Below are 72,089 nucleotides of genomic sequence, written 5' to 3' on the forward strand. Positions count from 1 at the left end.
GCTTGTAAGTAAGCATTTCACATTAATATCTACACCTGTTGTATTTGGCACATGTGGCAAATAAAATGAGATTTTATTTGACATTGTACCATCAAGACACAGAGCCGTGCATCTGAGAAGCCTGAACAGCATGATGTTTCAAATGAAAGTCTATTGACCTGGTAACAATTTACATGAATTGCTCTTATTCTTATACCTACATAGTAACACTGTAACTACTACAGTGTCAACATTGGTGTTACATACTAGTTTAGTAATGGAAGTGGAATAAGGAACTGGAATAGGTATGGCCCTGGAACAGTGTTAATTCATAAATACATATCATACGTCAATCTCAAAGAGTTTCCAAATGGGTCAGAATTTAAATTGCTAGGTAAGAGTTACAGTTAGCTGCAAAAACAAATGAAACACTTGAGTAAATGAGGGATACAAAGTGTATTGAAAGCGGATGCTTCCACACAGGTGTGTTTCCTGGGTTAAACAATTAACATCCCATTGTGCTTAGAAGAAGACATCTCAGTGACTTTGAAAGAGGCGCATAGTGGGTTTAAAGGGTGTGTGTATTATATTTGATTTATTATTTAACATTTATTTAACTAGGCAAGTCAGTTAAGAACAAATTCTTATTTACAATGACGGCCTACCAAAAGGCAAAAGGCCTCCTGCGGGGACGGGGGCTGGGATAAAAAAAAAGGTTAAAAAAAAAAGATATAGGACAAAACACACATCACGACAAGAGAGACACCACTACATAAAGAGAGACCTAAGACAACAACATTGCTTGGCAGCAACACATGACAACACAGCATGGTAGAAACACAACAACAACATGGTAGCAGGACAACATGGTACAAACATTATTGGGCACAGACAACAGCACAAAGGGCAAGAAGGTAAAGACAACGATACAGATAAAACTGTCCAGTTTGAGTGTTTATTGCAGCTCGTTCCAGTCACTAGCTGCAGCGAACTGAAAAGAGGAGCGACCCAGGTATGTGTGTGTTTTGGGGACCTTTAACACAATGTGACTCTGTGTTGTATGTGGAGGATGAGTCTCCCGGGCCTCCCGGGTGGCGCAGTGGTCTAGAGCACTGCATCGCAGTGCTAGCTGCGCCACCAGAGTCTCTGGGTTCACGCCCAGGCTCTGTCGCAGCCGGCCGCAACCGGGAGGTCCGTGGGGCGATGCACAATTGGCATAGCGTCGTCCGGGTTAGGGGTTAGGGAGGGATTGGCCGGTAGGGATATCCTTGTCTCAGTATGTAAAAAATGTAATATAATGTATGCACTCTACTGTAAGTCGCTCTGAATAAGAGCGTCTGCTAAATGACTAAAATGTAAATGTAAAATGTAAATGAGGGCTGCAGCAGTTTAGAGGAGTATAGGAGCATTGGTGGCAAATCTGACGGCCGAATGGTAAAGCACATCTTGCCGCTCGAGAGCACCCTTACCTGCCGTTCCAAAAATTAAGTCTCTGTAATCTAGCATGTGTAGGACGGTCATTTGAATCAGGGTTAGTTTGGCAGCTGGGGTAAAAGAGGAGCGATTACAATAGAGGAAGCCAAGTCTAGATTTAATCTTAGCCTGCAGCTTTGATATATGCTGAGAGAAGGAAAGTATAGCCATACTCCCTCCTTGTATGAGGTGACAACCTCAAGCTCTCAACACTCAGAGGTAGTAATCACTTCCTACTGCCTGAGCTATGTTGCTGATGTAAATTGAGAAGAGCGTGGGGCTTCGGATCGAGCTTCGGGATACTCCCTTGGTGGCAGTGACTGAGAGCAGAGCAGATGTTCTGACTTTATAAACTGCACTCTTTGAGAGAAGTAGTGAGCAAACCAGGCCAAAGACCCCTCAGAGACACCAATACTCATTAGCTGGCCCACAAGAATGGAATGGTCAAGTCAATTAAAATAGCAGCACAACATTGCTTAGAATAAAGGGCAACGGTGACATCATTTAGGACCTTTAAGGTTACAGTGACACATCCATAACCTGAGCGGAAACCAGATTGCATACCAGAGAGTGAACTATAAACATCAACAAAGCCAGTCAGTTGATTATTGACAAGTGTTTCCAACACTACTGATAAACAGGGCAAAATAGAAATTGGCCGATAACAGTTAGGATCAGTTTGACCTCCCCCTTTAAATAAAGGACGAACCGTGGCTGCCTTCCAAACAATGGGAACCTCCACAGAGAGGAGTGACTGGTTAAAAAGTTCAGAGATAGGCTTGGCGATGATAGGGCAGCAACCTTAAAGAAGAAAGGATCTAAACCATATGACCCAGACGTTTTTTGGGGGTCAAGTTTAAGGAGCTCCTTTAGCACCTCGGACTCAGTGACCTCGGACACTTTGATGCGGGGAAGTGGAAAAAGAAGGAGGAGCATTGGGGCTAATCGCATTAGAAGGGATGGGAGATGTTGGACGGGCAAGGAGGCATGACTGAGTCAAATAGGAATCCTGACTTAATGAAGGGGTGATTAAAGAGCTCAGCTGTGTGCTCCTTATCAGTAACAACCACTGTCACATCTACTCCTGCAACGCCATCTACTGCTCATGCTGTGTCTCTTTGACCTGCCGCCTCCCCCAGTGCTCTTTCCCTCTGTGTGTGTGTGTGTGATTGTGTGGGCTGGAGTCAGAACAGATCCCAACCAGCTACAACCCATTCCATAATCAAGACCTCTACAAATACTCAGTCCTGCCACTTCCACACTGTCAGATCATAATATCTGCTCAGTCAGTCTACGCTTCTAGCTATTTGTTACTATTCAGATCCCGTTACCCTGCTGTGCCTGTTTCCCTTCCTGGCGCTGTTTACCTCTCCGCTACAGTTCAGTTCGCTCTGACTCTGGTCCCTGTCTCACGTCTTGTCACCCTGCTACTCTGTCCTGGATGCCCCACTCTACTACTCCCCTGGATTCCCCCCCGGACTTGCTTACCCTGTCTCAACCCCTCTCACTCCAGCCTGAGCCTCTGCACCTGGTCTCCAGCAACCCACTCGAGCTTCCCCTGACCTGCACCCCATCTTGCCCCTGTGTTCCAATAAATACCTTGGTTACCTCATCCCGTCTCCTTGTCTGGGTCTGCTCTTGGGTTCACATGTTCTGCTCCGCCTAACAGTATGATCTGGACCAAAGAGATGAACCCAGCAGACTCTGCTACTCTCCACCAAACCCTTGTCGGCCAAGGCGCTCTGCTCGAGCAACATGACCAAGCCCTGAAAACCCTTCTGGAGCACATCAATGAGTTTTCACAGAGCCTGTCTGACTTACAGGGCCGACCCCCTCGCTCAGAGCTCACCACCAGTTCCTAGTCCTTCTCCTCCACTCCGGAAGCCATTTGCTCCGACCCCCGAGCATTACAATTGCAACTATGTAGCTTGCAGAGCCTTTTTGGTACAATGGTCACTAGTATTTGAGCAACAGCCCTACTCTTATGCTAGCGAATGAGCCAAGATTTCCTTTCTGACTGCCTCCGTGGAGAAGCGCTTTCCTGGACCACAGCAGTGTGGGAGAGACAGTCCCCCATCTCCTTCTCCTACTCCAGATTCACGGAGGAGATGAAGGTCAATGCCGCTAAATGTCTCCTGTCCCTCCGTCAAGGCCCCCATAGTGTTGCTGAGTTTCACACCCTCACCGCTGAGAGCAGCTGGAATGAGGAAGCTCTTCAGGTAGCATTCCGGAGCGCACTCACTGAGACCCTGAAGGACGATTTGGTGTCCAGGTGAGCCTGGTGAGCCTGATGGACATGATGAACTCATCTCTCTCGCTATCCGCATCGACAACCGTCTCCGTGAGCGTAGGAGGGAGAAGGTAGGTAGAGTTGCATGTCCCATAAAATCTGCTTCAGTGCCTTGCCCTCCTTCTCCGACTGCATCCCATCCTCCGACTGCATCCCATCCCCATGGATTCAGGCATGTCCAGACCCTGAAACCATGCAGCACGGCCGGGCCCGTCTCTCTCCAGAAGAGAGGCAACGATGAATCGGCACTAGGAGCTGCCTATGCTGTGGCCAGGTTGGTCACTTTGTCTCCACTTGTTCCCTGCATCCAGCAAACGAGGGGCTCGGCAGTAGTGTGGGAAATACTGTTGAGCCAAACCGCCTGCCCATCTTCTCCCAGACCCCAGCTTGAAGGCAACGTTGTGTGGCAGAGCCAGGCGTTTCCCCTGTCTGTTCTCATCGATTTGGGCGCCGACGAGAGCTTCCTGGACCGAGGTGTTGTTACCCAGTTAGGCCTGGACACTCGATTCCCCCCTCGATGCCAACGCTCTCAATGGAAAACTTCCTCGCCTGTGTCTGAGAACCATCCCTGTCATCCTGAGTCTCTCTGGAAATCACCAGGAAAAGATCAGTTTCCACATAATTGACTGTCCTTACTCTCCCCTGGTTCTTGGCCATCCTTGGTTAAAGCTACACAACCCACAGATTGACTGGTCCGCCGGAAAGGTAACCACTTGGAGTTAATTTTGTCACTCTAATTGTTTACATTCTGCCTTTCCCCCTGCCTTGTATGTGCCTCAGTTCATTCCAGACCCTTCCAGACCTGTCATCTGTTCCTCCTGAGTATCACAATCTAGCTCCTGTGTTCAGCAAGCACCATTCCCTGTCGCTGCCGCCTCATCGACCGTATGACTGTACCATTGACCTCCAGTCTGGAGCTCCTCTCCCCAGTTGCCGGTTGTATAACCGCTCTCATCCCGAGCAAGAGGCTATGGAGAGTTACATTCAAGACTCTATGGCTGCAGGACTTATCAAGCCATCTTCCTCCCCGGTGGGTGCTGGGTTTTTCTTTGTGAAGAAGAAGGATGGGTCCCTGAGGCCGTGCATAGACTTCCATGGGCTGAATAATATCACTGTTAACTTAAGGCTAGGCGTCGGAAAACTTCCGGTGAAACTGGAGGGCACGCAATTCAACTAAATAATCATAAAAATTATGTATATTAAACATTTAGGAACATACAAGTGTCTTATATCGGTTAAAAGCTTAAATTCTTGTTAATCTAACTGCACTGTCCGATTTACACTATGCTTTAGCGCGAAAGCATGCCATGCGATTGTTTGAGGATGGCGTCCCACATCAAATTATTTTTCCACCAGCACAGGTTTCATAAATAGCGATAAAATATTCGCTTACTTTTTGAGAATTTTCCTCTGATTTGTCATCCAAAGGGTCCCAGCTATAACATGTAGAGTCGTTTTGTTAGATAAAATCCTTCTTTATATTCCAAAAAGTCTGTTTAGTTGGCGCTATCGACTTGAGTAATCCACTCGTTCTACATGCCAAGATAGGAATCCAAAAATCTCCGCAAACTTTGCTTCAACAAGTCAAAATATACACTGCTCAAAAAATAAAGGGAACACTTAAACAACACAATGTAACTCCAAGTCAATCACACTTCTGTGAAATCAAACTGTCCACTTAGGAAGCAACACTGATTGACAATAAATTTCACTTGCTGTTGTGCAAATGGAATAGACAAAAGGTGGAAATTATAGGCAATTAGCAAGACACCCCCAATAAAGGAGTGGTTCTGCAGGTGGTGACCACAGACCACTTCTCAGTTCCTATGCTTCCTGGCTGATGTTTTAGTCACTTTTGAATGGTGGCGGTGCTTTCACTCTAGTGGTAGCATGAGACGGAGTCTACAACCCACACAAGTGGCTCAGGTAGTGCAGCTCATCCAGGATGGCACATCAATGCGAGCTGTGGCAAGAAGGTTTGCTGTGTCTGTCAGCGTAGTGTCCAGAGCATGGAGGCGCTACCAGGAGACAGGCCAGTACATCAGGAGACGTGGAGGAGGCCATAGGAGGGCAACAACCCAGCAGCAGGACCGCTACCTCCGCTTTTGTGCAAGGAGGAGCAGGTGGAGCACTGCCAGAGCCCTGCAAAATGACCTCCAGCAGGCCACAAATGTGCATGTGTCTGCTCAAACGGTCAGAAACAGACTCCATGAGGGTGGTATGGGGACCCGACGTCCACAGGTAGGGGTTGTGCTTACAGCCCAACACCGTGCAGGACATTTGGCATTTGCCAGAGAACACCAAGATTGGCAAATTCGCCACTGGCGCCCTGTGCTCTTCACAGATGAAAGCAGGTTCACACTGAGCACATTGGACAGACGTGACAGAGTCTGGAGACGCCGTGGGGAACGTTCTGCTGCCTGCAACATCCTCCAGCATGACCGGTTTGGCGGTGGGTCAGTCATGGTGTGGGGTGGCATTTCATTGGGGGGCCGCACAGCCCTCCATGTGCTCGCCAGAGGTAGCCTGACTGCCATTAGGTACCGAGATGAGATCCTCAGACCCCTTGTGAGACCATATGCTGGTGCGGTTGGTCTTGGGTTCCTCCTAATACAAGACAATGCTAGACCTCATGTGGCTGGAGTGTGTCAGCAGTTCCTGCAAGAGGAAGGCATTGATGCTATGGACTGGCCCGCCCGTTCCCCAGACCTGAATCCAATTGAGCACATCTGGGACATCATGTCTCGCTCCATCCACCAACACCACGTTGCACCACAGACTGTCCAGGAGTTGGCGGATGCTTTAGTCCAGGTCTGGGAGGAGATCCCTCAGGAGACCATCCACCACCTCATCAGGAGCATGCCCAGGCGTTGTAGGAAGGCCATACAGGCACATGGAGGCCACACACACTACTGAGCCTCATTTTGACTTGTTTTAAGGACATAACATCAAAGTTGGATCAGCCCGTAGTGTGGTTTTCCACTTTAATTTTGAGTGTGACTCCAAATCCAGACCTCCATGGGTTGATAAATTTGATTTAGATTGATCATTTTTGTGTGATTTTGTTGTCAGCACATTCAACTATGTGAAGAAAAAAGTATTTAATAAGAATATTCATTCATTCATTCATTCAGATCTAGGATTTGTTATTTTAGTGTTCCCTTTATTTTTTTGAGCAGTGTATTTATATATAATCCTCAGATACACTAAAATGTAATTTAACTACAGGAAAATGATAGGAAAACGATATTAGCAGGTGCGTGTCCTCTTCCTCGTTCTCTCATACAAACATTTCCAAGTCTGTATCCCTGTGGTAAAACGTATTATTCTTCCTCGTTTTGGAAAAAATAAGCCTGAAACCTTAAACATTGAATGCTGACACCCAGTGGAAGACATAGGAATTGCATCCTGAGAGCTAGATTTCAGAATGCCCCTATACTTTCCATTGTAAGAGCATGGGCACTCCAAGCATGGGTTGGTTCTTCTTTAGATTTAGCCCTACGTTATTTTAACATTTCATTTTCCAGAACCTAGTCAATGACGTGCTGAGAGATTTGATTGGACGCTTCGTTTTTGTCTATTTAGATGACATCCTGAATTTTTTTCCAAGGACCCTGAGGCTCACCAGCAACACATTCTTCAACGGCTGTTGGAGAATAAACTTTTTGTTAACCTCTAACGCCTACCAAATCCGGATCCGGCAGCCACCCCATCACAAAAGCTGACTAGCATAGCCTAGCCTAAAGCCACAGGGATATCATATAATAAAATGTTCATGAAATCACAAGTCCAAGACACCAAATGAAAGATACAGATCTTGTGAATAAAGCCATCATTTCTGATTTTTAAAATGTTTTACAGGGAAGACAAAATATGTAAATCAATTAGCTAACCACGTTTTTTTTACTCCACCATTTTCTTACTGCATCAGTAGCTATCACAAATTCGGCCAAATAAAGATATAAATAGCCACTAACCAAGAAACAACCTCATCAGATGACAGTCTGATAACATATTTATTGTATAGCATATGTTTTGTTAGGAAAATGTGCATATTTCAGGTATAAATCATAGTTTACCATTGCAGCCACCATCACAAATCGACTAGAATAACTACAGAGAGCAACGTGTATTACCTAATTACTCATCATAAAACATTTCTTAAAAATACACAGCATACAGCAATTGAAAGACACAGATCTTGTGAATCCAGACAATATTTCAGATGTTCTAAGTGTTTTACATCGAAAACACAATATAACGTTATATTAGCTTAGCACAGTAGCAAACCAAACAACAGCATTGATTCCAGCCAAACATAGCGATAACGTATTCACCACCAAAATAATAATTTTTTCACTAACCTTCTCAGAATTCTTCAGATGACAGTCCTGTAACATCATATTACACAATGCATATAGAGTTTGTTCGAAAATGTCCATATTTAGCGGCACAAATCGTGCTTATACAATGAGAAAAGTTGCCAAGCTCCCCAGAAAATTTTGGGCGCCATCTTGGAGAGTCACCTAGTCTAATCAATAAATAATCAAAAACTTGACTAAAAAATACAGGGTGGACAGCATATGAAAGACAAATTAGTTCTTAATGCAATCGCTGAATTACATTTTTAAAATTAACCTTACTGCGCAATACAGGGTGCGATCGCGCAAGGCTACATGGAAAATAATGTCGTCTTATGCATTTTACTTTTTCAACAGAACAACGAATTATCAGCATAAATAGTACTTGCTATTAGCTGAACTCCCATCAGAATCTTGGGAAAGGTGTCCGTTGGCCAAAAGAATCGTTGCTGGGTTGGAGAATGTTTCCTTCAACGTTTTCCTTCAACTGCAATTAGCAGTACACAATGGCATTCGAGAGAGAGACACCCAACTCAATACAACGTCAGAAAATGAAATGCCCGAAAATCGCAATATACTGACATAAACTGAAATAAATTGGTTTAAAATAACAAGATTATGATGTCTTTAAAGCCAATATCGAATAAAAACAGAGCTGGATATTTCTAGTTTCTAAAACCAGAGCTTCTAAAAAGACATTCCAAGACCCTTTCTGCGTCAGCGCGAAGGTCCAAAAGGCTGGACACCTCGATTCCAAACAATTTATCAACTTTCTGATCTGCGTAGAAACTCCATTTCAACTCTCCCTATTCGCTAACAACCAGGGGAAGGCGTATGCAGTGCATCTCAACCAATAGAAGACAGTCAGGGGTATCTACAGGTCTGGGAACAGCGTGGAGATTTCACCATTTTCAAATCCTCATAGGAGAATTGCTCTAAGTCGAGTTCTGTTTCACTTACAGACAAAATTCAAACGGTTTTAGAAACTAGAGAGTGTTTTCTATCCAATAGTAATACTAATATGCATAATGTAGGAGCAAGAATTGAGTACGAGGCAGTTTAATTTGGAGACGAATTTGTGCTATGTCGAAATGGCACCCCCCTAGTGGCAAGAAGTTTTAAAGCTGAAAAATGTGAGTTCCATGCTGCCACAGTGTCTTTCCTGGGTTATATTATTGCACAAGGACAGTTACGTATGGACCCCGCCAAGGTCATGGCAGTCACAGAGTAGCCTGCGCCCTCCAACCTGAAGCAGCTACAGTGTTTCCTGGGGTTTGCAAATTTTTACAGACGTTTCATCCGCAGCTACAGCCATCTAGCAGCACCTCTCACCACTCTCACCTCTACCTCCACCTCCACTCCGTTCCACTGGACTCCTGAGGCAGAGACAGCTTCCTGGAACTCAAGCATCGCTTCACCGGTCCTTACTCAGCCCGACCCAGAACTCCAGTTCATCGTTGAGGTGGACGCCTCTGACACCGGGGTAGGTGCTGTTCTGTCTCAACGTGCCTCACTCATTTGCATTCTTTTCCCAAATTTTCACATCGGAAACCGGGAACTCCTGGCAGTTATGCTGGCTCTGGAGGAATGCAGTCACTGGCTGGATGGCTCTGTAACCCCCTTAATCGTGTGACTAACCATAAAAACCTGTCCTACATCCAGACCGCCAAACGGCTGAACTCCCGACAATCCAAGTGGGCCTTGTTCTTCGGTAGATTCAATTTCACACTCACTTATCGCCCCAGTTTGAAGAATACCAAGCCTGATGCCCTCTCTCGCCAGTTCACCACCAACAACACGGTTACCGGCCACCTGCATCATTGCCGCCATCACCTTGGAGATCGAGTCCCGTACCCGCCAGGCTCAGCAGAACCAGCCTGACCTGAGTAATGGTTCTAGTAATTCTCTGTTTGTTCCAGATTGTATTCATTCTAATGTTCTTCAGTGGGGCCATTCTACCCACCTCATCTGTCACCCTGGTATGAACCGGTCCCTCACCTTCCTGTGTCAGCGCTTTTGGTGGCCCACCATGGAGAGTCCGGAAGTTTGTCTCAGCCTGTTCGGTTTGTGCCCGGAACAAAACCTCCACTAAACCCACTTCCGGTCTGCTCCTCCCTCTTCCCATACCCAGTTGCCTTTGGTTACACATAGCTCTGGACTTCGTCACTGGCCTTCCCCCATCTAACAGTAACTCCATCATCCTCACCATTTTTGATAGATTTTCCAAAATGGCTAACTTCATTCCCCTCTCCAAGCTACCGTCCTCCAGGGAGAAAGTGGACCTGTTAGTATCCCATCTATTTCGTCTGCATGGCATCCCCACTGACATCGTTAGCAACAGAGGACCCCAGTTTACCTCCCAGGTATGGAGATCCTTCTGTTCAGCTCTTGGTATCAATGTCAGTCTTCTGGATATCACCCCCAGACCAACGGCCAGACTGAACGGGCCAACCAAGAGATGGAGGCTTCCCTATGCTGCGTGACCTCTGCCAAACCTTCCTCCTGGAGTGCTCAGCTACCCTGGTTTGAATATGCCCACAACACCCTCACCAATGCCTCGTCAGGTATGTCACCCGTTGAGTGTGCTCTGGGTTACTACCCCCCCTTGTTCTCCTCTCAAGAGGTTGAGGTTGCGGTTCCCTCTGTCCAGGACCATCTGCGCCATTGTCACCGTACCTAGAGGAAGGCACGGGCTGCCCTTCTTCGTGCCTCCGACAGGACTCAGTCCCAAGCCAACCGTCGCCCGGCCTCTGCCCCAGTCTACACCCCGGGGCAAATGATACGGCTCTCATCGAAGGACCTGTCACATTGAAGGTGGCATCTAAGAAACTTTCCCCCTGATTCATTGGCCTCTTTGAAATTGACCATGTCATCAACCCCTCGGTGGTGCGTTTGAAACTCCAAGCCTCTCTCAGGATCCATCCTACCTTCCAAATGCAGTTGGAAGTTTACATACACCTTAGCCAAATACATTTAAACTCAGTTTTTCACAATTCCTGACATTTAATCCTAGTAAAAATTCCATGTCTGAAGTCAGTTAGGATCACAACTTTACTTTAGGAATGTGAAAAGTCTCCTTTCTCGCACAAGCTTTTTCACTTCTGCCCACAAATTTTCTATGCGATTGAGGTCAGGGCTTTGTGATGACCACTCCAATACCTTGACTTTGTTATGCTTAAATCCGTTTTACCAAATTTCTATTAGCATGTGCAATAGCATATTAGCATGCGCTGACCAACTAAAAATGTGCAACCAGAGAATAAAAAAAACTCTGGACCACCTTTACTCCACACACAGAGACGCATACAAAGCTCACCCACGCCCTCCATTTGGCAAATCTGACCCTAAATCTATCCTCCTGATTCCTGCCTACAAGCAAAAAATAAAGCAGGAAGCACCAGTGACTAGATCAATAAAAAGGTGGTCAGATAAAGCAGATGCTAAGCTACAGGACTGTTTTGCAAGCAAAGACTGGAATATGTTCCGGGATTCCTCCAATGGCGTTGAGGAGAACACCACATCAGTCATTGGCTTCATCAATAAGTGCATCGATGACGTCGTCCCCACAGTTCATACCTCAACCAGAAGCCATGGATTACAGGCAACATGGGCACTGAGCTAAAGGCTAGAGCTGCCGCTTTCAAGGAGCGGGAGTCTAACCCGAAGCTTGTAAGAAATCCCGCTATGCCCTCCCACGAACCATCAAACAGGCAAAGCATCAATACAGGACTAAGATTGAATCATACTACACCGTCTCTGACGCTCGTCGGATGTGGCAGGGCATGCAAACCATTACAGACTACAAAGTGAAGCACTGTTTTTATCCATAATTTAAAAAAATGTCAACTGCATCGTTTGATAGGGGCTCTTAAGTAAGCATTTCACTAAGGTCTATGCCTGTTGTTTTTGGCACATGTGACTAATAACATTTGATCTGATTTTGATTTGATCCTGTCACACCCTGATCTGTTTTACCTGTCTTGTGCTTGTCTCCACCCCCCACCAGGTGTCTCCCATTTTTTTCCCACTCGCCTCCTCGACTTTTGAGCCTCTCCAGGGGGCGACAATCTTCTCAAAGTTGGACCATCGGACTGCCTACCAGACAGCTTTTAACATGGCTAGCGGGCACTATGAGTACCTTGTTATGCCATTTAGACTGACCAATGCTCCCGTAGTGTTCCAGGCCTTGGTCAACGATGTGCTCCGTGATATGTTGAACCGTTTTGTGTTTGTCTACCTTGACTACATCGTTTTTTCCTGGTCAGCTCAAGAACACTTCCTCCACGTCCGACAGGTCTTTCAGCATCCCCTGGAGAAACAGCTTTTTGTTAAATCAGAAAATGTGAATTCCATTGCTCTACTATCTCCTTCCTAGGGTACGTCATTGTTGCTGGAAATATTGAGAAGGACTCTGACAAGGTGAGAGCGGTGGTGGATTGGCCTCAACCCACATCCAGAGTGCGGCTCCAATGTTTCCTGGGGTTTGCTAATTTCTACCACCGCTTCATCCAGGGTTACATCACCCTGGTTTCCTCTCTCTCAGCACTCATCTCTCCCAAGATTCTGTTCACGTGGTCTCCAGCAGCTGACCGGGTGTTCTCGAATGTCAAACTTCAGTTCAATACAGCTCGCATTTTAGTCCATCCGGACCCGTCCCGTCAGTTCGCTGAGAAGGTCGATGCCTCGGACATCGGAGTGGGGGTCGTCCTGTCCCAGCGTTCTAACCAGGAACAAAAGCTGCATCCCTACACTTTCCTTTCCATCGTTCTAACCCCGCTGAGAGGAACTACGATGTGGGAAATTGAGAACTACTCGTGGTCAAGATGGTGTTGGAATGGAGGCACTGGTTAGAGGGGTGGAACATCCATTCATAGCGTTGACTGATCACAAGAACCTGGAATATCTCCGCACCGCCAAGCGCCTCAACTCTAGTCAAGCTCGATGGGCCCTGATTTTCACTCGGTTCAACTTTACCATCTCCTACCGCCTGGGGTCCAAGAATGTGAAGCCGGATATGCTCTCACGCTTCTCTAGCCCAGCTGCTCCACCGGCGGACCCCGAGACCACAACTCTTTGCCTGCCTTGATATACTGATTGCCTGCCGTCCTGCACCTGCCTGACTGTGATTTGGATCACAACCTTTTGCCTGCCCCGTTGCTATAATAAACCATGAGACTCGTACTATCCGCCTCCTGTGTCTGCATCTGGGTCATATCCTGAGTCGTGATACATCCTAAAACATAGCTTTGTAAGTGTGTTCATCACGACCTACTGAAGGGTTGGGTATGGATTACTTACATGCCCACTTTTGCCAATGATTCCCAATTGCCCATAGACAACACATTGTGGTCTGCCCCCAGCTGCCATGTGGACATTTGTCAAGTCTGCATATGGGGACAATGGCAAATAGGAGTGAACATGTGTTTTCATAAAGTTGGTGCAAACTTCCAATGCATTTCAACAATATTGCCAGATGGTCAGGAAAGGATTACATCCGACACATTCACTTCTGCTGCCTGTCAACAGTAAAACCACTGGTGTTGGTGAGTACTTTAGCTAAGTAGAATAGCTGGTGCCAGAAACATATGTATAGAGAGTTAGGCCAATGCTGTTGAATGTTCCGAGAGCACCACTTTCTCCTCCATAGTTGTTTCTAATTGATAAATAACAGTTCAGCGTATTCAGAAGATTGCATATGTTAAGCAGATGTGCAATTTGACACTACAACACAGTGAAGACTTTGATACACATTATCCTGGCTGCTAATCAATAAAACATCTGTTAAAAACCTCTTAAGGATCGGCCCCGTTTTTTTAAAATTTTCGCCTGAAATGACATACCCAAATCTAACTGCCTGTAGCTTAGGCCCTGAAGCAAGGATATGCATATTCTTGGTACCATTTTGAAAGGAAACACGTTGAAGTTTGTGGAAATGTGAAAGGAATGTAGGCGAATATAACACACATCTGGTAAAAGATAATACAAAGAAAAAAACAACATTTTTTTGGTATTTGTTTGTACCATCATCTTTGAAATGCAAGAGAAAGGCCATAACGTATTATTCCAGCTCAGGTGCAATTTAGATTTTGGCCAATAAATGGCAGGAGAGTTTGTGCAACGTTTTAGACTGATCCAATAAACCTTTGCATTTCTGTTAAAAATGTTATATCAAGACTGCCCAAATGTGCCTAATTTTCTTAATAATAACTTTTCATGTTCAAAACTGTGCACTCTTCTCAAACAATAGCATGGTATTCTTTCACTGTAATAGCTACTGTAAATTGGACAGTGCAGTTAAATTATTGTTAATCTAAGCTTTCTGCCAATATCAGATATGTCTATGTCCTGGGAATTGTTCTTGTTACTTACAACCTCATGCTAATCACATTAGCCTACATTTGCTCAATCGTCCCGCAGGGGACCCACCAATCCTGCTCCTGTTCTGTTTTGCTTGTTTACAGCATGTCACTTCATAGGGATCTATTAAGGGCACTCTGGTATTGTTACATCACCAACATTTCAAGAATAAAGTTCTATATGGAGGCTAACATGGGGGCTAAAACCTGGCCCAACTCTTTCTATATATGGCTCTGGCTGGTACTAGCTAACTAGTATCTACTTTTGACTATATATTATTTGTTAATGCTAGCGAGCCAAGCTAGCTATGATACCACAGATGAAAGGGGAATGATACTGTAGCTAGCTAAATATGTCAAGCTAATGTTTAATGTGATGTAGCATGTCAGGGGAAAATGTACATAGAAAGGTAGCTAGCTAATGTGAGCTAACAACAGCTAATTTTAGCCCATTGGAATTTAGGGTCAATACAGGGCAGGCACTTGGATTCTCACTTCTGGACCCCAGGAAGAGTAGCTGCTGCTATTGCAACAGCTAATGGGGACCGTAATAAAATACCAAATACCAAAGCATGGTAGCTAATCATAGGATGTAGCCAGCTTTTTTCAATAATGTTTCAACTTGAACTGGCTAGCTAATATTAGCTAGCTAGGCAATTTATTTAAACTCAGACAAATATGATAACTAACCCATATTTGCAATTTAGGTAGCTAGCTAGCATCCCGGGGGCTTTGCCTGCTAACCCAAAACAACATGCCTGATCTCATAAAAATGTATAGCGTATTTTCTAGGGCAACAATAAATGAAGGATGTTTTTTAGTGAACAGTTTGGTTGTTTCAGTGCTGTGCTGTGTTCTCCACATCTGGAGATATCAGTGGATGTCTTTTCTGTTTTTCCTTTGAGAAGATTGTTTGATTTTTTTTGATTTTGACAGACTTTGAGAGATTGATCAACCTGGCTCTGAAACTTAGCTCGTCTACTAAATCCTTTTGATCGTCTGGCAGTAAGCAAAAAGGGCAGGATTTAGGGATTAGGAAATAAGCACAACGAGAAGGAGTCAAAATAGAGGAAAAAATCTACAGAAAAGGGAATTGTTTTGTAGGATTTCTGTAAGATTTCTAAATGAAAGACAGTACGAGGCATTGAAAAGGAAACAAACAATCAAAAACAAACATAAAAGTACATAAAGGCGAGGTAAGATTGTTCTGGGCATTGTAATTGATGTGTACAGTGTTAATTACACAATTTAATTTAAATATTCATTATAAAAAGTAAATTATTTAAAAAGTTGCTTGTAATCAATACTCAAATTCTAAAAATATCAATGGCAACAGTAGCAGGAGCTTGGATACTTCCATTTGATCTACCAGCAGAAAAGAAGTCTGAACATTGTAAACAGCATCACAAACAAAAGCTGCTGAGAGAAAATCCAGAGACATTGTTTGCTGATTATACCCTAATTGGAGACAAGAATACAATCTCTGATTGCTCTAATATACAGAGCTTACTGCTGCTTGGTATTTTGCCACATGTAGGCACTTTGACCATGCCAGAAAGAGAGGAAACACTAATGGTTGACAGGTCTTGGTATTTGATGAACAGGAGCCTGATAATCGACTCTTCGCCATTAACACCTCCAACAAAGGCACCGTAATGACTCCAGGCCTAGAAGCTGCACTTATCCTCTATATACATGAGTTTGCATCACTGAAAGAGCTAGCAGACACCTTGAATGAGAATGGCACTCTAACTGCAACACTTCAATCAGAAAACATACCTGATGAGAAATCAGTTCATTCCAAAAGTACCCCCACCCTCACATTTAACAAAGCTACCCTAGCAGACATGGAGTGACAACCTGTCCGAGCTGTACCAGACTTTTGGGAGTATCTCCCTACTGGAGGTAGGTGAATGAGCCTTGTGGTGAGGTGACTGTTCTGAGGAAGGATAAGGATGAGCTGAGAGAGAAACTGGCAACAGTCGAGAGGAGAGAGGTAGCTGACATCAGGGAGGAGTTACAAAGGGAGTTGTCAGCAGTCATATCATTTCTAGAACACAAACACATCACCATCCACACTCTGAGACCAACTGGAGCCTATCACAAGCCTCACAACCACACCCTCACATCGGCTGTACCAATGCTTCTCACAGTGAACCTCCGGAACTCACACAGAATTTTATTTATTTATTTTTATTTGACCTTTATTTATTAACTAGGCAAGCCGGTTAACCTCTATGCGAGTAAGGCTAGTTTCCTGAATTTACACCTGTCTGACGTGCCCAAAGTAAACTGCCTGTTACTCAGGACCAGAAGCTAGAATATGCATATAATTGTCAGAATTGGATAGAAAACACTCTGAAGTTTCTAACACTGTTACAATAATGTCTGTGAGTATAACGGAATTGATATGGCAGGCAAAAACACGAGGAGAATCCATTGGGACTTTTTCTTTTTTTGAGGTCACATCCATTCAAATGCTTGTCTATGGGATATTCAAAGGAATTCCTCCCATATTGCAGTTCCTATGGCTTCCACTAGATGACACCAGTCTTTAGAAAGGGTGTCAGGCTTGTTTGTTTTTTAAAATTAGTAGTTGTAGTTTTTCAAGGTGGATCTCATTTTGGACTGTAGTCTTGTGGCGCGTGTGGATGAGGGCACTTCGTTATTTACCTAGGTGTCTGGTTAGACTGTAAACTCTCCTTCCAGACCCACATCAAACATCTCCAATCCAAAGTCAAATCTAGAATTGGCATCCTTTACTCATGCTGCCAAACATACCCTTGTAAAACTGACCATCCTACCAATCCTCGACTTCGGTGATGTCATTTACAAAATAGCCTCCAAAACCCTACTCAATAAATTGGATGCAGTCTATCACAGTGCCATCCGTTTTGTCACCAAAGCCCCATATACTACCCACCACTGCGACCTGTACACTCTCGTTGGCTGGCCCTCGCTTCATACTCGTCGCCAAACCCACTGGTTCCAGGTCATCTACAAGACCCTGCTAGGTAAAGTCCCCCCTTATCTCAGCTCGCTGGTCACCATAGCAAAACCTACCTGTAGCACGCGCTCCAGCAGGTATATCTCTCTAGTCACCCCCAAAACCAATTCTTCCTTTGGACGCCTCTCCTTCCAGTTCTCTGCTGCCAATGACTGGAACGAACTACAAAAATCTCTGAAACTGGAAACACCTATCTCCCTCACTAGCTTTAAGCACCAGCTGTCAGAGCAGCTCATAGATTACTGCACCTGTACATAACCCATCTACAATTTAGCCCAAACAACTACCTCTTTACCTACTGTATTTATTTATTAATTTATTTTGCTCCTTTGCACCCCATTATTTCTGTCTCTACTTTGCACTTTCTTCCAATGCAAACCAACCATTCCAGTGTTTTTTTTTAGTTTTTATTTTACTTGCTGTGTTGTACTCACTTCGCCTCCATGGCCTTTTTATATTTTTATTTATTTATACATATATCTGTTTGCCTTCACCTCCCTTATCTCACCTCACTTGCTCACATTGTATATAGACTTATTTTTATTTTTTTTCACTGTATTATTGACTATATGTTTGTTTTTACTCCATGTGTAACTATGTGTTGTTGTATGTGTCAAACTGCTTTGCTTTATCTTGGCCAGGTCGCAATTGTAAATGAGAACGTGTTCTCAATTTGCCTACCTGGTTAAATAAAGGTTAAATAAATAAATAAATAAAATAAAAAATCTCCGGTATTGAGCATACTACATTCCGTCTTAAATTTGATCATTTATTTACATATTAGGGTACTTGAGGATTGATTAGAAACCTTGTTTGATTTGTTTGGACAAAGTTTATTGGTAAGTTTTGGCAGGCAAAACCCAGAGAACAAACCATCCAAAACAACAAAAAACTTCAGCCTACCACTGTTTCCAATGGCTTTCATGTTTATTATGAGCCGAAGTCCTTCGAGATTGCAATTCCTAGGGCTTCCACTGTCAAGTCTTTAGAAAGAGTTTCAGGCTGGGATTTGGAAAAATGAGCTAGAAGTTGTAGTTTGTCTAAGTGGCTCCCATTTTGGCTGTAGTATTTCCATGCGTGTGGATGAAAGCGCTTTCTTTGTTATTTATCTCCGGTAATGAATGTACTATTTTCCGTCTTAAATTGTATCGTTTTTTTACGTATTAGGGTACCTGAGGTTTGATTATAAACGCTGTTTGACTTGTTTGGATAAGTTTATTGGTAACGTTTGGGATTCCTTTTGTATGCATTTTGGAGGAGGGAAACCGGTGGATTATTGAATGAAGCGCGCCAGCTAAACTGAGTTGTTATGGATAGAAATGACTTTATCGAACAAAAGGACCATTTGTGACGTAACCGGGACCTTTTGGAGTTCCAACAGAAGAAGATCTTCAAAGGTAAGGCATTTATTATAATCGTTATTCTGACTTTCGTGTCGCACCTGCCTGATTGAAAAATGTTTTTCATGCTTTTGTATGTGGGGCCTGTCCTCAGATTATTGGATGGTGTGCTTTCGCCGTAAAGCCTTTTTGAAATCTGACACAGCGGCTGGATTAACAAGACGTTAAGATTTATTTTGATGTATAATACTTGTATTTTCATGAATGTTAAATATTTATATTTCTGTAATTTGAATTTCACGCTCTACAATTTCACCGGATGTTTGCCAGGTGGGATACTACCGTCCGTTAGAAAGGCCTGCTCGCTGAAGTGTTTTAGGGAGCATTTGACAGTGATGAGGGGTGGTCGTTTGACCGCAGACCCATTACGGATGCAGGCAATGAGGCAGTGATCGCTGAGATCCTGGTTGAAGACAGCAGAGGTGTATTTGGAGGGCAAGTTGGTTAGGATGATATCTATGAGGGTGCCCGTGTTTACAGATTTGGGGTTGTACCTGGTGGGTTCATTGATAATTTGTGTGAAATTGAGGGCATCAAGCTTAGATTGTAGGATGGCCGGGGTGTTAAGCATGTCACAGTTTAGGTCACCTAGCAGCACGAGCTCTGAGGATAGATGGGGGGCAATCAATTCACATATGGTGTCCAGGGCACAGCTGGGGGCAGAGGGAGGTCTATAGCAAGCGGCAATGGTGAGAGACTTGTTTCTGGAAAGATGGATTTTTAAAAGTAGAAGCTCGAATTGTTTGGGTACAGACCTGGATAGTAAGACAGACCTCTGCAGGCTCTCCCTGCAGTAGATTGCAACACCGCCCCCTTTGGAAGTTCTATCTTGTCGGAAAATGTTATAGTTAGGGAAGGAAATTTCAGGGTTTTGGGTTTAGATGACCATCTCGAGATTGTCAATCAGTCAGGAGGGGAGAAGTCCTCAACTTCAAAACTTTGTTCTCTCCATAGCAAAGCTATTTTAGCTAACATTGCTTTACTCACTACTGGCCTTGTTCGTTGTGATTGAATGACAAAGACACACCCAAGAAACAACCCCATCAATCCACACCCCAAAGACAACTCTCGTTTGCCTACAGTCTTGGCCTCCAGCTTTTCTTAATGAGCATTGATGAAAAATAAAGCCAAATCAGTAAGGGCAGTCACCCTTTAAACATATTCTCCCTATAGCTCTTGATCAGCGGCAACTCTACACCCAAACTGGAGACAACCATCTCTAACCTAACTCTCAGGCCTCCCGGCCTGTAGACAGCTCACTTGTCAGTGCTGGAGGCAGGGAGGAAATTCATAGGGAGTGACAAGGCCTGAGAGTGCAGGGGAAGGTATGCTCTATTGGATTAGGTTGTAGATATGCTGATCCACTGTCCTTGGCCCAGACCTTACAGGGCCGTCTAACTCGATTTCCACCTCCGACTCGTCTGTAGATGCCCATCATTAATGAAAGCATTTTGAGGAAGGGAAAAGGAAAGAGGGAGAGAAAGATTACCCTTATAAAAAAACATGTACAATTTGCAGTTTAACATGTGAAATAGCTGTTTTCACATGTTGAGCTTAGATTTCACGTGAAACCATATTTTCATGCATATTACATTTAGAGTTTACATGTTAACACCACCTGTTCACATGTGAGAAGCAAAACATTTTTTCATCTCACGTGAATTGCACGTGAGTTGCACGTCAAATTTGCCGTTTGTAAAATCACATTTGCAGTTTCACATGTAAAACTCCATATGCGTTCACAATTGGATTTGCAATTTCCCATGTGAAAAACAATCGCTTGTGAAAATCACATTTTCGCATTCATATAAGAAAACTCCACATGTGAAAATCTCACGTTCACATGTGAAAATCGAATTCACAGTTTCGCATGTAAGAAACAGTCACTTGAAAACCAATGTGGTGGTGAAACAGTGTTACTCTCCTCACATGTGAAAAGGTGGTGTTAACCTGTTGCAGTAGCAATATTTCCACAAATGGAATTGCTAAATCTGTAAAAAGGTAACTTAGCCTAACTGAGTATAATAATTAAAGTGTTTAAAAAAAGTATTATTTCTTATTTCTGAGCCATCCGTTCTTGGTCCATACGTTGGTCAGTGACCGTTGGAAGAAGCCCAGTGAAAAGAATAGAGATGAAAAGAACAGAGAAGCTAGCTGTCAGAGTTGTGTGTATAGGTGGCAGGGAAGTCAGGCGCAGGAGAATCAAACTTAATGAAATGGAGTTGTTTCATGACTAAGCAAAACATAACTCCAAGACTATGAATAAAAATAAAACAAAGTGGGTACGAGGACCCGTCGCACACCAATACAAACAACACGAAATCTGAAATAACAAACAATCTCTGACAAAGACATGCCGGGAAACAGAGGGTTAAATACACAACAGTTAATGAATAGGATTGAAACCATGTGTGTAGGAAGACAAGACAAAACCAATGGAAAATGAAAAATGGATCAATGATGGATAGAAGACCGGTGACGCCGAGCACCGCCCAAACAAGGAGAGGCTTCAACTTAACACCACCTTTTCACATGCAAGAAGAAAAACATGTTTTCACCTCACTTGTGAATTGCAGTTGCACATGTGAAATGTGCAGTTTCACATGTAAGAAATCTCCACGGGTGAAAATCTCACTTTTACATATGAAATTGCATGTTCACATGTAAAAACCATTCACATGTGAAAAACTAATGTACAGTTCACAGTTTCACATGTAAGAAACATTCCTATGTGAAAATCTAACTTTCACATGTGAAATTACAAGTTCACGTGGTGAAACAGCATCATTCACCTCATATGTGAAAAGGTGGTGTTAACATTGTTGTAGCAATGTTTCGAAATATGGAATTGCAAAATTCTGTAATGCCATTCTGTAAAAAAGGTAACTTAGCCTGCCTGAGTATAATAATTCAAGTGTGTTTATTTATTATTTCTGAGCCATTCATTCGGAGTGCTACTGCTGCAGGCACACATCTCTCTCCTTCCTACATTGGTCAGAGCCCGTTGGAAGAAGCCCAGTGAAAAGAACAGAGAGCTAGTGCTCTTTGTCTCCTTATTTATCCTTTCTGCTATTTTTTAATTAGCACTGTCAAGAGAGAACCAGTTAACTCAAGTTAACTTTTTGTAATTTTAGTGCACTGTCACACCCTGATCTGTTTCCTGTCTGTGTGCTAGTCTCCACCCCCCGCCAGGTGTCACCCATCTTCCCCATTATCCCCAGTGCATTTATACCTGTGTTCTCTGTTTGTCTGTTGCCAGTTCGTTTTGTTTCGTCAAGCCTACCAGCGGTTTTCCCGTGCTCCTGTCGTTCTCTAGTTCCTCTTTTTTAGTTTTCCCGGTTTTGACCATTCTGCCTGCCGTTTTGTACCTTGTCACACCACCCTTGGATTACTGACCTCTGCCTGCCCTTGACCTGTCATTTGCCTGCACCCCTGGGCTCCCCGAGTGGCGCAGCGGTCTGAGGCACTGGATCTCAGTGCAAGAGGCGTCACTACAGTCCCTGGTTTATATCCAGGCTGTATCACATCCGACTGTGATTGGGAGTCCCATAGGGCAGCGCACAATTAACCCAGCGTCGTCCAGGTTTGGCCAGGGTAGGCCATCTTTGTAAATAAGAATGAGTTCTTAACTGACTTTCCTAGGTAAATAAAGGTGAAAAAAAATTACTTTTGTTACTTTGAAACTGTCTGCATCTGGGGCTTGACAGTGCACAATTGTTTTCATCGCATTGTCTGAAAGCCTTCACAATACACTGAAAACAACAATTCGATGTCAAAACAAGTTGACTTTGAGTTTAAGTGTGTTGATCAATTTACCAGAGTTTGCTAACCGTTACTTTGAACAAAATCAAAACGGCAAAATTCTTGTAAAACAGATCTTAAATTACAGCTCAATTTGAGCAAATTATGAATTTGCTATTATTCGTGATTAATCACAGCAAATCTTGCAATAAACTGTAGATTTTTTAATCGTTTGACCGCATTTATTTACATTCATGTGAAAATACACAAGTTAAAGTGTAGCGGACATGAGTCAGTCACGGTCGCTCATGAGGTAGCCCCGCCTGCGACTTCAAACTTAGTGTTGTCCCTCTTGGTCAAATGGTCAAGACTTTGTCTTCTTCCGGGTTCTAATCCCGCCAGTAACAAAAGCACACAAGTGACACCATTAATATAACGTGACATTTTGGGAAACCATGTGTCGTGAAAAATGTAAATGTGAAAATGTGTCTGAAATCCCTGTCTGACTCTTCAAAAAAAAACACAAAATATAATTACATTTTTGTGATTTATTCACACACGTGTTATTTCATGTTTTTTTTTTTTAGAAGAGTGGAAGGGGTGCTGTGTTGACTGTCAATGGGATGATGGGGTCTGGTCACGCCCCATGGTTTTAAGTTGAGCTCAATGGCTGATCTGCATGTAGGATAGACAAACATTGTAGATGCAGGTACTCTTTATTGTCCATGTGGAGACAAAGGCTTTGTGTCACATTGCTTGTTGCATCATGCTTTTGTAACAAAGAAATATAATCTGTATGCTATCTTGTCCATGAGATCACTTTCTAGCATAGCCCACCCCATAATTTGACACAATTGTGTTCATTGTCTCTCATTGATAAGCAGAGCGAGGGCGTGCTTATTTTAGATGCAATATATTGAATGTGCGAATGGGATCTTTACCATTAGTCAGGGTTCATCTAAAATTGAGAGACACTTGCATCAGATGAATGCAGATGTTTGGGAGGGAGAGAGAGACAGCTTTGGATAATCAATATTCATGTCTTCCTGGCACCTTAAGCTAATAAAAATCTCTCAGGAGGAGCCAGACTGCTTGGCGCACCGAGTACTTACAAGGGAAATTCTCTGCAGTAAATGCGCGTTAGAATGTGTGTGCAGTTGCCATTATCCATACTGTATGTATGGATACAGGCTGTACAGGCTTCCTATGGTCAATACTAATTATCAAAGACTGGACATTTTGCTAAAGCTTGTGGTGAATGCATGGGATTGCACATAGAGAATAAAGTGTCTCTCAGTGTTTGAATTTCAAAAGACGAACTCTTATACATTTCATGTAGTTCCAATATTTAAAAGTTTGTGGTTCCTGTCTCAAATATGAGACAGGAAAGCTGTTCTCAAAGCTGTTTCTCCCCTATATTCATTTAGTAGCGGCGCATTGCAGATGTTTTTTGGCAGTGAGCCACCAATGCAAAAAATAAATATTTCTATATACATACAATTCCAGTTAAACGTTTGGACACCTACTCATTCCAGAGTTTCTTTATTTTTAATATATTGTAGAATAATAGTGAAGACATCAAAACTATGAAATAACACACCAAAAAAAGTGTTAAACAAATCAAAATATATGTCACGGCCGTCAAAGAGAGGAGACCAAGGTGCAGCGTGGGATGCGGGCAAACTTCTTTATGTCAAAGAACGAACACTAAACAAAATAACAAACGAACCATGAAGTTATACAAAAATGAGTGCTGACAGGCAACAACACAGACAACTACCCACAAATACAGGTGGGAATAGGCAACCTAAGTATGGTTCTCAATCAGAGACAACGATAGACAGCTGCCTCTGATTGAGAACCACATCCGGCCAAACACACAGAAAAACAAATCATAGAAAAAAGAACATAGAATGCCCACCCGAATCACACCCTGACCAAACCAAAATAGAGACATAAAAAGCTCTTTACGGTCAGGGCTTGACAATATATTTATATTTGAGATTCTTCAAAGTAGCCACCCTTTGCCTTGATGACATATTTGCACACTCTTGGCATTCTCTCAACCAGCTTCATGAGGTAGTCACCTGGAATTAATTTCAATTAACAGGTGTGCTTTGTTAAATGTTAATATGTAGAATTTCCTTCCCTTTTAATGCGTTTGAGCCAATCAGTTGTGTTGTGACAAGGTAGGGGTGGTATAGAGAATATAGCCCTATTTTGTAAAAGACCAAGTCCATATTATGGCAAGAACAGCTCAAATAAGCAAAGAGAAACAGCAGTCTATGATTACTTTAAGACATGAAATGTCAGTCGACGCGGGAAATTTCAAGAACTTTTAAAGTTTCTTCAAGTGCAGTTGCAAAAACCAACAAGCGCTATAACTGGCTCTGCTGCAGAGGATAAGTTAATTCGAGTTAAATATATGTAAGCCTCAGATTGTACCAATAATAGGAGGAGACTTGCTTGGACCAAGAAACACGAACAATGTACATTAGACCTGTGGAAATGTGTCCGGATGAACGGATGATCTCTGCATGTGTGGTTCCCACCGTGAAGCATGGAGGAGGAGGTGTGATGGTGTGGGCGTGCTTTGCTGCTGACACTGTGTGATTTATTTAGAATTCAAGGCACACTTAACCAGCATTGCTACCACAGTATCTCATCTGGTTTGCACTTAGTGGGACTGTCATTTGTTTTTCAGGACAATGACCCAACACACCTCCAGGCTGTGTAAGGGCGATTTGACTAAGAAGGAGAGCGCTGGAGTGCAGGTCTCCACAATCACCTGACCTCAACACAATTGAGATGCTTTGGGATGAGTTGGACTGCAGAATGAAGGAAAAGCGGCCAACAAGATCTCAGCATAGGTGCGAACTCTTTCAAGACTGTTGGAAAAGCATTGGCAAGCACAGCATGCTACATGATTCCATTTGTGTTATTTCATAGTTTTCATCTCTTTACTATTATTCTACATAGCTTTTTTTTATCTAGTAGAGTTCGCTGCACACTATTGAGGAGGAGAATGGTCTTTTGAGACCATGTGTGTTTGACAACAGCTGATAACCACTTAAGATGACGCAATGTACCAACCGTAATAAATGGCAACGCAATTGCTCATTGGTTTACTTTCTCAGTATGGATGAGCTCTGGACATGCGTTGCTTACTGAATTAGATTTTTAATAAATAGTGTGTTTTAAATAGTATGTAGTACGATTAGTATGTAGTTTTAGTAAGTAGTAGACAGATTTCGGACACAGCCAGAGAGAGTGCGAGAAAGAGAGACCTTAGGGCTCCATACTTCATTAGAGAGAACTGAGAAAGGTGATGTTACATTTTGTTGCCAGATTCAAATGCACTGCACCAAATAGCCTAGTTTCAGACTCCTAATTATCCTTACACCTCTCCAGACTCTAGCCACTTCCATGCCAGTCGGAAGAACTTGTGTTTTATCGCTGAACACTCAAAATATGTTTTTTCCATCTACTGTTCGATACGAGAAACCATAGGGTGTTAAAACTTCTTGTCAATAGGGGGGCGCTGTTTTCACTTTGGAAAAAATCGTGCCCAATTGAAACGGCCCCGTACTCTATTCTAGATCATACAATATGCATATTATTATTACTATTGGATAGAAAACACTCTCAAGTTTCTAAAACTGTTTGAATTATATCTGTGAGTAAAACAGAACTCATTTGGCAGCAAACTTCCAGACAGGAAGTGAAAATTCTGAAAATGGGGCTCCGTGTCAGGGCCTGCCTATTCAACTGGCTTATATTTATCGATATACATGCACTTCATACACCTTCCACTAGATATCAACAGGCAGTGGAAGGTGGAATGGGGTGTCTAGCTTGATCTGAGGTCGAACAAGAGCTTTTGGAGTGGCAGGTCAGCCATTTTGTCAGTTTCCCAAGGCGCGCGAAGGACCTCGACATTGTCTTCTGATAAGCGATCGGTATACACGGCGAATATCTCCGGCTCTGATTTTATTTGATACATATTAGAAAAACATCATAAAGTAGGTTTTTTCAACCGAGTTTTATCAGTTTATTCAACGTTTATTGGGACTTTTGGAGTTTTCCGTTCTTTGCGTCAAGAGAGGATGGGAATGTTATCAACCTTGGCTAGCATTGTGGTGCGAATTCGACAGAAGAAATGGACATTCTAAAACCAAACAGCGATTTATTCTGGACCAAGGACTCCTTGTACAACATTCTGATGGAAGCTCAGCAAAAGTAAGAACAAATGTATGATGTTATTTCGTATTTCTGTGTAAAATGTTGAGTCCTATTCTCCGCCGTTTTGGTGAGCGCTGTCTCGCAATAACGCAAGCTGTATGTTATGGTAAAGTTATTTTAAAAAATCTAACACAGCGGTTGCATTAAGAACCAGTGTATCTTTCATTTGCCATACCACAAGTATTTTTATGTAAAGTTTATGATGAGTTTTTTAGTCAGATTAGGTGAGTGTCCAAAATATCTCCGGACATTCTGGGAAAATGTTGCTACATATTCACAATGTATAACCACGATTGTAGCGCTAAATATGCAAATTTTTGAACAAACCATAAGTGTATTGTATAACATGATGTTATAAGACTGTCATCTGATGAAGTTGTCCAAAGATTAGTGATTAATTTTATATATTTTGCTGGTTTTTGCGAAAGCTACATTTGCGGTGAATAAATGCGTTTGTGTGTTTGGCTATTGTGGTAAGCTAATATAATTCTACTTTGTGTTTTCGCTGTAAAACACTTAAAAAAATCGGAAATATTGGCTGGATTCACAAGATGTTTATCTTTCATTTGCTGTACACCATGTATTTTTCATAAATGTTTTATGATGAGTATTTATGTATTTCACGTTGCTCTCTGTAATTATTCTGGCTGCTTCTGTAACAGTCCTGACCTGTTTTATGTTGTTTTTTATGTGTTTATGGTCAGGGCATGTGTTTTGGGTGGGCAGTCTATGTTATCTGTTTCTATGTTGGTTTCGGTGTGCCTGGTATGGCTCTTGATTAGAGGCAGGTGGTTTGCATTTTCCTCTAATCAAGAGTCATATTTAGGTAGGGCATTATCACTGTGTGTTTGTGGGTGATTGTCTCCTGTGATGTCTTCGTGTCGTTATTCGATGTATATTCACAAACGGGACTGTTTGGCTGTTCGTTTTGTTTCGATGTCGTCTGTTGCCTGTTCGTGAGTTTACGTTTCAGTTATGTAAGTTTATGTTCAGGTTTTCGTTCTACGTCGTTTTGTTATTTTGTAGTTTTGAAAGTGTTTTGTTTTGTTTCGTGTTACCATCTTCATCGTTGTAAATAAATAAAGATGGCATATTTCCCTGAACCCGCATTTTGGTCAGAAGATCCTTCTCTCCTCACCTCATCTGAGGATGAGGAGAGCGACAGCTCTTACAGAATCACCCACCAAAATACAGAGACCAAGCGGTATGGGAATGCTCGACGGAGCAATAAGGATTTCTGGACTTGGGAGGAGATATTGGACGGTAGAGGACCTTGGGCTCAACCAGGGGAATATCGCCGTCCTAAGGAGGAGAAGAGGGCAGCCACAGCCCAGGAGCGCTGGTATGAGGAGGCAGCGCGACGACGCGGTTGGGAGCCCGTGAGTAAGACCCAAAAATTTCTTGGGGGGGGGCACACGAGGAGTGTGGTAAAGCCGGGTAGGATACCCGAGCCAACTCCCCGTGCTTACCGTGGAGGTAGAAGGCGTCGTACTGGTAAGACACCGTGTTATGCGGTAAAGCGCACGGTGTCCCCAGTACGCGTGCTTAGCCCAGTGCGGGCTATTCCACCTTGCCGCACTGGGAGGGCTAGGTTGGGCATCGAGCCGGGTGCCATGAAGCCGGCCCAACGTAGCTGGTCTCCAGTACGTCTCCTCGGGCCGGTGTACATGGTACCAGCCTTACAGGTGGTGTCCCCGGTTCGCCTGCATAGCCCAGTGCGGGCTATTCCACCTCGCCGCACTGGCAGGGCTACGGGGTTCATTCAACCTGGTAGGGTTGGGGAGGCTCGGTGCTCAAGAGCACGTGTCCTCCTTCACGGTCCGGTATATCCGGTGCCACCTCCATGTACCAGTCCTCCGGTGGCAGGCCCCCGTACCAGGCTGTCTCTCCGGGTTCTCTCTCCTGCTGTTTCCTCCTCTCCAGCGCAGCCGGTGCCTAGACCACGCACCAGGCTGTCTCTCCTTCTCCTCCCTACAGAGCTATCTGTCTCCCCAGCGCCATCTGAGCCATCCGTCTCCCCAGCGCCATCTGAGCCATCCGTCTCTCCAGCGCCATCTGAGCCATCCGTCTCCCCAGCGCCGTCTGAGCCATCCGTCTGCCATGAGCCTGCAAAGCCGCCCGTCTGCCATGAGCCTGCAAAGCCGCCCGTCTGCCATGAGCCTACAGAGCCATCCGCCAGACAGGAGCCGCTAGAGCCGTCAGCCAGACAGGAGCCGCTAGAGCCGTCAGCCAGACAGGATCTGCCAGAGCCGCCAACCAGACAGGATCTGCCAGAGCCGCCAACCAGACAGGATCTGCCAGAGCCGCCAACCAGACAGGATCTGCCAGAGCCGTCAGAGAGCCATGAGCAGCCAGAGCCGTCAAAGAGCCATGAGCAGCCAGAGCCGTCAAAGAGCCATGAGCAGCCAGAGCCGTCAGTGAGCCATGAGCAGCCAGAGCCGTCAGAGAGCCATGAGCAGCCAGAGCCGTCAGAGCGCCATGAGCGTCGAGAGCCGTCAGCCTGCCATGAGCGTCGAGAGCCGTCAGCCTGCCATGAGCGTCGAGAGCCGTCAGCCTGCCATGAGCGTCAAGAGCCGTCAGCCTGCCATGAGCGTAGAGAGCCGTCAGCCAGCATGGACCTGCCAGAGCCGTCCAAACAGGACCTGCCAGAGTCCTTCAGCCGGGATCTGCCCCTTGTCCCGGTGTTGCCCCTTGTCCCGGTGCTGCCCCTTGTCCCGGTGCTGCCCCTTGTCCCAGTGCTGCCCCTTGTCCCGGTGCTGCCCCTTGTCCCAGTGATGGTCCTTATCCTGGTGCTGCCCCTTGTTCTGGTGCTGCCCCTTGTCCCGGTGCTACCCCTTGTCCCGGTGCTGCCCCTTGTCCTGGTGCTAGCTGTTTATTTAGGGGAAGGTAGTGTTAGGGTGGGCATTAGAAGGGGTAGAAAGAAGAGGGGAGTGACTATGGTGGTATGGGGACAGCGTCCTGAGCCGGAACCACCACCGTGGTCAACTGCCCACCCGGACCCTCCCCTGGACTTTGTGCTTGTGCGCCCGGCGTGCGCATCTTGAGGGGGGGGTACTGTAACAGTCCTGACCTGTTTTATGTTGTTTTTTATGTGTTTATGGTCAGGGCATGTGTTTTGGGTGGGCAGTCTATGTTATCTGTTTCTATGTTGGTTTCGGTGTGCCTGGTATGGCTCTTGATTAGAGGCAGGTGGTTTGCATTTTCCTCTAATCAAGAGTCATATTTAGGTAGGGCATTATCACTGTGTGTTTGTGGGTGATTGTCTCCTGTGATGTCTTCGTGTCGTTATTCGATGTATATTCACAAACGGGACTGTTTGGCTGTTCGTTTTGTTTCGATGTCGTCTGTTGCCTGTTCGTGAGTTTACGTTTCAGTTATGTAAGTTTATGTTCAGGTTTTCGTTCTACGTCGTTTTGTTATTTTGTAGTTTTGAAAGTGTTTTGTTTTGTTTCGTGTTACCATCTTCATCGTTGTAAATAAATAAAGATGGCATATTTCCCTGAACCCGCATTTTGGTCAGAAGATCCTTCTCTCCTCACCTCATCTGAGGATGAGGAGAGCGACAGCTCTTACAGCTTCGGTGCTATTTGTGATGGTAGCTGCAGTGTAAAACTATGATTTATACCTCAAATATGCAAATTTTTCCAACAAAACATAAATTTATTGTTTAACATGTTATAAGACTGTCATCTGATGAAGTTGTTTCTTGGTTAGTGACTAATTATATCTCTATTTTGTCGGTTTTGTGAAAGCTACCTATGTGGTGGAAACATGGTGAAAATATGCGGTTGTGTGTTTGGCTATTGTGGTTAGCTAATAGAAATACATAGTGTTTTCGCTGTAAAACATTTAAAAAATCGGAAATGATGGCTAGATTCACAAGATGTTTATCTTTCATTTGCTGTATTGGACGTGTGATTTCATGAAAATTATATTATATGATATCCCTGTCCCGTTAGGCTAGGCTAGGCTATGCTAGGGATGGGTATTAAGTAAAGGTTAACAACTCTCAGTGGAGACTAGCGATCCTGACTGCCAATTTGTCCAGCATGAGGCATGCCATCTCTATGAAATACAAATTAATAAAAAGTGGACAAAATAAGCCAAAACTTAAAAGTAAGTAAAAATAATTATGCCGAAACCCCCTTCCAAAAACGAAGTACTGAAATAAGTTAAATAATAAAAATAGTAAGTAGGTCTGTTCTGGGTAAGGCTGCTGTGGACTTGGATGGTTGTTCCGGTTTTTATTCTGACCGAGCTTTTTCTCCCGATAAGCGTTATTGACCCTTCTTCTCCTGTTTGCTGACACAATCAGGTCCTCAAACTCAGGGGAGCCAGGGTGGGGAGGTTATTAAAAATGAATCCAGGTCCTCTGGGTCTGACTCCACATCAGACATCATGTCTTCAGTTTCCTCTTCAAATCGCTGCTTCTCTTTAGCAGAGAGTTCTTTTGACCGACTGGCCAGAGCCTGTGAAATTATAGAAGACAATACGTTATTTTGCCCAAGTCTTGAACACTGGACTATAAAAGCACACACTAAATTCTGTGGATGAAGTCTCAACTTTTCGTGTCGGAGCACCGTTATCAATATTATCTGTAACCATTTCCAAGGTTTGGAAGTTCTTCATTGTTAGCTTCATGAATATGTGGTAGGTTGTAGCAAGCTATGTGCTTAAATTTTTCGAGAGGATCGATCCCTATCGAGGGAGGAGCTGATTTTTACATATATTTATTTATTCTGAAAACATTGTCGTTTGTTGGCAATGTGAATTCTTGCACATTTTTTCTAAATACTTACCAACTAAGTATTTGAAAACTTGTGTACTATCCATGGTACTATCTCTGCTAATCACATGTGCCAATTATGTTATCCGTATCTAAGACAGTAGACAGATGGTGTTATCTAGATAGAGATCTCCATCCGACAAACGTATTTTTATTTATTTGTAATCTAACTATTTAGTTATAGAAATGTGATATCATCAATTCAAGCTGTAAAATGACTCCCAACTTAGAACACAGCCTCCTTAGGCATGTAGCTGACTTGCTAGTTAGCTAGCTAGTTACAACAAGTATATATCTTGCTAGGTAGCAGGAGCAGATAGCTTTAGCACTAGTTAGCATGCAATTCCGGGACAAGAAGCGTTTAGCTATCAGTTTATTCCAAGTTATAATTTAAGAACACCAAAAAATCTATAGGACAAGTGATGTACATCTAATACAGTCAAAGCTAATTGAATTAATACTGACGAATAAGAAATGCCACATTATCCCTGTCAATAGATGGAGTAGGATGATTGCAGAGTACTCTGCCTCAGACTTTCAGGATGTTCATTTTCTAGCTTACAAACTACATTCCTTTGCTATGATGATTTATTTCATTAATTCTTGTCTCTCACTTTTGTCTCACATGATCTATTCAGCGCTCCTGTGTCCTGCTCCCAGAGATCAATCAAGTGCTATTCATCAAGCATGGGCTGATTCCCTCACCTGTGAGGAGAACCATCCTACTGTGGTTTGAATTAGCCCTGCCGTTATTATTTAGGAATTGGGACCACATATGCAAGTTGTCTTTAATTTGTGGATTTTGCCTCACACAGTCTAGTGCATTGTAAAGTTGAAGAACACCAACTACAGATACACATGCTTGTTTGAACATCTCAAAGGCTACATTCAATGTAGAATCAGTTTAACAGGTGACAGATTATTTTACTATTGTAACAGACAGTGGGGAGAATTCTATTGTCCCCGTCAGGAGCCAAGGCTTTTGCCATAGATGGAAGAGTTTTCATCTCTGGACAACACAAGCTTTAGATTGCGTTCTGCTAAGGCACTTGTTTCTCTCTACATCGGTCAGCTACGTTGGTGACCAGGGTTGGATCTTTTTGATACACCTATGGGGCCTGGACAAACAAATGCACCTAGAGAGAAGCGGGAACACTGGGGCATGCGGTGATGACAGTTCTACAGTGTCCATCAGAGGCCCAGGCTTTTGGCATAGATGGCAAAGGTCTCATTTCTGGACTGCAACATTGTAAGGAAAGTTAATCCATTTAAACCACCTAAAAATAATCACATTCACTGAACATGTAAAATTTGAAACTCAATCATTAATTTCCCAACTGCTTACTATAATCCTACAGGCTCATTATCATTCTCCATACTGTATATTCCAATGCATCCAATGTTATGCATGGCTACCATGGTATTGGGCAGCTGATGTTTGAGAACTCATCTGGTTTAGAAATCAATCTTATTGCAGAGCACATTGTATAACTGTTTTTTAGAGGAGATTGTATTGAAAAGGTATGCTATATATGTAGGCTATGCCATATGTATTGGCTAATATGCATATGCAGCTGTTGTTTTTTAAACCTCAGTTCTAGCATACATGACACACACACACACACACACACACACACACATCGTTCCACCTATACTGAACAAAAAAATTAACGTAACATGCAACAATTCAAAAGATTTTACTGTGTTACAGTTCATATAAGGGAATCAGTCAATTGAAATAAATGCGTTAGGTCCTAATCTATGGATTTCACATGACTGGGAATACAGATATGCATCTGTTGGTCACAGATACCTTAAAAAAGGTAGGCGTGTGGATCAGAACACCGGTCAGTTTCTAGTGTGACCCCCATTTGCCTCGTGCAGCGCAACATCTCCTTCACATAGAGTTGATCAGGATGTTGATTGTGTCCTGTGGAATGTTGTCCCACTCCTCTTCAATGGCTGTGCGAAGTTGCTGGATATTTGCGGAAACTGGAACACGCTGTCGTACACGTCAATCCAAAGTATCCCAAACATACTCAATGGGTGACATACGTGGTGAGTATGCAGACCATGGAAGAACTGGGAGATTTTCAGCTTCCAGGAATTGTGTACAGATCCTTGCAACATGGGGCCGTTCATATGGATTTCATGCTGATACATGAGGTGATGGCGGCGGATGAATGGCACGATGACGGGCCTCAGGATCCCGTCACGGTATTTCTGTGCATTCAAATTGCCAACGATAAAATGCAATTGTGCTCTTTGTCCGTAGCTTATTCCTGCCCGTACCATAACTCCACCGCCACCATGGGGCACTCTGTTCACAATGTTGACATCGGCAAACTGCTCACCCACATGACTCCCTACACGTGGTCTGCGGTTGTGAGGCCTGTTGGATGTACTGCCAAATTTGCAAAAACGACAATGGAGGTGGCTTATGATGGAGAAATGAACATTAAATTATCTAGCAACAGCTCTGGTGGACATTTCTGCAGTCAGCATGCCAAATGCACACTCCCTCAAAACTTGAAACATCTGTGGCATTGTGTTGTGAGACAAAACTGCACATTTTAGAGTGGCTTTTTATTGTTCCCAGCACCTATGTAATGATCATGCTGTTTAACCTCTTGATGCTAGGGGTCAGATATATATTTTTTTAAACAACGTGCCCAAGGTATTTCTCAGGTCCAGATCGTAGAATATGTATATAATTTACAGATTAGGATAGAAAACACTCCAAAGTTTCCAAAACTGTCATAATATTGTCTGTGAGTAAAACAAAACTGATTCTGCAGGTGAAAACCTGAGAAAATCTCACCCGGAAGTGATTTCTTTTTTTTTGCATCTGTGTTTCCTGGCCCGTCTTTCTTCCATTTAAAGGGGTATCAACCAGATCCCTTTTCCATTGGCTTCTTTCGGCTGTGACCAGGCTTTAGACATAGTTTCAGGCTTTTATTTTGAAAAATTTGCGAGATTTTTCAAAAGTAGTCAGGTGTCCTCTGAATAGTTCCTGTGCGCGAGTGGGGTAGCTCTCCATTTTCTTTTTCTCTCTTATTGAATAGGTTACGGTCCGGTTGAAATACACTGCTCAAAAAAATAAAGGGAACACTAAAATAACACATCCGAGATCTGAATGAATGAACTATTCTTATTAAATACTTTTTTTCTTTACATAGTTGAATGTGCTGACAACAAAATCACACAAAAATTATCAATGGAAATCAAATTTATCAACCCATGGAGGTCTGGATTTGGAGTCACACTCAAAATTAAAGTGTAAAACCACACTACAGGCTGATCCAACGTTGATGTAATGTCCTTAAAACAAGTCAAAATGAGGCTCAGTAGTGTGTGTGGCCTCCACGTGCCTGTATGACTTCCCTACAACGCCTGGGCATGCTCCTGATGAGGTGGCGGATGGTCTCCTGAGGGATCTCCTCCCAGACCTGGACTAAAGCATCCGCCAACTCCTGGACAGTCTGTGGTGCAACGTGGCGTTGGTGGATGAAGCGAAACATGATGTCCCAGATGTGCTCAATTGGATTCAAGTCTGGGGAACAGGCGGGCCAGTCCATAGCATCAATGCCTTCCTCTTGCAGGAACTGTTGACACACTCCAGCCACATGAGGTCTAGCATTGTCTTGCATTAGGAGGAACCCAGGGCGAACCGCACCAGCATATGGTCTCACAAGGGGTCTGAGGATCTCATCTCGGTACCTAATGGCAGTCAGGCTACCTCTGGCGAGCACATGGAGGGCTGTGCGGCCCCCCAAAGAAATGCCACCCCACACCATGACTGACCCACCGCCAAACCGGTCATGTTGGAGGATGTTGCAGGCAGCAGAACGTTCTCCACGGCGTCTCCAGACTCTGTCACATGTGCTCATGTGCTCAGTGTGAACCTGCTTTCATCTGTGAAGAGCACAGGGCGCCAGTGGCGAATTTGCCAATCTTGGTGTTCTCTGGCAAATGCCAAACTTCCTGCACGGTGTTGGGGTGTAAGCACAACCCCCACCTGTGGATGTCGGGCCCTCATACCACCCTCATGGAGTCTGTTTCTGACCGTTTGAGCAGACACATGCACATTTGTGGCCTGCTGGAGGTCATTTTGCAAGGCTCTGGCAGTGCTCCTCCTGCTCCTCATTGCACAAAGGCGGAGGTAGCGGTCCTGCTGCTGGGTTGTTGCCCTCCTACGGCCTCCTCCACGTCTCCTGATGTACCGGCCTGTCTGCTGGTAGCGCCTCCATGCTATGGACACTACGCTGACTAACACAGCAAACCTTCTTGCCACAGCTCGCATTGATGTGCCATCCTGGATGAGCTGCACTACCTGAGCTACTTGTGTGGGTTGTAGACTCCGTCTCATGCTACCACTAGAGTGAAAGCACCGCCAGCATTCAAAAGTGACCAAAACATCAGCCAGGAAGCATAGGAACTGAGAAGTGGTCTGTGGTCACCACCTGCAGAACCACTCCTTTATTGGGGGTGTCTTACTAATTGCCTATAATTTCCACCTGTTGTCTATTCCATTTGAACAACCGCATGTGACATTTATTGTCAATCAGTGTTGCTTCCTAAGTGGACAGTTTGATTTCACAGAAGTGTGATTGACTTGGAGTTACATTGTGTTGTTTAAGTGTTCCCTTTATTTTTTTTAGCAGTGTATTGTGGATTATGTTTGTTAAAAACAACCTGAGGATTGATTATAAAAAAATTGACATGTTTCTACGACCATTACGGATACTTTATGGAATTTGTCAAACGGAACGAGGCTTTGGTTTTCTAAACCTAACGCGCAACCCAAATGGCGTTTTTTTGTTATAGAACAAAAATAACATTTGTTGTGTAACTGGGAGTCTCGTGAGTGCAAACATCCGAAGATTATCAAAGGTAAGCGATTAATTTTATTGCTTTTCTGACTTTCGTGACCATGCTAATTTGAGGCTAGCTGTTCTAGCGTTGATTGATACTCACAAAAGCTTGGATTTCTTTCTCTGTAAAGCATATTTTCAAAATCTGACATGATAGGTGGATTAAAAACAATCTAAGCTGTGTTTTGGTATATTTCACTTGTGATTGCATGATTATAAATTTTTTTAGTAATATTTTGCGTCCTGCAATTCAGCGTTTGTTTAGGAAAATGATCCTGTAAAAGGGATCCGTAGCGCAGAGAAGTTAATCAGCTTCTTGATATGCCACACCTGTCAGGTGGATGGATTATCATGGCAAAGGAGAAATGCTCACTAACATGGATGTAAAAATATTTGTGGACAAAATTTGAGAGAAATCAGCTTATGGGAAAATGTATTTTATTTTAGCTCATGAAACATGGTACCAACACTTTACATGTTGCATTTATAGTAGCTGGCTAGGCTAGTTAAACTGTAACATTCACTAGCTTTCAAAAGTTGGCTAAATGGTCAGCGGAGTAACTCTTCATACGATCAAGACAATTCGTACTGGATGCTGGTTTCAAATCGTGTTCATTTGATTGCTCATTTTCAACCACCATGCCCTTACTTCTGGTTTTGTCCGTTTGATTAACCTTTCAATCACTAAGCCCACCCTTCAATTCCCATGCATTTGATTGGCTGATGAGTTTGTGCAGGTGTTACATGAAACTACACTTCCTGTGCCATCAAAAGAGCTGTATAATGTTGCTCCAGCAGAGACTGAAGAGGAAGAGAGACATCTCACTGACTCAATTTTTCTGGTTAATATACAAGTAACCCAGACCCAGGTGCTATTGCATTGGTGTCTATCTCTATCTCACATATTTTTACATCCAGTTGTCAATAAATAATATTGTGTCGCTATCATGTCAAACCGCAAGGCAGATCATCTCAAACTCAGGACTTGGCCCATGAAAGAGTGTGGCCACTGCTACAGGCATTTGGGAAAGACAGCATACTATGAACATACTGAGTGTACAAAACAATAGGAACACCTGCTCTTTTCATGACATAGCTTTCATCTGGATTCACCTGGTCAGTCTATGATTCCTTATTGATGTCACTTGTTAAATCCACTTCAATCAGTGTAGATGAAGGGAAGGTTACAGGTTAAAGCCAGCAGCATACCACCCTGCATACCACTGCTGGCTTGCTTCTGAAGCTAAGCAGGGTTGGTCCTGGTCAGTCCCTGGATGGGAGACCAGATGCTGCTGGAAGTGGTGTTGGAGGGCCAGTAGGAGGCACTCTTTCCTCTGGTCTAAAAAAAAAAAAAAAACAATGCCCCAGGACAGTGCCCTGTGTAGGGTGCTGTCTTTCGGATGGGACGTTAAACGGGTGTCCTGACTCTCTGAGGTCATTAAAGATCCCATGGCACTTATCGTAAGAGTAGGGGTGTTAACCCCGGCATCCTGGCTAAATTCCCAATCTGGCCCTCAAACCATCATGGTCACCTAATAATCCCCAGTTTACAATTGGCTCATTCATCCCCATCCTCTCCCCTGTAACTATTCCCCAGGTTGTTGCTGCAAATGAGAATGTGTTAAGTCAACTTATCTGGTAAAATAATGGTAAAATAAATAAATAAAAAGAAGGATTTTTAAGCCTTGAGACATGGACTGTGTGTGTGCCATTCAGAGGGTGAATGGGCAAGACAAAATATTTAAGTACCTATGAATGGGGTTTGGTAGTTGGTGCCAGGCGCACCGGTTTGAGTGTATCAGAACTGCAATGCTGCTGAGTTTTTCACGCTCAACAGTTTCCTGTGTGTATCAAGAATGGTCCACCACTCGAAGGACATTCAGACAACTTGACACAATTGTGGGAAGCAATGGAGTCAACATGGGCCAGCATCCTTGTGGAATGCTTCCAAAACCTTATAGAGTCCATGCCCCAACAAATAGAGTCTGTTCTGTTGGCAAAAGGGTGTGCAAGTTAATATTAGGAAGGTGTTCCTAATGCTTTGTACACTCAGTGTACGTATCCCAAGATGTACTCTTAAGGAGCCTACCATTACTCCTTAAGGTCCAAGGATCGTATATAATATCTTCAGAGGTAGACTGGCTCTCTCAGCCAAAACAGCCAGAAACTACATCTGTCTTCCTGAAACGCGCTGCAACGTGGAGATATGGCCGTGTGGGAACACTATCCCCAACCATGGAAACGGGGCGAAAAAGCAGATTACTCCATCATGCACTGGACGGACAACCATGTACTGCAACGTCAGAATGAAGTTCACAAAATGCAAGGGAGTATGTGGACACAGGCGAAGACCAAGGCAGAGAGGAAAACAATAGAGACTTAAACTGGGGCCAGATTCTCTGAGCTATTTATATTGCCATATTTCATGCCCATAGACATGGCTGTAGAGGACCCTATGCATAATATTTTACTAGGACAGCAACAACAAAAAAGTTTTTATCATCTGGATTAATATTGGTGTGCCTGGATGATGGAATACTAAGAAATATTCAGCTTGAAGTTGATGCACTGACAACACCTGCAGACATGCTGCCAACCACCCGCTAAAATATCATCGGGGTTTTCTCATTTCAATGCACAAGAAAAGAAAAATTGGACGCGTTTCCTCCTTATTCGCTCTTAAGGGACTTGTGGAGGATTCCCATTAGGATTGTATCAAAGCCTGTTCCATCTTATGTACAACATGTATCACAATGGAGCAAGTAGAAGAAGGCACATGCAACAGTTCTGTGAGAGCTTTGCAAAGTTGAATGGAAAAATAGTATTGCACATGCTGCTCTTTAATTACTTGGTTTCTGGTGCTTTCCATTTGAACGAGCAAATGATTTCATACTTTAACAGAAGTTTAACAATCGCAGCGTCTCATCTCAGTTCAGTCAATGAGACCAGGTTTAACTGCCCAAGAGGTTAAGAGCATAGTCTGGCCAACTGACTTTGATGATATGAGAAACTTGTTAGCGGGAGGTCATGAGAGAGATCACATACATGTAGGTCCTAATGGTAGCAAGTACTGACATGCCATTGATCATTGTGATAATTAGTGATAATTACGATCTGAACAGTGCTGAATTTGCAGTGAGCTCAGACATTATTTGCCTTCCCTCTAAACAGCTCTGTGTCATAGCAAGTGAAGATAGGAATGATCGGTATTGTGTCGTCACATTGTTGTATCGAAACAAAGATCTCACCATTGTACAGCTGACAGAGCAACACGATAAAGGTAGACATGCTGGTAGAGGTTATAAGCACTGATCAAAGTAGAAGTTTTCACTGATCGTGTGTACTTGCAAAGTGGTCCGCCAAAGACAATCAGGCCTTCCACGCATTCTACCAGACGCAGAGCTAACAACAGGCAGAGTAAGACATTAGTTCTCTTGGGATGTGCTTGTTTGTTCAAAACATTAAAACACACACATTTCTCATGTCATAGCTCATGTAAATTGGTTCCAGGACTACAGAGACAGTAACTGTGGTACTACCAGTTTCAAGCAGGGCTGCTGTTTAGGCATTAGGCTACTTGGAGGTGAAAACGATAAGACATCAAGGGGCTAGCATTGAGAATTTGACAGCAAAGCTACGGTTAATGTCTTAAATTGTAGCGTCAATTTTGGGGGGGATTATTTACCGTTTGTGTTGATATTATGAAGTGCATCAAACTTTTTGGAAATATTATTATCAGTTTTTTTCTATTAAACGTTGGATTGTACTGTGAAACCCCTTAAGGTGTTAAAATATCATTTATCAACCAGCCTTTTAGCTTTGCCTTTAATCCTTGACACCTTTGTATTTTATGTTCTTTAATAACATTTGATTCCCAATTGTCCCCACGTTGGCGAATAAGAGATTTGAAAGTCTAGGTTTGAAATAAAATATGTCACCAATTAAGGTTATAAAAGGATAAATAAAATAAAACATTTAAGTCAGACCTTTTACCTAAATGTGGCTTACTAAACATTTGAAAATTCCCATAGGAATACAACCATTTTAAAAGCGTAGGGCTTGTGCAATGTGCCATATGTTCATTTGTTGGTCTTAAAGGAATGATATTGTCACGCCCTGACCTTAGTTCCTTTGTTATGTCTCTATTTTTGGTTTGGTCAGGGCATGAGTTGGGGTGGGCATTCTATGTTTTTGTTCTATGTTTTATATTTCTATGTGTTTGGCCGAGTGTGGTTCTCAATCAGAGGCAGCTGTCTATTGTTGTCTCTGATTGAGAACCATACTTAGGTAGCCTCATCCCACCTGTGTTTTGTGAGTTGTTGTTTCCTGTTGTGTGTCTGCACCAGCCAGAACTGTTTCGGTCGTTATTCTTTGTTATTTCAGTGTTCATTAATAGTTCACTGGATATACTCTTAGAAAAAAAGGGTTCTTCGGCTGTGCCCATAGGAGAACTCTTTTTGGTTTCAGGTAGAACCCTCCATGGCAAGGGTTTTAAATGGAACCCAAAGTGGTTCTACCTGGAACAAAAAAGGGTTATTCAAAGGGTTCTCACATGGGAACAGCAGAATAAACCTTTTAGGTTCTAAATATAACTTTTTTTCAGAGAAAGAGGAAAGAAAGAGAGACATTGACGTAACGTTTTCAAGTAAAACATTCCACAAGACCAATAACACATGCCTAGACTAGCAGAAACACAAACACAGCATTGGATATTCAACCCTCCAGTACCATGTTACAAATGTATGTGTGAACAATCATTGACAATCTGCTTCCTCAAGCATGTTGAATGCATGTTACCCATCCATTACAGATATCCAGTATGTTTATTACAAACAGCACTGTTATCCCCACCAATGGCAGATGGAGTGTGTCATCCCATTCTCTATAAAAAAACACTATAGCAGGGACAGTACATTACCATTAATGGCATGAAGAGAGGTCAAGAGGCAGTCTCCCAGGAATACAGTGTGCTAGAAGAGAGAGTGTGGGGTAACATCCTTCTTAAACGAACCCAACTGTCCTGCAGCATGGGCATGTAAGTGGAACTCCTTCCCTGAGCAGACGCTTCCAGACACACCGCCTGCCTCTGCTGATTTGCCACTGCAGAGGGAAAAGGGGAGTAGGGGTCGGGGGGAGTGAAGACCAATAATCCATCACACCAAACCCTAGACATCTAGCACAGACTCGGCGGAGTGCAACCCGGGCAAGGGGGGCACAGGTCAATGTGGAGTGCACCACCGTCACTGACTTCACCGACAACCAGCGTCTCTCTCACCTACAGTTGAAGACGAAAGTTTACGTACATCTAGGTTGGAGTCATTAAAACTCATTTTTCAAACACTCCACAAATTTCTTGTTAACAAACTATAGCTTTGGCAAGTCAGTTAGGACATCTTCTTTGCGCATGACACAAGTAATTCTTTCCAACAATTGTTTACAGACAGAGTATTTCACTTATAACTCACTGTATCACAATTCCAGTGGGTCAGAACACTAAGTTGACTGTGCCTTTAAACAGCTTGGATATTTCCAGAAAATTATGTCATGGCTTTAGAAGCTTCCGGTAGGCTAATTGATATCATTTCAGTCAATTGGAGGTGTACCTGTGGATGTATTTCAAGGCCTACCTTCAAACTCAGAGCCTCTTTGCTTGACATCATGGCGAAAATCTAAAGAAATCAGCCAAGAACTGTTTTTTTTGTTGACCTCCACGTCTGGTTCATCCTTGGGAGCAATTTCCAAAACGCCTGAAGGTACCACGTTCATCTGTACAAACAATAGCATGCAAGTATAAACACCATGGGACCACACAGCCATCATAGGGCTCAGGACGGAGATGCGTTGTCTCCTAGAGATGAACGTACTTTGGTGCGAAAAGTGCAAATCAATCCCTGAACAACAGCAAAGGACCTTGTGAAGATGCTGGAGGAAACAGGTACAAAAGTATCTATATCCACAGTAAAATGAGTCCTATACCGACATAACCTGAAAGGCAGCTCAGCAAGGAAGAAGGCACTGCTCCAAAACCACTATGAAAATGCCAGACTATGGTTTGCATGGGGACAAAGATTGTACTTTTTGGAGAAATATCCTCTGGTCTGATGAAATAAAAATAAAAATATTTGGCAATAATGACCATCGTTATGTTTGGAGGAAAAAGGGGGAGCCTTACAAGCCGAAGAACACCATCCTAACCGTGAAGCACGGGGGTGGCAGCATCACGTTGTGGGGGTGCTTTGCTGCAGGAGGGACTAGTGCACAAAATAGTTGGCATCATGAGGCTAGAAAATTATGTGGATATATTGAAGCAAAATCTCAAGACATCAGTCAGGAAGCTAAAGCTTGGTTGCAAAAGTGTCTTCCAGATGGACAATAACCCCAAGCATACTTCCAAAGTTGTGGCAAACTGGCTTAAGTACAACAAAGTCAAGGTATTGGAGTGGCCATCACAAAGCCTATCAAAAATATGTGGGCAGAACAGAAAAACGTGTGCGAGCAAGGAGGCCTACAATCCTGACTCAGTTACACCAGCTCTGTCAGGAAGAATGGGTCAAAATTCACCAAACTTATTGTTGGAAGCTTGTGGAAGGCTCCCAAAACGTTTGACCCAAGTTAAACAATTTAAAGGCAATGCTACAAAATACTAATTTAGTGTATGTAAACTTCTGATCCACTGGGAATGTGATGAAATAAATCAAATCTGAAATAAATCATTCTCTCTACTATTATTCTGACATTTCACATTCTTAAAATATAGTGGTGATCCTAACTGACCTAAGACAGGGAATTTTTACTAGGATTAATAGTCAGGAATTGTGACAAACTAAGTATAAATGGCTATGTATACTTCTGACTTCAAATTTAGGTCTGCAGGTCATAAGGAATAGGGTGCCTATAGGGATACAGACCTAGACTCACTGAGAAATTGACTCATCAACTCACTGCCGAGTGCCGGCAGTCTGACCATGCATTATTCAGAGCTTGGGTGGGCACCAGGCGTGTCACGCAGGGGTTTCAGGGGGCCTCAAGGAGGGGGTTAGGAACCAGGATGGGCCGTGGTGTAGTGGAGGGTGTACGCAGGTATACCTGGGGCGGTAGGTAGCCTGGTGGTTAGAGCGTTGGACTCGTAACCGAAAGGTTGCAAAATCAAATCCCCGTGCTGACAAGGTAAAAATCTGTCGTTCTGCCCCTGGACAAGGCAGTTAAAGCACTGTTCCTAGACTGTCATTGAAAATAAGAATTTGTAACTGACTTGCCTAGTAAAAGAAAAATACCCACTTTTTTGGGAGGTGGGCATTGCGTATACTCAGTTCTTATTTCACAAATCAAATCAACAATGCAGTTTTAAGAAAAATATCTAAAAAAATAAAAAAATAAAATAAAAAAAGTAACAAATAATTAAAGAGCAGCAGTAAAATAACAATAGCGAGGCTACATACAGGGGGTGCCGGGACACGGTCTATGTGTGGTGGCACCGGTAATTGAGGTAATATGTACATGTCGGTAGTGTTATTAAAGTGACAATGCATAGATAATAACAGAGAGTAGCGGCAGCTTAAAAGAGAGGGAATATGCAAATAGTCTGGGTAGCAATTTGATTACATGTTCAGGAGTCTTATGGCTTGGGGGCAGAAGTTGTTTAGAAGGCTCTTGGACCTAGATTTGGCACTCCGGTACCTCTTGCCATGCGATAGAAAGAACAGTCTTTGACTAGGGTGGCTGGAGACTTTGACAATTTTTAGGGCCTTCCTCTGACACCGCCTGGTATAGAGGTCCTGGATGGCAGGAAGCTTGGCCCCAGTGATGTACTGGGCCATACGCACTACCCTCTGTAGTGCCATGCGGTCGGAGGCCGAGCAGTTTCCATACCAGGCAATGATGCATCCTGTCAGGATGCTCTCGATGGTGCAGCTGTAGAACCTTTTGAGGATCTGAGGACTGATGCCAAATTCTTTCAGTCTCCTGAGGGGGAATAGGTTTGGTCGTGCCCTCTTCATGACTGTCTTGGTGTGCTTGGACCGTTAGTTTATTGGTGATGTGGAAGCCAAAGAAGCTCTCAACCTGCTCCTCTACAGCCCTGTCGATGAGAGTGTGGGCGTGCTCGGTCCTCCTTTTCCTGTAGTCCATCCATAATCATCTCCTTTGTCTTGATCATGTTGAGGGAGAGGTTGTTGTCCTTGCACCACACGGTCAGGTCTCTGACCTCCTCCCTATCGTCGTTGCCGGTGATCAGGCACTGTTGTGTCATCGGCAAACTTAAATGATGGTGTTGGAGTTGTGCCTGGCCATGCAATCATGAGTGAACAGGGAGTACAGGAGGGGACTGAGCACTCACCCCTGGGGATCCCCGTGTTGAGGATCAGCGTGGCGGATGTGTTGTTACCTACCCTTACCACCTGGGGGCGGCCCGTCAGGAAGTCCAGGATCCAGTTGCAGAGGGTGGTGTTTAGTCCCAGAGTCCTTAGCTTAGTGATGAGCTTTGAGGGCACATAGACCGCCACCCCTTGTCTTACCAGAGGCAGCTGTTCTATCCTCCGATACAGTGTATAACCCGCCAGCTGTATGTTATTCATGTCGTCGTTCAGCCACAACTCGGTGAAACATAAGATATTACAGTTTTTAATGTCCCATAATTAGGATATACGTGCTTGTAGTTTGTCCACTTTATTATCGAGCGATTGTACATTGGCCAATAGTACCGATGGCAATGGCAGATTAGCCACTCAACTCACAAGGCACCCCGATCTCCTTCCACGAAACCTCTGTCTCTTTCTCCTGCGAAGGATGGGGATGAAGGGCCTGTTTGCGTGTCTGGAGTAAATCCCTCTCCCTACTCATTAAAGAAAGATCTTTGTCCAGTTCAAGGTGAGTAATCGCTGTTATGATGTCCTGAAGCTCTTTTCGGTCATAAGAGACGGAAGCAGTAACATTATGTACAAAATAAGTTACAAACAATATGAAAAAAAACAACAACATGATAGCACGGTTGGTTAAGAGCCCATAAGACTGCAGCCATCCCCTACGCCGCCCTTGTGTCTACACAACAGTGTGCACGCGATGCGTATCAATGCAGTGTAATGGAGGTATACACCATATCAATTAATACGGCTGATGGAACAGATGAGAATGTTTAGCTTAAAATGTTGATAAACTATTATTTCTTCACATTTTAAGCACAACAGTGTGCACACGGCTGTAGGCCTATGCACAAAGGTTGCAAAATTCAATTTGCGGGGAAAACATTGTTCTAAAATGCGCACGTGAGGTTTCATGGACAGAGATATAAATATCATTACAACATTTTGAAAGAGGGGAGATCTACAGATGTAACAACGTTGCTAATATGACTAGGATAATGCCTTTATCTGCTAGACAATAAAATAAAGTTGTTTTGAAAAACAATAGAACAGGAGAGCTCATATGAGGAAGTCTTGGTAAAATAATTGCCTCCATGTTTCTGTGGTGGGATTTGTCTATATGCTACTTTGAAGCAAGGAAAGACATGCCTGATTATATGAAGTGAAATGTCCAGGTTTCAAACAGTTAAGAAAGAAAAACTATAGCGATGCTAATGATGGCCTAGCAATCTTCTGGTAGATGGAAAGGCTTTCCCAAAAAACTAAATTAAATGTTAACTAAAGTGCCTTTCCGAAAGTATTCATACCCCTTGACTTATTCCACATTTGTTGTGTTACAGCCTAAATTCAAAAATGACTAAATTGATTGTGTTTTTCACCCATCTACACACAATACCTCATAATGACAGTGACAACATGTTCTTAGTAATCTTTGCACATTTTGTGAACATTTGTATTCTCATTTACTTAAGTATTAGCATCCAATACTTTATAGAAGCACCTTTGGCAGCAATTACAGCTTTGAATCTTTCTGAGCAAGTCTCTTTGAGTTTTTCACACCTGAATTGTGCAACATTTGCCCATTATTCTTTAAAAAAATCTTCAAGCTCTGTCAAATTGCTAGACAACCAGTTTCAGGTCTTGCCATTGATTTTCAAGTAGATTTAAGTCAAAACTGTAACTTGGTAACTCAGAAATATTCAATGTCTTCTTGGTAAGCAACTCCAGTGTAAGTTTGGCCTTGTATTTTAAGTTATTGTCTTGCTGAAAGGTGAATTCCTTCATTTATTCAGTTTCCCAGTCCCTTCCGATGTAAAACATCCCCACAGCATGATGCTGCCACCACCATGCTTCACTGTGGATATGGTGTTCTCGGGGTGATGAGAGGTATTGGGTTTGCGCCAGACATAGCGTTTTCCTTGTTAGCCCAAAAGCTACATTTTAGTATCACCTGACCAGAGTACCTTCTTCCATATGTTTGGGGAGTCTCCCACATGCCTTTTGGCGAACACCAAATGTGTTTGCTTATTTTTTTCTTTAAGCAATGGCTTTTTTTCTGGCCACTCTTCCGTAAAGCCCAGCTCTGTGGAGTGTACGGATTAAAGTGGTCCTATGGACAGATACTATAATCTCGGCTGTGGAGGTTTGCAGCTCCTTCAGGGTCATCTTTGGTCTCTTTGTTGCCTTTCTGATTAATGCCCTCCTTGCCTGGTCCGTGAGTTTTGGTGGGCGCCCCTCTCTCGGCAGGTTTGTTGTGGTGCCATGTTATTTCCAGTTTTTAAAAATGAATTTAATGGTGCTCCGTGGGATGTTCAAAGTTTCTGATATTTTTTTATAACCCAACCCTGTACTTTTCCACAACTTTGTCCCTGACCTGTTTGGAGAGCTCCTTGGTCTTCATGGTGCCACTTGCTTGGTCACCTGGGGCCTTTCAGACCAGGTGTATATATACTGAGATCATGTGACAGATCATGTGACACTTCGATTGCACACAGGTGGACTTTATTTAATAAAAAAAATCATTTCACTTCACCAATTTGGACTATTTTCTGTATGTTCATTACATGAAATCCCCCCAAAAATCAATTTAAATTACAATTTGTAATGCAACAAAACAGGAAAAACGCCAAGGGGGATGAATACTTTTGCAAGGCACTGAATATAAAGCAAGCAATGGAACCATTTTTGGTTCTGCAAGGAACCTTTTTTCCTAAGCGTGTAGGCTGTCTGTGAATTAATGCTCTCGCACACGTAAATTCACACCATTGACGGACAGTGTGATTTTGGCTCTACTGAGCTCTCCTTCTTCCTCTCTCTTTTTTCCTCCCTCTCTCCCTCTCTTCCTCTCTCCTTCCATACACCCTCTCCCTCCCACCACTTAAATAGCTACTTTTTGCCACAGCGATTTATCTTTAGCTGTGTGATACCTGGAAGGGCTAGGCAGTCGAGGTGGTAATGGAAGGCCTGACCGGTCCTGTCTCTTCATGCCACCCCAAGGGACGGGCTGGTGAGAAAGTATGAGCCGAGGCTGCCAGATGTAGCCGTCATTTCTAATCAATTGTGTCATGGTCATTCTGGCTGTATTGATCCCTCCTTATGTGAAGTCCCCAAGCGGCCCGAACCGGCCCCCAACCTCCACTGGTTCATGCCAATCTGACGCAAACAACTATCTTTTCCCTATCGACTCGCCTGACAAACAACCCCACATGTGGTGGTAGTGGCTGGGGTGGCTGCACCTGGGGTGGCTGTGCCTGGGCTAAGTTAATCACACTGTGGTGTGTGTATCTAGGTGAGGAAAACATGAGCAGTGGAAAATGAGATGCGATAGGGTCATGGGGGCTCCCGTCTTCCTATAGGAATCTCTGGAAGCTGTTGTGTGTGAGAGTTTATTTTCTTTTACTTAACCTTTATTTAACTAGGCAAGTCCGTTTTAAGAACAAATTATTGTTTACAATGATGGTGTGTGTGTGTGTCTGTGCTTGCATTTGTCTTTGGTTGCTCGCAGTCAGACTGATTTGTAAACCAATTTACAGTCATAGATTATGAGCTTGTGAATGCATGTATATCTTCAAGAATGTAAAAAAAGGTTGATTGTTTGTGTTGTCATTCAGTGCATTCACAACCAGTCCATTTTAATTTCTTCTGGTTAGAAATAACTACTTTTTTTAGGGATAGGCTTTAATTTGAACCAGTTTGCTACAGCATGAAAATAATCCTGCACCAACAGGAAATATTGTGTGGATCATAATTAATGGAAATGTTTTTGCAGGAGTTGATACATTTTTCGTTAGGGCAAATCAAAGTCTGACATTTTTAAGTGGAATTTGCGAACATTACAAGCTTTTTTAAACCTTGAATATACTACAAGTTTGCATTTCCTGCTTAGCAGGAAAAGTCCTGCAACAGGATGATCAAATTATAGATACGGCATCTGTAGATAAGTGGACACTATACTACAACACCTGTTTCGCCTGCACTTTATCTTACTTAACAGCAATGCATTCTGGCTCATGTAGTTAGGTGGAAGTCAGGCTTTGGCTCTTACTGTCTTCATAGATCTCCATAGCAGGGCCCTGGCTTAATTGTTTATTTGCCAAGGTCATGGGGGCTGACTATTACTGGGTTATAACTCATAATGAGGGATTAATCCTAATGTGGATTCCCCCACCACCATCGGCGGGGCAGGAGGAAGACGACATAAAGAAGGGAGGGTCTCTCAAGGACAGCGATGGAAAAAGTATACAATTGTCATCCTTGAGTAAAAGTAAAGATACCTTAATAGAAAATGACTCAAGTTAAAGTGAAAGTCACCCAGTAAAATACTACTTGACTAAAAGTATATGGTTTAAAATGTACTTAGGTACAGTGGTGGAAAAAGTACTACATGTCATACTTGGATTAAAAGTCAAAGTAAATGCCAGACATCAAACTCCTTATTTTAAGCAAGCCAGACAGTATTCTTGTTTTTACTTCATTAACGGACAGCCAGGAGCACACTCCAACACTCAGACATAATTTACAAACACAGTATTTGTGTTTAGTGAGTCAGCCAGATCAGTGTCAGTAGGGATGACCACACATTATATTGATGAATTAGAGCCCATTGTTGTCCTGCCTGACCAATCAAAAAGTACATCATTTTTTCAGGAATGTAGTGGAGTTAAAGTAAAAGTTGTGAAAAATATCAATAGTAAAGTACAAATAGCCCCAGAAATTTGAACAACAAATTATTTTTACTTACTTGCTTTACACCATGGGGAGCAGAATCATCTCAAGCCGTAGATGTTTAGGACTCAAATATTTTACCTATCAGATCTGATTAATAACTCTTAAAAGAAGTCCGTCTTCTATCCCCTATTTAATTTAATTTCACCTTCTTTGAAAGGTCTTTAGGGTGGAACTGAAATCATTCTCAGTTTTTTCATAGATTTCATAGCGGCCGTCAACATCTTAAGACATCGGTAGTTATTTCTTTATGTAAAGAGTCAAATGGCAGGCTGTGGCATTTTCATGCACGATCACTGTTGTACATGTTAACCAGGAGGAGTGTGTAGGTGTGGAAGGAAAGGGGAAGGAAAAGAGGAGAGACTTTATCCCCAGGATTTGTGATAGCGATGGGCCTGGTTTCCCTGAGAACATCATGTCGACAAATCCCCAAGAATCCCTTCATGGCGGAACAAAGATGTTGTCAATCGGCGGCTCGTGTTTAGTCGCCGCAAACAATGTATTAAAAAAAGACGCCAGCTCCACCACTTTCTTTCCTTCTTTGTGGAGGGAAAACAGAAACCGACGGCCAACGGCTCTATTAAAAAGAAAAGTCCACCCTGGGTAAAAATTGTGGAAATGAAAAGAAATACGAACTGTCAGATTTGTCACTTTTCAAATGACATACCTGTTAGAGGCTAATAAAACCCCTCTGAGCTGAGTGGAGTCAGCCTGCACACATCAAGACTGAGAGTTTGATGAAGGATGAGATGTCAACCAGAGAAAATAGGAGGGGAGATTTCTATGCATCTCTATGCTTCTTTCTATAACCTGCACCGTTTGCAAAGACCTGCCAGTTTTGGCTCATATCGAGGAGCGCTGCTGTGGCTCCTCCTTGGGAACTTATTCAATAGAACAAATTGCCAAAGCCAGGGTTTTGGAGGAGTTGTGGTGTAGGTAGTGGCATCTTCTGAGGGTATCCTACGAAGAAAGTTTAGCGAGGTAACTTTGGTCAACTCAGAGTTCAGGATAACCGGTCATACGAAAGTGGCTCACCATTTAGTGAGTTAAATTTCTATGGAAACGAATACTTTAGAACTAACCTGCTCCGGGGCAGGCTAATTCACGACTAACCCCACAATAGAACCAAGTTCTATTTTAGCGCCTTGCTATGAGATGCATGTGAGCAGTTTGGATGAAATGATTGAATAACGTATGTTCACGCACTCAACGCGGCCGGTTTGGGCAGCATGTTAGCCGTGACTTGAGGACCAATGAAATTATATTCCCTACCTCTTGCAAAGATTTTCATCATCCCCTTCCTCTGAAGAAGACAACTGATTAAATGTTGTATTTTTTTGTTTTTCTAAATTATAATGTTAAAATATATCACATTACACATTTAGTACGGAATTAATTTTTAACTCCACGCAATGTAACACTTTTGTATGATTTAATAAAACAAAATATTGATAAGAGTGGGAAAAAAGTGTTTTTGCATTGATAAGCACACCAAAGACGGCATTAACGATAAGTAATAAAATAAAGACGGCAAAAAAGCATATTTCACACCATCGCCTGCTGAATTTGCAAGATAACTTTCATTTTTGGTTTCGGCACAAAAAAAAATGTGGCACTGATTCGCCCATGGATTGATGTTTCAGCATTCTCTCAATGAAGAGTTCAGCGTTCGTCTAGCTACTGTATGTGCAACAAGCACGTGCAATTACAAGCCTGCTAGAGCTAGGGGCAGATGGACAAGCAATATCCACCATTGTAGTACGGATAAAGCCTAAGCTGGAAAGTGAAGCTAACAGAAGCTGGTTAGCTTTTAAAAAAACATGAGCAGATCTAGCTTGCTTCGTAGGATACCCGTCACGTGTTGTTATCTGCTTGGCAGAGACTCATCCTGCAACACTCTTCTCTAGTTTAAAACCTATCATTCCCTTCCTAATCAAAGAGGTTTATTAGCTGGATGTACCAATCTAGAGTCGATATGGCTGAAAGTATGTGTGGTACCTTCGATTACAGACATCTTGAAATCCAAAAGTTGTTTTTCTAGCAATGATGACAGATGTTTAAATCATAACTGTTAGTGGAGTTTACAGTGTTGGACCATGGACTAATACTTAGGTGTCTGACAGTTGCACTTTCTGAAATGAGTACATACAAAAATCCATGCAGACAAGCACAGACACGGGCACACACCACCCAGGTCACCCATGATACAAGTCAGTATTCTATTCCATGACTGAGGACGGCAGGAAATGACGTGGAAAACAGCCACTAGGGGCAACAGTGAGCACTGTTACCTTCAAGTAGGTTTTGGTTTTACTAGGCCGTTGTGGACGAGGATGGTGGATGGGCGTAAGCATCTTCCTCTGAATCCAAAGGCTGTAAATTCCAATCCAGTGACAGAAAGTTTCTTTTTAGATTTTTGTTTAAAGCCTATTCCAAACCTTAACCTGTTGAGGATGGGGGCGCTGTTGTCACTATTTATGCTAATCGTGTAATTTTTGAAACGGCTTCCCACAAAATTCTTGATCATACAATATGCATATTATTATTATTATTGGATAGAAAACAGTCTATAGTTTCTATAGGAGTTGAAATTGTGTCTCTAAGTGGAACAGAACCCATTCTACAGCAATTTCCCTGACATGGAGTCAGATTTCAGAAATGTTGGCCACTGTTCTGAAGTCAGTTTAAAGGGCACTGTTATTGCTATGACTATACGGACACTTCTTACGTCTTCCCCTGGATGCCTTTACGTGATGACGATTCCAATGGGGTCGATTGCGCGTTCACAGGCACTACAAATGAAAAAACCCTGTAGCTAGCAAGTCTTTTCTTGGTGCATAACGCGCGTGGAAGACACCGACCCGCTCCTGTTCCAAGCGTTAGTTTAGCCTGTTATATTTCTCCGGTCATCTTTTCACTCGTTATAGGAGTTAAAAACATCATAAGGTAGTTAATTTAAAGCGTTTTATAGCAATTTATATCCGTTTAGTGCGATTTTGGGACATTTATTTCTGAAACGCTGTGAATTGCTGGGCACGCTTCCAGTTCATCCCGAACGCAGTTGGCATTTCCACATGGCAAGAGGACAGCTTTCCACCAAAAGACGATTGGACCCAAGAAAGGATCCTTTGCCCAAGATACTGATGGAAGAACAGCTCAAAGTAGGACATTTTTATTATGATAAATCGTGTTTCTGTCGAAAAATGTTAGTGGCTTAGGACGCCATGTTTTTTGACGTAGCTTCGCTTGGCGCAAACTGTATTGAAAAGTAAGGATAATTTAAAAAATGTAATTCCGCGATTGTATTAAGAATTAAATTGTCTATCAATCCCTGTCCACCCTATATTTTTTAGTCACGTTTATGAGTATTTATGTATAAGAGTAGATCACTGTCTAACCTGTTGGGGATGGGGGCGCTGTTTAGACTATTTATGCTAATGTGGCTAATTTTTTAAACGGCTTCCCACAAAATCCTTGATCGTACAATATGCATATTATTATTATTATTGGATAGAAAACAGTCTATAGTTTCTATAGGAGTTGAAATTTTGTCTCTAAGTGGAACAGAGCCCATTCTACAGCAATTTCCCTGACATGGAGTCAGATTTGAGAAATGTTGGCCACTTTTCTGAAGTCAGTTAAAAGGGCACTGTCGTTGCTATGACTATACGGACACTTCTTACGTCTTCCCCTGGATGCCTTTACGTGATGACGATTCCAACGGGCTCGATTGCTCGTTCACAGGCCCTACAAATGAAAAAAACCTTTAGCTAGCAAGTCTTTTCTTGCTGCGTAACGCGCGTGGAAGACACCGACCCTCTCCTGTTCCAAGCGTTAGTTTAGCCTGTTATATTTCTCCGGTCATCTTTTCACTCGTTATAGGAGTTACAAACATCATAAGGTAGTTAATTTAAAGCGTTTTATAGCAATTTATATCCGTTTAGTGCGATTTTGGGACATTTATTTTTGCAACGATGTGAAAAGTTGGGCACGCTTTTCAGTTCATCCCGAACGTAGTTGACATTTCCACATGGCAAGAGGACAGCTTTCCACCAAAAGACGATTTCTCCCAAGAAAGGATCCTTTGCCCAAGATACTGATGGAAGAACAGCTCAAGGTAGGACATTTTTATTATGATAAATCGTGTTTCTGTCGAAACATTTTAGTGGCTTAGGACGCCATGTTTTTTGACGTAGCTTCGCTTGGCGCAAACTGTATTGAAAAGTAAGGATAAATTAAAAAATGTAATAACGCAATTGTATTAAGAATTAAATTGTCTATCAATCCCTGTCCACCCTATATTTTTTAGTCACGTTTATGAGTATTTATGTATAAGAGTAGATCACTGTCTAAGTGGCGCAAGGACGTTTTCTTTACCAGCTTGTCTACATTTCACATTGTCTAACCATGATTTTGGTGGCTAAATATAAACATTTTCGATCAAACTGTATATGCATGTTGTAATGTGATGTTACAGGAGTGTCATCGGAAGAATTCTGAGAAGGTTAGTGAAAAAATTAATATCTTTTGGCGATGTTGACTTTTATCGCTCACTTTGGCTAGAATCAATGCTGGGCTGCTAATTGCTATGTGCTAAGCTAATATAACGATTTATTGTGTTTTCGCTGTAAGACACTTAGAAAATCTGAAATATTGTCTGTATTCACAGGATCTGTGTCTTTCGATTCGTGTATGCTGTGTATTTTTACGAAATGTTTGATGATTAGTAGTTAGGTAAACACGTTGCTCATTGTAATTATTCTAGTCCATTTGTGATGGTGGGTGCAATTGTAAACTATGCCATATACCTGAAATATGCACTTTTTTCTAACAAAACCTATCCCATACCATAAATATGTTATCAGACTGTCATCTAATGAGTTTTTTTGTTGGTTAGGGGCTATAAATATCTTAGTTTAGCCGAATTGGTGATGGCTACTGGTGTTGGTGGACAAATAAAAGATGGTGGATTATGCTAATGTGTTTTTAGGTAATAGATGTACATCTTTACATATTGTGTCTTCCCTGTAAAACATTTTAAAAATCGGAAATGTTGACTGGATTCATAAGATCTGTGTCTTTCATTAGCTGTATTGGACTTTAATGTGTGAAAGTTAAATATTTAAAAAAAATATTTTTTTTGAATTTCGCGGCACTGGTTTTTCAGTGGGGGGGGGGGGGGGGGTGTGCCGCTAGCGCCACGCTGATCCTAGACAGGTTATATTTCTCCGGTCATCTTTTCACTCGTTATAGGAGTTACAAACATCATAAAGTAGTTAATTTAAAGCGTTTTATAGCAATTTATATCCGTTTAGTGCGATTTTGGGACATTTATTTTTGCAACGATGTGAAAAGTTGGGCACGCTTTTCAGTTCATCCCGAACGTAGTTGACATTTCCACATGGCAAGAGGACAGCTTTCCACCAAAAGACGATTTCTCCCAAGAAAGGATCCTTTGCCCAAGATACTGATGGAAGAACAGCTCAAGGTAGGACATTTTTATTATGATAAATCGTGTTTCTGTCGAAACATTTTAGTGGCTTAGGACGCCATGTTTTTTGACGTAGCTTCGCTTGGCGCAAACTGTATTGAAAAGTAAGGATAAATTAAAAAATGTAATAACGCAATTGTATTAAGAATTAAATTGTCTATCAATCCCTGTCCACCCTATATTTTTTAGTCACGTTTATGAGTATTTATGTATAAGAGTAGATCACTGTCTAAGTGGCGCAAGGACTTTTTCTTTACCAGCTTGTCTACATTTCACATTGTCTAACCATGATTTTGGTGGCTAAATATAAACATTTTCGATCAAACTGTATATGCATGTTGTAATGTGATGTTACAGGAGTGTCATCGGAAGAATTCTGAGAAGGTTAGTGAAAAAATTAATATCTTTTGGCGATGTTGACTTTTATCGCTCACTTTGGCTAGAATCAATGCTGGGCTGCTAATTGCTATGTGCTAAGCTAATATAACGATTTATTGTGTTTTCGCTGTAAGACACTTAGAAAATCTGAAATATTGTCTGTATTCACAGGATCTGTGTCTTTCGATTCGTGTATGCTGTGTATTTTTACGAAATGTTTGATGATTAGTAGTTAGGTAAACACGTTGCTCATTGTAATTATTCTAGTCCATTTGTGATGGTGGGTGCAATTGTAAACTATGCCATCTACCTGAAATATGCACTTTTTTCTAACAAAACCTATCCCATACCATAAATATGTTATCAGACTGTCATCTAATGAGTTTTTTTGTTGGTTAGGGGCTATAAATATCTTAGTTTAGCCGAATTGGTGATGGCTACTGGTGTTGGTGGACAAATAAAAGATGGTGGATTATGCTAATGTGTTTTTAGGTAATAGATGTACATCTTTACATATTGTGTCTTCCCTGTAAAACATTTTAAAAATCGGAAATGTTGACTGGATTCACAAGATCTGTGTCTTTCATTAGCTGTATTGGACTTTAATGTGTGAAAGTTAAATATTTTAAAAATATATTTTTTTTGAATTTCGCGGCACTGGTTTTTCAGTGGGGGGGGGGTGTGTGCTGCTGGCGCCACGCTGATCCTAGACAGGTTAAAGCCTTAAGATTTCTGAGTTAATGCCAAAACTTAACCCTAACCTTAAACTTTCGGAGTTACCTTCTTTGGGACTGGGAGGCAGTATAGAGTAGCTTGTAGCTTGGATAATAAGGTGCCCAAAAGCTAGAATATGCATATAATTGGTAGATTTGGATAGAAAACACTCTGAAGTTTCTAAAACTGTTTGAAGGATGTCTGTGAGTATAACAGAACTAATATGGCAGGCAAAAACCTGAGAAAAAATCCAACCAGGAAGTGGGAAATCTGAGGTTTGTAGTTTTTCAAGTCATTGCCTATCGAATATACAGTGTCTATGGGGTCATATTGCACTTCCAAAGGCTTCCACTAGATGTCAACAGTCTTTAGAACCTTGTTTGAGGCTTCTACTGTGAAGGGGGAGAGAATGAGAGCTGTTTCAACCAGATGTCTGGCAGAGTGCCATGAGCTCAGTCTCGCGAGCGCCCGTGAGAGTTAGCTGCGTTCCATTGCATTTCTAAAGACAAATAAATTGTCCGGTTGAAACATTATTGAAGATTTATGATAAAACCATCCTAAAAATTGATTCTAGACATCGTTTGACATGTTTCTACGAACTGTAATATGACTTTTCGTCTGAACTAAGCGATCGCGCATTGAGCATTTGGATTACTGGGCTAAACACGCAAACAAAAAGGAGGTATTTAGACATAAATGATGGACTTTGTCAAACAAAACAAACATTTATTGTGGAACTGGGATTCCTGGGAGTGCATTCCGATGAAGATCATCAAAGGTAAGGGAATATTTATAACGCTTTTTCTGAGTTGTGTGACAGCTCTCCGTCTTTGGAAAATGGCTGTATGTTTTTCTGTGACTTGGCGCTGACCAAACATAATCGCAAGATGTGCTTTCGCCGTAAAGCCTTTTTGAAATCTGACACAGCGGTTGCACGAAGGAGACGTTTATCTATAGTTCCATGCATAACACTTGTATCTTTGATCAATGTTTATTATGAGTATTTCTGTAATTTGATGTGGCTCTCTGCACTTTCACCGGATGTTTGTTTGAGACAATACATTTCTGAACATAAAACACCAATTTCAAATGAGGTTTTTGGACATAAGGATTAACTTTATCGAACAAAACACACATTTATTGTGTAACATGAAGTCCTGTGAGTGCCATCTGATAAAGATCAAAGGTTAGTGATTCATATAATCACTATTTCTGAATTTTGTGAGCCCTCTCCTTGGCTGGAAAATGGCTGTATGATTTTCTGTGACTAGGTGCTGACCTAACATAATCGTTTGGTGTGCTTTCGCCGTAAAGCCTATTGGAAATCGGACACGTTAGCGTCCCACATATCCCAGAGAGTTTTAATGCCTAAACTTAACCTTAAACACCTAGAAATGTTTGCTAAAACGTATGAATTGGAAGTTTGAGCAACATGGATGAACTTCTAATTCTGAAGTGAGACTGTGAGAGCTAGTTGCACACACACACACACAAACTTATGGTTTGGGACCCCCTAAGTGTTGGGTCATTGGCTACAGTCAGAAATGTCCCCTGAGTAGCATTATGGTGTACACTAAAAGTATAGTAAAACACATACAGGCTGCTTTTAATTGACTCCCCTGCTGAAACTTTTTTACAATTTAGCCTACCATAGACTGCATCCCCAAATGAAATCTTATTCGCTACATAGCACTAATTTTGACCAGAGCCCTATGGGCTGTGGTCAAAGTTGTGCACTATATAGGGAATAGGGTGCCATTTGAGACACTATCATAGTATTGGAGGATCAACAATGAATTTCCATGCCTGCTCTATAGCGATGTCATGTTCCCTATATTGTGACATATTTATCATTGCCATGAAGGCAGTTTAGTCACACAGTACGATTTCCAAAGGCAATTAAAATGTAGGCCCAAATAAAATACATCTAACCGATCAATGTATTGATTGTTAAAGCTATCCATCCCAAATTAAATTGTCACTTGCGTCACAATTCCACAGTCACTTCAGAAACAAATTTAACATCTCCAACCATCATGTTCCTGATCTCTAGTTTAAGCAAGAGTGTTTCTCAATAGTCTAAAGCCTTCTCTCCATTCCTCTCCTTCACCTGCTCTGATCATTAAATACAGCAGGATAGGTTAAAACCATCCTATTTGGCCAGCTCTATCATATCACGGCAGAATAGGAAAAGTAGATAAAGATAAGTAGCCACTAAGATTATCGAGACAAATCCCAACTCTACAAGTCCACATCAGAGACAAGCAGAGCCAACCTCCCATGGGTTTATCACAATGTCCTGTCCTGGAATGAATGCCTTATTGCTCGAAAATTGCCCAACATCTGCCCGCTGTCTTCAGACCACCCTGTGACTTGCCTGTCCTCAGTGGTATAGTGGTGCCTGGAGAAGTGGGTATACTCTAAAATTTGCCAAACATTTCCCAAAAGGCCTGCCTGGCGAAGTAAAGGCAGCCTGTGTCAGAAATTCAATGACAAACAGTGACATACACTCTCTGAATGACCTAAAATTATCAATTCCATATTGCTCTTTCACAGTCAGGCCAACCCAAGCTGTACTGTGCAAGTAGGTTATTAATAGTAGGCCTACTATTGAAATAGATCAATGAGGCAATCAACAGAGTCAGAAATTCAAATGTTTCAATTTCTGTAAAAGTTTAGGTTTTCAAGTGAAACTTGTTTAATAGAAAAATAACAAAAAAGTCCACAACAATGCTTAAACCTTATCAAGACACCACTTTTGAGGTATGGGATGAATCTAAGACATTTTGATATACAGTATAGATCCAGTCAAACCTACTCATTCCATGGTTTTGCTTTATTTTTAACTTTTTCTACATTGTAGTATAAAAGTCAAGACATCAAAACTATGAAATAATACATATGGAATAATGTAGTAACCAAAAAAGTGTCACAGGAAGGCACCCGATATCACAGGAAGGCCAAAAAGATCAAGGACAACAACCACCTGAGCCAATGCCTGCTCAACCCGCCACCATCCAGAAGGCGAGGTCTGTACAGGTGCATCAAAGCTGGGACCGAGAGACTGAAATACAGCTTCTATCTCAAGGCCGTCAGACTGTTAAACAGCCATCGCTAGCACAGAGAGGCTTCTGCCTTCATACAGACTTGAAATCATTGGACACTTTAATAAATGGAACACCAGTCACTTTAACAATGCCATTTTAATCATGTTTACATATCTTGCATTACTCATCTCATATGTATATACTGTATTCTATACTATCTATTGCATCTTAGCCTATGCTGCTCTGTCATTGCTCATCCATATATTAATATGTGTTATTATTATTCAATTCCTTTACTTAGATTTGTGTGTATTAGATATTTGTTGTGGAATTGTTAGATAATGCTGCACTGTCGGAACTAGAAGCACAATAATTTCCCTACGCACACAAAACATCTGCTAACCGTGAACCGTAACATTTGATTTGAAGTGTTTTTTTACGTCTGCGATACGTCAAAGTAGCCACCCTTTGCCTTGATGACATATTTGCACACTCTTGGCATTCTCTCAACCAGCTTCATGAGGTAGTCACCTGGAATAAATTTCAATTAACAGATGTACCTTATTAAAAGTTAATAAGTGGAATTTCTTTCCTTCTTAATGCGTTTGAGCCTATCAGTTGTGTTGTAACAAGGTATTGCTTCTACACCCGCATTGCTTGCTGTTTGGGGTTTTAGGCAAGGTAAAAAAAATACTGCAAAGTTTGCTCAGAAGCTAGAAGCAGAGCTGCCAAGATGGTCGACACCATCTAAAGAAAATGTTCTACGGAGAGGATGGGGTCCGTCTGAGTCATCTTGGTGCCTGGACCTTGTATTTCAAGGCTGCCCTGAGACATTGACTTATGAACACCCCAAAACCCGCTCAGGTAATCTGGAAAGTGGTCAGATCTTTGAAACAAAAGATCTGCATGTTTTCACAGCCTCTAGACCCATACTAGATTAAAACAAACATTTGTGATGCTTTTATTAACCATTTTGCTTCAGCTGGCCACCTGGTTGAAAGGATAATCTCTAGAAATGCATCTCATCCCACTAGAGGGAGTCTTTTAGTCACCTTAGAAAATATTTTAGAGCATGATACAATAACAGACTCGCATACTTTATTTTCATTTTATTCCTTTGATGTACTAAGGTTTGATGTTAAAAACAACCATAGGGGCTGATTCGCTTGATCCCTTCTTACTGCAGCTCTCTGACCCACTTTTTGCAGAAACACTGACCAATATTTCTTACTTGACAATTGTTTCTGGTGTTATCCCTAAGAAATGCAAAGCGACACGTCCTCCCCCTATATAAAGGAGTAGATCCTTCTGCCTTAGATAACTACCGTCCAATTTCCAAATTACCTTTTATTTCCAAAGTTTTAGAATCCCTGACTAACTTTCAGCTAAAAACTTTAACTTCTCACTCAATTCTTAACGTGCACCAATCCGGTTTTAGACCTGGACATGGCACAGTATCAGCTGCTGCGCTTGTTTTAGATGTGTTACATTGCTTGTCTCATAAAACATCTTTGCATTGCCCTATTTATAGACCTTTGATACCATTGATCATCACATACTTATTCAAAGGTTGACATAGGCCTTTATCAAGCTTCTTGCAAGTGTTTTGAAAATGATCTATCAGACCGGTGTTCATTCTAGTTTCCTGGATATTACAAAAGGTGTACAGCAGGGGTCGGTTGTTAGAGCTACAATCTGAAGTTATGTTACAGAAAGCCCTGGTTGTTTTAATTGTACAGTCTACTTTCCTGACAGTTCTTTATTATGGTGATACCATTTACCAGATTGCAGCAGCCACTACTCCTAAACCTTTGGATATGCCGTCTACCATAGCACCATTCATTTTAATCCCTGGTGACCGTTTTAATATTCAAAAGGTTGGCTTGTCCTCAAAAGTCCCGTAGATCAATTCAGTACTCTTTTTGTTTACAAAAACCCCTCCACACAAGCTTCCAAATTACCTAACTTTGTTGCTAATGTATAAAAGAATGAGCTACCTGTCACGTTCCTGACCTATTTATGTTAGTTTTTGTGTGTTAGTTGGTCAGGACGTGAGGTTGGGTGGGCATTCTATGTTATCTGTTTCTATGTTGGTTTTGGTTTGCCTGGTATGGCTCTTGATTAGAGGCAGGTGGTTTGCGTTTGCCTCTGATTAAGAGTCATATTTAGGTAGGGCATTCTCACTGTTTGTTTGTGGGTGGTTGTCTCCTGTGTCTGTGTCAATGTTTGCACCATACGGGACTGTTTACGGTTTGTTCATTTCATGTAGTCTGTTCCTGTTCATTTCGTTCTTCACGTTGTATGTAAGTTCGTCGTTCAGGTCTGTCTACTTTCGTTTTGTTATTTTGTATCATTTTCAAGTATAGTTCGTTTTGTCTTGTTAAATAAATTCATCATGTCATTTCAACGCGCTGCACCTTGGTTCAATCCCTGCTCCTCCTCTTCTGATGAAGAGGAGGAGGATTATCGTAACAGAACCACCCACCAACCCAGAGCCAAGCAGCGGAGTCAAAGGAGAAAGGGACAGGAAAAGAAGGAGCAATGGACATGGGACGATGTTTTGGACGGAAAGGGTGTCTACACATGGGAGGAGATCCTAGCTGGTAGAGATCGCCTCCCATGGGAACAGCTGGAGGCACTGAGGAGAGCGGAGGCTACCGGAGAGAGGAACCGGAGCTATGAGGGAACGAGTCTGGCACGGAAGCCGAAAAAGCCCGTGAGTAACTCCCAAAAATTTCTTGGGGGGGGGCTAAAGGGTAGTGGGCCAAGGGCAGGTAGGAGACCTGCGCCCACTTCCCAGGCTCACCGTGGAGAGCGGGAGTACGGGCAGGCGCCGTGTTACGCAGTAGAGCGCACGGTGTCTCCTGTACGAGTGCATAGCCCGGTGCGGGTTATTCCACCTCCCCGCACTGGGAGGGCTAGATTGGGTATTGAGCCAGGTGTCATGAGGCCGGCTCAACGCATCTGGTCACCAGTGCGTCTCCTCGGGCCGGCATACATGGCACCGGCCTTACGCATGGTTTCTCCGGTTCGCCTACATAGGCCGGTGTGGGTTATTCCACCTCCCCGCACTGGTCGGGCGACCGGGAGCATTCAACCAGGTAAGGTTGGGCAGGCTAAATGCTCAAGAGAGCCAGTACGCCTCCACGGTCCGGTATTTCCGGCACCACCTCCCCGCCCCAGCCTAGTACCTACAGTGTATACACTACGCACTAGGCTACCAGTGCGTATCCTGAGCCCTGTTCCTCCTCCACGCACTCTCCCTGTAGTGCGTGTATCTAGCCCGGTGCCTCCAGTTCCGGTCCCACGCACTAAGCTACCAGTGCGTCTCCAAAGTCCTGTACACACTGTCACTTCTCCCCGTACTAGTCCTGAGGTGCGTGCCCTCAGCCAGGTGCCACCAGTGCCGGTACCACGCACCAGGTATAGAGTACGCTTTGAGAGTTCAGTGTGCCCTGTCTCTGCTCCCCGCACTAGTAGGAAGGTGCTTATCATTAGCACGGTGCCTCCAGTTCCGGCACCACGCACCAGGTCTACAGTGCGCCATATCCGGCCAGAGCCATCCGTCTCCCCAGCGCCATCTGAGCCATCCGTCTCCCCAGCGCCATCTGAGCCATCCGTCTCCCCAGCGCCATCTGAGCCATCTGTCTTCCCAGCGCCATCTGAGCCATCCGTCTTCCCAGCGCCATCTGAGCCATCCGTCTGCCAGGAGCCTGCAAAGCCGCCCGTCTGCCATGAGCCTGCAAAGCCGCCCGTCTGCCATGAGCCTACAGAGCCGTCAGCCAGACAGGAGCCGCTAGAGCCATCAGCCAGACAGGAGCCGCTAGAGCCGTCAGCCAGACAGGATCTGCCAGAGCCGCCAACCAGACAGGATCTGCCAGAGCCGCCAACCAGACAGGATCTGCCAGAGCCGCTAACCAGACAGGATCTGCCAGAGCCGCCAACCAGACAGGATCTGCCAGAGCCGCCAACCAGACAGGATCTGCCAGAGCCGCCAGCGAGCCATGAGCAGCCAGAGCCGTCAGAGCGCCATGAGCAGCCAGAGCCGTCAAAGAGCCATGAGCAGCCAGAGCCGTCAGTGAGCCATGAGCAGCCAGAGCCGTCAGAGAGCCATGAGCGTCGTGAGCCGTCAGCCTGCCATGAGCGTCGAGAGCCGTCAGCCTGCCATGAGCGTCGAGAGCCGTCAGCCTGCCATGAGCGTCGAGAGCCGTCAGCCTGCCATGAGCGTCGAGAGCCGTCAGCCTGCCATGAGCGTCGAGAGCCGTCAGCCTGCCATGAGCGTCGAGAGCCGTCAGCCTGCCATGAGCGTCGAGAGCCGTCAGCCTGCCATGAGCGTCGAGAGCTGTCAGCCTGCCATGAGCGTCGAGAGCCGTCAGCCAGCCATGAGCATCGAGAGTCGTCAGTCAGCCATGAGCTGCCCTTCAGCCTGAAAAGGCTGGATACCCAGAACTGCCCATCAGTCCAGAGCTGTCTCTCTGTCCGGAGCTGCCTTTCAGTCCGGAGTTGCCCCTCTATCCTAATCTCCCTCTCTATCTTCATCTATCTCTATAGTCTTATCTATCCCTCTATCTTGATTTATCTCTCTGTCCTGGTGTTATCCTTATTTAATATATTATTAAGAGAATTGTGTGGGGGAAGAAAGAGGGTGGACATTCTTTGTGGGAGGAAGTTAGGATGGATTATGGTGGGGTGGGAACCGCGCCCGGAGCCTGAGCCACCACCGTGGTTAGATGCCCACCCAGACCCTCCCCTAGACTTTGTGCTGGTGCGTCCGGAGTTCGCACCTTGTGGGGGGGGTACTGTCACGTTCCTGACCTATTTATGTTAGTTTTTGTGTGTTAGTTGGTCAGGACGTGAGGTTGGGTGGGCATTCTATGTTATCTGTTTCTATGTTGGTTTTGGTTTGCCTGGTATGGCTCTTGATTAGAGGCAGGTGGTTTGCGTTTGCCTCTGATTAAGAGTCATATTTAGGTAGGGCATTCTCACTGTTTGTTTGTGGGTGGTTGTCTCCTGTGTCTGTGTCAATGTTTGCACCATACGGGACTGTTTACGGTTTGTTCATTTCATGTAGTCTGTTCCTGTTCATTTCGTTCTTCACGTTGTATGTAAGTTCGTCGTTCAGGTCTGTCTACTTTCGTTTTGTTATTTTGTATCATTTTCAAGTATAGTTCGTTTTGTCTTGTTAAATAAATTCATCATGTCATTTCAACGCGCTGCACCTTGGTTCAATCCCTGCTCCTCCTCTTCTGATGAAGAGGAGGAGGATTATCGTAACACTACCAAACCCGTTCGCAGGATTGGTTAACTTTTGAGGTCCCTCTAGTCTTGATCAAATTAGGTAAATATTTGATTCCCTGGTGTCGCTAGGGCAGTTTAGTACTCTGGCGTTGAATTAATTCATTGAGGATTGCAGTTGTTTTGATTGATTGTAGTGGCTTATTTGTTGAAATTGTGGTGTTGTGCTTTTTGGTTATTTTTATTCTTCTTGTTTTAATTGTAATGTAAATTGTTCTTCCTATTTTGAGAAAATGTTTGTACTCAGGGCACCATTGGGAATGAGAACATGGTCTCAATTGGGTTATCTGAACAAATAAAAGTAAAAAAAGAAATTCTCAATTGTCTCAAGATTTACAAATCCTTCTGTAACCTTCTTCAACCTGTCTCCTCCCCTTCATCTACACCGATTGACGTGGATTGTGACATCAATAAGGGATCTTAGCTTTCACCTAAATTCAGCTGGTCAGTCTATAGTAGGTCATGGAAAGAGCAGGTGTCCTTAATGTTTTGTGTAATCAGTGTATAAATAGAACCTTAAAATAGTGTAATCTGCGCCAGCTTAATTGTCATGAAAAGCTATTATAAACAGACTATTCTCTCTTGAAATCGGACTTACATCATTCCTCGAGTTTTCAAACCGTAAACCTAAGGGCCCATGATCGAAATCAACACAGATGGGCTGCCTATTTGAGAACAATGCAGCAGCCTATCTGTCGAATAAACCAAATCGTAGAGCCAATATATTTTTTCACCACACAACTTGACTTGCAGAGTAGGGGGGTCTCATAACAATTCATTGAATGTCCTTTCAACAAACAACCCGCTCAAACTCTAGATTTGATTCATTTGAACCAAGGCACTTACTAACCATGCACTTTGTTTGAACTGTATCAATCAAATAGTCTCCAAGCAACTGTGATACTGTCAAGAAATGACATTGACAACATTATATATAATTCCGAACACAATCCAGTTTACAGTGGTGGAAAAAGTACCCATTTGTCATACTTGAGTAAAAGTAAAGATACCTTAATAGAAAAGAACTCAAGTAAACGTGAAAGTCACCAAGTAAAATAGTAAAAAAAGTCTGAAAGTATTTGGTTGTAAATATACGTACGTATCAAAAGTAAATGGAATTGTTAAAATATGTAAAGTAAACGTAACTCCTAAAATATATTTATATAGTAAAAAGTATAAATAATTTCAAAGTCCTTATATTAAGCAAACCAGATGGCACCATTTCTTTATTTTTTCTCTTTTTTTACAGATAGCCAGGGGCACACTCCATCACTCAGACATCATCACTCACCCCTCATAACCTGGTTCCTATTTAGGTTTCTTACAAGGTTTTGGCCTTTCTAGGAAGTTTTTCCTAGCCACCGTGCTTCTACACCTGCATTGCTTGCTGTTTGGGGTTTTAGGCTGGGTTTCTGTACAGCACTTTGAGATATTAGCTGATGTACGAAGGGCTATATAAATACATTTGATTTGAAGTATGTGTGTTTTCTGTCCTGCCAAGCATTCAAAATGTAATTAGTACTTTTGGGTGTCAGGAAAAATGTATGTAGTGAAAAGTACATTATGTTCTCTAGGAATGTAGTGAAGTAAAAGTAAAAGTTGTCAAACTACTTAAGTAGTACGTTAAAGTATGTTTGCTTAAGTACTTTACACCACTGCCAGTTTGTAAATGTAGAATTTTGTTGCATTCTGGCATTGCTACACCGCTTTTCATAAACACTAACCTACACATAATGTTGGCTTGCAGTTAAACTAGACACCTTTTAAGTATACATTTCACAATTCCAGAGGTAACAACAATGCACAGTCTATTATCTGACAATTTTATAGGCTCATTTTACCAGCATCGCCTGATGAAGACAGATTAAACGCTGTTGACGCTCGTGGCCTATATGTTCTCTTTCATTCACTCCCATGCATTCTATTTCCAGCACAGGTACAGTTGTTCATCCACTTATAAAAAAAATGCTCCTCGTGTTATTTGGGCTTAGGGAGGGAAGAAGAGACCGAGAACGAGATGGGGAAAAGAGAGTGAGAGCACTGTGGGAGGGAGCACAGGTGTTCAGCCCAACATATCTCAGAGATACACCACCGCCGCTCTCAAGAGGGAGTTGAGTTCTCCATCTACATCTACAGTGTGTGTGTGTGTGTGTGTGTGTCAGTGCACCCTCTCAATAACATACACACTCTCCGTTCCTTGTTATTAACTCTTGCATTGTGCAATATCTGATCTCAATCAAAACCCTGGCATGAGGGCCCGCATATCAAAGGCAGACAGACATAAAATGAGTGGGATGACTCAACTGACATGGTTGATGTTTGTGCATCTTCCCAGGCAAAATACAAGATGCATATTTGCTGTGCGGAACAGCGTGAAACCCATCCATTCAAAGATGCACTACAATGGAGGCTATAATAAACTGGAGTTCATTTTGCTATCAGGAGGCTTTGATTGCAGATGGAGGTCACAGGGAACCTAAACAACTCCTATTATGGGATGTGGCACGTTCACGCCATGCTAGCTGTTGGTATCAAATGATTTGAAAGACATCGAATGGAAAGTAATAGAGTCTTGTTTGTTTTTCGTATACGGAGGCCAGAGAGTTGACACTGTACCTCGTACTTGGGAACGCATCTGTTCAAATGATTATTTTAAATAGGGTTTCTAGGAATAGGGTATAGGGGTATATTTGATGGCTGTCAATGACGATCCATAACTTTGTGTTTCCCGTAAGAAAAGGGAATTAAATGAGAACTACATAAAGATACACAGGGGATGGTGAAAGGACACTGTCGCTGCATTAGATTGAACAGTCCCCAGTCTTTGTCTCTATCCCAGTTCACTTCCCAAATCACAACACCGATATAATAATTTCACTTGATAACCTTCCCTTTTCTCAGGACTTAATTTGGCTAAATCACTTAATGCTTCTTCCCTGGAGAAGGACCTCCACATTGCCACCTGCAATTCAGTTACTGTATTGTAGGTTAACAAGTCTGTGTGCATGTGTGTGTGTTCTCGGATCCCGATAATGCACTTCAGAGCAAGCAGGACAAGCTGCAGACTCAGCTGCAGTGGGTCATCAAAATGATTCAAAGAGAGCAATCCCATTTAACCTTAACCCCCCAAAGCCAGTGTTCCGGAGACTCGGTTTCAAATAGCCTCTATCCTCACCAATCTGTTACAATCAAAGCAGCCACGGCTCAGCGACAAGACACATTCAAGCTCTCCTCCATCTCCACCACACGAGGGAGAGGGAGAGATAGCAGAGAGAGAGGAAAAAGAAGACAGCAATAGCAGAAAAAGAGAGAGGGAAAAAAGAAAGGGAAGAAGAGAGAGAAAGAAAGAGGTAAGAGAAGAAGAAGAGGAAAAGAGAGAGATTGAAAGACAGTCACTAAGATGCCCAGGTGACAAGCCTTTACCTGTCCGGCTACCAACACAGCCTGCAATTACTAGTAAAAAAAGAATTCTAAGAGCAATTGACACAAAGGTTGCACTGTGGCTGTTATAATTTGTAACAGGGGTATGCTGGAAAGGAATAATTAACATATCTGGAGTGCTCTGACAGCGTTGAGGTGTGCATTATCTCTCCGGTGTGCGCTCAATCATGTAGACATTAATTAGCCCCGGTGTGATGGATATACCTCTCACCTCAACACTCTTAAATGAAGGAGATACTGTAGTTGTGAATAAAAGAACGCTTCTTAGGTGACATAGTACACACGGGTACACAGTATGCGCTCCCCAGAGGCGTGTTATTTAGCAAAGGGTGTGATGATGACAGGCAGTGAAGTGCCAGTCTTTTCTGTGGTTCCTATTAGTGATAATTATGTTGTATTGTCAACATTGCATTGACAAGCTCCTGGTGATTTGTGTTTGGCGGTGCAAAGGGCTAAAACTGAACAGGGGAACAATCTCCAAGTTATGTGTGGGTGTGTATGTGTGACAGAGAGAGATAATATAAAAACAATATACAGAGATGGTGTGTGTGTGTGTAGATATGCGTTTGTACGTCTATGTCTGTTTGTGTGTGTGTTCCTCCCACCCACGGTGTAACGGCAGCCTTCCTCATCTTCAAGAGAAGAGAAGGTGTAGCAGGGATCGGACCAACACGCAGCATAGCCAGTGCTCAACATGTTTAATAGACAAAAAAATGTGAACACTTACAAAATAACAAATGTGGCAAAACTGATACAGTCCTATCTGGTGCAGAGAAAACACAAAGACAGGAAACAACCACCCACAAACCCCAACACAAAACAAGCCACCTAAAACACAAAACACCTGCCTCTGATTGAGAACCATATTAGGCCAAACATAGAAACAGACAAACAACATAGAGTGCCCACCAGATCACGTCCTGATCAACACTAAAACAAGTAAAACACACAAGAACTATGGTCAGAACGTGACACACGGGAGCAATAGGGGAGAGTGGGATAAGTTGAGCCCTTTTTTACATTCAATAACACTCCATCAAAGGACATATAGTAGCTATTCTTTCTAACAAAGATATATTCATATATTTCAAGATGTTGTGCATCCCTAGAAATAATCAGAATTCATGTAAGCATTACAGTTTTGAAAATGTAGCTTGTCCAAAAAAAATTGGCCTATTAGCACAACTTACCCCGAATAGTTAAGCCGCATACAGAAATATGACCACCTTTTAAAAATTATTTTTATTTCCCAAAAACAATTAAACACAATCACTGTTGCTTTTTTGGCTTATAATCATTTTAAGCATCTTTTATTGATACAATCTGTTATGATTCCCAATGTACCCTACTCCCTTTGCGTTTTAAAGGCTTCCTAGCGCAAGAAAAATAGAGTAACGTTTTAATGCTGATTAAAGAAATGCAGATTAGATGACTTCGGTTAGAATCAGGAAATAAATTGTGTTCACTTTGTACCTTTTTTTTTAACACTTTAAACATAGGCCAGGCCCTTGTATTACCTCATATCCCAGCGATAATGCCTTGCATTACACCTGGGAAGAAAACACTTAAATTTGCTCAACTTTCCATTGGCTCAAAACATTTTGTCTATATTAGCCCACACTGCCACAAGGATGCACTTTCATGCAGGTTAGGACCTCAAATTGAAGCTTATAGAGAACGCCAACTGATGTATAGAAGAATATTAAAATGATCTGCTTTGATTTAGATACAAGCATCATGAAACCTCTAACACAATGACTTAATTTGACTTTGTGAAAGTACATTTTTTTGTACCTAACTTGCTTTTTACATGTGGTGTCTTCCATCACAGACTCCATGAAATGATTACCTCTTCCTAAATATTTGTTCAAATAATTACTTTTGTGTATGGTTTCCCAGAAACAAGGGTGGCTCAATTACCCCACTCTCCCCTATTAACTCCAGGAGCCTGTCCCTATTATGGGGGTTGATATGCGCCTGTCAGCGAGGGCCGAGCTTGATAACTAAAATGCCATCAATCCAGCGGGTTGTCACCTTGGATAAATCAACACTCTGTACCCATCTGTAGTTGACAGCAAACAATGCCTTTCTACCTCATTTGTTTCAACATAAAGTTGCCATGGGCACCGCATTTAAATCAGTTAGTCGGCCGAGGCATCTCCGAGTCCACATACTCGACGACGCACACAGTCCACATGCTCGCCGAAGCACACAGGAACGGTGAATGGAGGTGGATTTCAGGCAAAATAGAGACTCTTGCTCTGCCTGGACTGAATGTAAAAAAATGTGATCCCATTCCAAACTGCTATCAGCCAACACCATGGTAGCTATACTAGCTAGAAATGTCACTAATTTGACCACAAATCCAAGGTCCCTCTCAGAAATGAGAAGGTATCTGATGGTGTGCTGCTGCTCTGTGGTAGGAGCCTGGGGTTAACATCTTAACTCTGTTCTCTGAGTCTCCACAAATCAAATTGCATGAGTAAAATGATGATGTGTGTGTGTGTGTGTGTGTGTGTGTGTGTGTGTGTGTGTGTGTGTGTGTGTGTGTGTGTGTGTGTGTGTGTGTGTGTGTGTGTGTGTGTGCACAAGGGCATGTGTGTGCGTGTTTCATTCGGGCACTTTGGGCGACAGTATGTTTTACCCCATTTGAACTGGCATACACTGATCCTACATACTAATCAATATTCCCCAACACACATCTGGTACGTGAGACATTGGAGGTGAGCTATCTTCTCCAGTGCCCAGGGGGATCTCTGATGATTCATGGTACCACACCGACACGGCACTCAGTGCTGGTGAAAAAAAAACCTGCGATGAACCCACCATCATCTCACTAAACATGGAAACATCAACCACTCGACCAGCTCCGACGAGGGCCCATGCTGCTCCATGTCGCCGGCAGAAGGGTTCAAATTTTTATTTCACCTTTATTATTTAACCAGGTAGGCCAGTTGAGAACATGTTCTCATTTACAACTGCGACCTGGCCAAGATAAAGCAAAGCAGTGTGACAAAAAACAACAAAGAGTTACACATGGGATAAACAAAAGTACACTCAATAACAAAATAGAAAAATCTATATACAGTGTGTGCAAATGGAGTAAGGAGATAAGGCAATAAATAGGCCAATGGTAGCGAAGTAATTACAATTTAGCAAATTAACACTGGAGTGATAGATGTGCAGATGATGATGTGCAAGTAGATAGCTACAGTGTGTGTGTATGTGTTGGTGGCATTTTTTGATAGATACCTTGGGAGGTGAGGAGCCTGTAATGACAGGGAGGCATTTGACTCAATGTACCTCTCCCCAGGCTAGGTGAAACAGCTGTTTGAGTCACCCAGACGTGGAGTGCTGAGGTACCGACAGCTTGTCTAGCCTCCGTAAAACGCATTCGTCCCAAAAAGACACTCTTTAATGTCATGCAAAAACTATTTTGGACGCATAATGCCTTTTAACGGCTTGATTGCTAAGTGAGGAAATTCTAGTGTACTTATCGTCGTTCGGAGATTGGCTGGATATTGTCGATGAAAAATAGCTAGAGTGTTTCAATTGGACCAATTGCACCATTGATTTTTGCGTACCTGTGGCAAAGCCAGCACCAGTTATGTGAAAACATTGAGAATTTACAGCTGAAGTCGGAAGTTTACATACACCTTAGCCAAAAACATTTAATCTCAGTTGTTCACATTTCCTGACATTTATCCTAGTAAAAATTCCCTGTCTTAGATCAGTTAGGATGACCACTTTATTTTAAGAATGTGAAATGTCAGAATAATATTAGAGAGAATGATTTAATTCAGCTTTTATTTCTTTCATCACATTCCCAGTGGGTCAGAAGTTTACATACACTCAATTAGTATTTGGTGGCATTGCCTTTAAATTGTTTAACTGGGGTCAAACATTTCAGTTATCCTTCCACAAGCTTCCCACAATAAGTTTGGTGAATTTTGGCCCATATCTCCTGACAGAGCTGGTGTAACAGAGGCAGGTTTGTAGGCCTCCTTGATTGCACACGCTTTTTCAGTTCTACCCACAAATGTTCTATGGGATTGAGGTCAGGGATTAGTGATGTCCACTCCAATACCTTGACTTTGTTGTCCTTAACCTGTTTTCGGTACTCTGAAGAGCG

This window comes from Salvelinus fontinalis, chromosome 29 (genome assembly GCF_029448725.1).
Source record: "Salvelinus fontinalis isolate EN_2023a chromosome 29, ASM2944872v1, whole genome shotgun sequence".
Classification (NCBI taxonomy): domain Eukaryota; kingdom Metazoa; phylum Chordata; class Actinopteri; order Salmoniformes; family Salmonidae; genus Salvelinus; species Salvelinus fontinalis.